Here is a 53,439-nt window from a genome sequence, read left to right as displayed (position 1 = left end):
AGAGTTTAGACAGCACCCAGAGACAGTTCCCAAGCCTGCCACAGCCATGGTGGGTTCCTGCCCTTGCAGTTCTGCCCTCCCCATGCCAGTGCATGCACCCGTGGGTCTGAGCTGAGCTGCTGAGAGATCCAGGGTCACAGGGCCATAAAATGCACCCCAGCTCCTTTCTCCCAGGGTTGCTAAATACTTTATCCAGGTCACTGTGGCCTCACAAAGCCACATGTTGGCAGAGCAGGAGTGGTGGGCTGGTGATGGACAGCGGTGGGTGAAGTGACACGTAATCAGCAGATCGTTTGTTTGCAGACTTCTTATCTGGAGGCGTTTGCATCAGAACTCTAAATCAAGCAAAGCTGCATGTGAAAGGCACTCCTGACTTGCAGAGGGGGTCACAGAAAGGGTAATTTTGTTAAGCTATTGAATGAATAAAACAATCATTAATGACCTGTTCTCTGCATTGGTGAAGCGACTTTTATCTGGAGATGTAAACATATTTAGGAGCATTAGGAAGAAGAAAGATGGGGGCCTGTATCTTTGATACTGCTCCCTTAGGGCTGGTTGTTCAAAATTCAGAGCCTGGGACCCTGGCACTCAAAGTAGGAATTGGTTCTGACTCCTGTGAGACCATGTGAGCTCTCAGCACTTCATAGGGCTGGTGTGAGAACTGGGGTGTCCATGACGCAGCAGCTAAAATTAGTTATTTAAAAAAAGGAGAAAAAAAAGAGAAATCTTGATGGGAGAAAGGACAAAACCCAAACAACCTGCCCAATATCAGTGGCTGATGCAGGAATACAGTCCTGCTCTCCTCTCTGCCATTCCCCGTAGCAGAACCATGTTGAAATCAGTAAATATTGGGCAACTTTGAACAATCAAACAATCCTACACAGCAGGGTATCACCCAGAGGGCTGCAGCACAGCCTCAGAGCACATTGGAAAGATCAACAGAGCTGCCTGGTTATGGTGTAAAGTTCACTTCCAATTCTATGTGAACAATCATTGCATTTCTGTTCCTCTGAAGCTGCTCCCATGAGGAAACCTTGGGAAGAAGCTGTGAAAGGGAGCACGTTAATGTTTGGGCTGGAGCTGAGGAGCACAGGAGTCCAAGTCCCACAGACCCATGTCAGTTGTTTCTCCCTAATTCCTCAGCTCCAAGATCTTTTCCCCTTGGTTCCCACTTCTCTTCTGCAGTCAACAACCACAGCTCCTCCTTGGGTGCTTTCAACACAAAACTAAGACGGTTTCAAACGGAAACTTGGGAAAATAATAGCAGGGAGAATCTCCTGGAATTAAAAAAAGGCCCCTGTGGAGTTGACAAGGCTGCAGTAACGAGAGGAAATTAGCTGCTCAGTATAGCTTTGGGTAGAGCCTGTCAAAATCTGTTAAAAATGATTATATGATTTTTCCTTCCCTGACCCTCTTATACTGGAACAAGTTTTAAAATGAAAAATGTGTTGTGCAAGGAAGTTCTTCTCAAAAATCATTAAGTTTTTGACAAGAAAATGTCAGTTTTGGTGTTGGCCACAAAGCCTCATATTTTTTCCTTTGGTTTTTACAAAAGCTTGACATTTTTATCAAATTGGCTTTTCTTTTGTGCAAGGTACAACTGAAAGCTCTCCCCAAATAACAGTTATCACGATAATGATGACACCATAAGGTAAATTCTGCCCATTTCATGAATGAGCCCAATTTTTATTTCTCTTCATCACAAAAGTCATCCCACATTTGTTGTACACATTGTTGGTTGCTGTGTTACGGGACATATCACCAGGTATCAGATGCTTTACTCTTGCAGAAGCACTTCTAATGGAGATGGAAGCTTCTGTTGGCTGAATTTTCGAACAACAGCAAAAAATAATAATACAAAACAAAAATATCATCTTCAGCTGCATAGCAAATATGGATCAAAAATTTAACACTGTATCAGATCACAAGCGTAAATATACCTCACCATAAATAAAATTCATTGTACAAAATAACTCAAGCAGCTTTTCATACAAATATGGTACATTTGACAACAGTTTTTGAGAATATTTTCTTGGTTTTTTACACCTTCGATTCTTGTCTCTTTTGTTCTCCAATACACATGAACCTACTGGACTGGAGTGATGCAGGAGGAAAAGGACTAATATTGTTCAGTGCTACTAAGTGCTGTCAGAATTTAAAAGGAAAACCGCTGAAGTGCTGAATTTGATCTAGTTTGCTTCCCCTTTCTATTGCAGCATTGCAAGTCAAGTGTAGCATCATCCCAGGAAAGCATGTGCACTGCCAACAGTCACACTTTATAATGGCAAAGCCAGAGGCAACATTATAATAACCCAGTCTGACTTCATTCATGACACAGACCATCCTTTCTCCTCCCTGTAATTCCTCTACGGAGCCAACAACTTGTCTTTGGAGTGGACAGTCCAAGTGGTGGCTGGTGAGTGCTGGGCAGTTTGCAGACTACTTTAGCATAAGCAGGAAAATACAGATAATAAAAAGCAAGTCCACTGTTAGTGGACCTAGGAGAATTCAAATAGGTGTCAACACTTCCCTAAGAAAACAACATTAGAAGTCTGCAGGTTGTAAAAGACTGAAAAATACAGGACTGAAGCACATCTGCAAGGAAGACTCCCTAAGTTGGCAGAAAGTCTGCAAGTGTGGGGAATATCCCTGACCCCCTGGCAATCTGTAACTATTTAACCCTACTCTTACAAATTTGCTCCCTATTTCCATTAACAATCATGACATTTAAAAAAGCACTGGAGGAAAAAAAATCAATTTTCATGGAGTCATTTAAAGACCTAAGCCTGGACCTTTCTCATATACAGACAAAGAGGGTGAGAAAACTGAAGCTAAGGAGTATCTTAATCCTTGAGACAATCAAAGGACAGTAACATCAAATCTCAGAAATTAAGACTGTGATTATTACTGGCTGGTATCTCATACTACTTGAGCAACAAGGAAAAAGATCTGCCTACACTACAGTCAAAACACTTTACATTTTGTTCATGCACTTTGACGTTTTGCTCAAAACATGTAATCCCTTGGAATCTGGAGGGATTTTACATTTTTACTAGCAAATCCGAGGGCAACAAACAGATTTCAAGTACTTGTTCTTTCAAGTACCTGTACAAGTACAACAGCTTTCCAATGCAGCTGTGTTCTGCAGGATTACAGGGAATTATGGCAAAACTACAGGAAAAGAATGCAAACAGATTTATAGATTATTAGGTGAAATATCTCATGACTCACTCCAGACCTAAACTGATGAAAAGAGGGATTTGAATTCACCTTACTACATCCCATTTTGTCTAGGTAGTTGAGACTGGGCCATTTGGTACAGTTCATCCTTTTGTAGCAACTTCTTGTTCATGCTGGTTTCCAGAAAGACTCCAGCATTCCAAAGCTTGTCAGATGTAATAGGACACCTAATTTGTGCTGTGCCTAGAGGTGGCTCTGAAAGCCAGACAGGGACTTGTGCCAACTTTTCAGCAAGACTTTCATACCAAAATAACAAGCACTTGCTATTTAGGTCAGGAAAAATAGGATCTTGGTTGGATCTATCTTCCTCGCATTTTGTTTTCCACAAAAAATAAAGTGCTTGATTCTTCTCTTCCTTTTAAAAATATATAACTCTAGATTCCCTCACGCCAGTAGTGTAGAAGTGTTGGCTCATGATGGAATGCCAGAACTGACATCCTTAGGGAAAGAACGAGTAGAGAGCAAGCCCCAGATGCTCTTCTGCTGCTCTTCCTCAGACACAGAGGAAAGAACTTGCCTTGTTGGGCTGGGTCCTTTCCTGCCACTCCAAGATTTCAGCCAGACTTCCTGAGATTTCATTTTACTTTCAGATTAGTGTGCTGCACAATTTCCTCCCTGCAGCTGAAAAGGTCTCTCTCAGTAATAAAAGGAAACTCAAGGTGTGAAAATGCCCATCACTTGTCAGTGTGGGGTATTGATTATTGATTATCAAGGGAGTAGGTGATGAGAGTCTGGGAGCACAAACTCATGCCACACACCAAGATCTCCTCTTGCCAGCAGTAGTTTGCTGGCTGTTGTTTCTGAAGACAAAAACTCCAGCTCAGATATTTCTACTAATTAATTATATGTTCTCTCTGAGAGAATAAATGCCCAGGCTCTGCCTTTTTAACATCTGTAACAGCATGCAGTTTACAAGGCATGATGAAATGCATGGAATAAATATATATTATCACATCTGGATACAGCAATTTTTGCTGTGGCCAGGCTAGAGCTGAGGAAACACTGCCAGTTGTGAGGCTGGCATCATTTTCTCTTGGAGCACATGGTTTGATCTCCTTTCACATCAAGCACAAGCTTTTGTATCACTCCAATGACCCTGCTGAGGGTTAGAAACAGGTTAGACCAGGAGTTATGAAATCCTTCTTGAAGTTCAATTTGAATTTGTTGTCAATATCCAGGGATCTTAGATTAGCTGAGTGGGAGAAGGCAACAGACTCCAGTGTTCTCTCTGAACATCTCTGAACTTGGAAAATTCTGGGTATTTCTTAAAGCTTATCCTGTATTTTATCTTTTCTAAACAATCACATAATTTCTGAGTGATGGGAAGTTTCCTAAGCCCTGCTGGTAGTCACCATTCTCTGGAGAAAGGTATTTGTTTGCTGTGCCACTAGGAATTTTCTAAACCAAGGGAAAACAGCATCCCAGAAACACACACAGATTACACACCCTGGCTCTCACCCTTGGCTGAAGAACAATGATCCCATATGTTCAAGGTAACTACACTGCATCCTGTCAGCACCAGTGATTATTTCCACCCAAATTAATATGTTTGAGAGCACATTCACATGAATGCAGCGTCTTTTGTAGTCCACAGGAAATCTGGTTTAGTCCATGGAAGATGAGTCTTCAAGGGAGAACCTCTGCATTAAAATAAGTGGATGTCCCATAGCATGGAAAAGGCCAGGCTCTTTTCTGTTTCCCCAGCTGTCTGAAGTGCTGAGGAGTTATCTGGTGACTGCATCATTGCTATCCTCAAGCCCACATGCCAGAACTCATGGAAACAACTGCTGGAAAGGCCAAAGACACAGCAAAGAGCACAAAGCTGGGTGAGGCATCCATCCACAACCAGCCTGGCAGGGCTGCTCTGCACCCAGCACTCAATCCTCAGGGCACTGCCATGGGTGACATCCTGCCTTCATCCCTTCTTCCCCTCAAAGAGTGGATCAGGGACTTGTCTTCAGCCCCTCCTGCTCCATGGCTGGTGGCACATGTCACGGGGGTGTTGATTTGTCCCACTGCTTCTGCGTTGGGAGCGGGTTCCCAGCGCTGTGAGAGCGTGGAGATCTCCCGAGGCTGCAGTATGGCTTCAGAGAGTGTGTGGACTGGGTGAATCACAGGGAAAACTGGACCACTTCATGGAAGAAAAGCACATTTTGCCCACCCACCCCCAACCCCCCCTCAAGTCCGAAAGCTACGAGTAAAACCGATCACAGGGATGGTACAGAGGAACATGCACTCAAACGGGGCGAGGGGAAGGTGTGTCCTCGTGTGGAGAGGCAGACCCAGCCTCACTCCCTTGTCAGGCCTCACACCATCAAGTTTACCCCTCCCAGCTGGTTTGGGTTCAGTCCCTGCTCCCTTCCCAACCCATGCAGGGTCCGTGTCCACACTAGCAGGTGGTGGCCAGCGACTGGTGGATGGGGGGCTGGAAGCAGCGCACGTGCTCCACCGTGGAACTGTCTGTTTCCACCGACTTCATGTACTTGTTCAGGATGGCAAAGATCTCGTTGTTCAGGATCTGGTACTTCCTGATCCTGTCGGCCATCTTCTTCAAGGGCTGGAGGGATGGTGAGGGAGAGAAACAGTACATGAAGGGTCTTATGTCATCTGACCAGCTAGGAAGCAGCAGCACCTGTGCCCTGCTGCTGGAAAGCTCTGCTAAGGCAAAGCAGCTCTAACACATGTTCCTGTTCCACTTAGCACCTCGCAGGGACCGGTGACTCGCTTCATTATTGGGTTTGATGACTCAAGACAGAGCATTAACAGGATCACTGAGTGGTCCTCAGTTAACCACTCCAAAGTCTAGGCTCCCAGCTGCTTATTGATAAAGCCAGCGAGATCACAGGATGGTTGCTGGAAATACCAGCTCCTCAGCTCCAGCTTCCCAACCCCAGGAAGAAGGGAAAAGCTTTGGGAGAAAAAGGATTTGATTTTCAAGCCAATTAAAACCTTGGCCTCTCTGCAGATGGAAACCTTACAGCAAGGGGAGCCAATAGGAATAAGATTAACACCAGGCTTTGCTGTAATTGATGAGTTTGGGCAAAGCAGGATAGAAAACAGAAAGAAGTGCGCTGGTTTGGGTCCTTTGGGACCTCACCCTTCAACTTACCACGTTTTTTATGATTTCATCTTTCCCATCCTGCCTCTGCACCTTCAGCAGGTGGTAGCAGAAGTCGAAGAGGTCAAAGCGCCGTTGCTGTCCAAGGAGAACAATGATAGAGCAACCTGCCCAGTTCAGACCATCTCCAAAGCACTGCCTGGAGGGAGGAGCAGGGTGATGGGTGGGGAGACATGACAGAATAGAGTTAGGCAAGAGAAGTACACCATGGCACCAGGAACTTTCTCTGGTGAACTTCCAGGGAAATCGCATTCAGTCCTGCTCCTAGAAAGTGAGTATACACCTAGAGAAAATGAACCCAGAAGGAGATAATACAGAATTACACCCAGGCCAGGCTGTGTAGGATGAACCAAGGGGTAAGACAGGTGAGGACACAGTATTAGGTTGTTGGTCTTGTCACCTTGGGCACGTCCCTTTACCTTTCTCTTTCCTCCAGCTGTTCCAACACAAAACTGAGCACCACCAAGTCCTTTCACCAAGGACCCACATTCCCCCTCCACCTCCACAGCGGCTCTCCCTGCAGCCGAGGGCACCCGGGGGCCGGGGACACTCACTCTGCCGTGAACTCGTTGGTGCCCACGGGGATGCAGTACACGAACTGCATGGCGCTCCAGAGCCGGTGGAACTCCACGCACTCGTCCACGTGCATGACGCCGTTGGTGGGGGGCGGCCCGCGCCAGATGGGGTCCTGCAGGTAGCTCCGGATGCGCGTCAGGATCACCTCGAACATGGAGAGCCCGCAGCACAGCCGCTCCTTGGTCAGCAGGTCCCCCTCCCGGGCGATGGCTATTTGCTGAGGATGGGGACAGCCGGAGGGACACAGTGAGGATGTGACCCATACCCACCGGGTTTAACGCTGCCTGGCCTCTCCCCAGGCTCCTCGTGGGAGGTCCAGCCTTACCTCTGATGGCTGCTCCCATGGCACTTCCCACCAGAGAATGCTCATCCCTCAGACAGGAGGATTAATGTGGTGCTCTGCTCTATTTCACCGACCTCAGAATCTTTTGGAGTAACTATGTACGTCAGAACACCAGAGCTGAAGGCAAAGCTCTGACCAGAAATACTGATCCTTAATTCTGCTAGCATGCGCTCTGCCCTGTTAGTGCTACTCAGCGTTTCAAGATTTTCATTTCATGATTTGTTTAATGGGTTTTGTCTCATGATTTCTGCAGATTATGAAGATAAAACAGGAGAGAACAGGGACATTTTGCTTCCTAGGACATTGTCATCATCTCTTCAAAATGCAGATAGCCTATGGCTTTCTTGATTTCTTTTGTAGTTAGGGTTAAAAAGCTCTGAGGAAGATGAGAAGCCACTGCAAACTTGATACTGAAAAACTTGTGGTTTATAAGAAAGCCAAATAATTTTTTCCCAGATGTGGAAGCTTTGCACACGTGGATAATTTCTGTGACATCCCCGCTCAGATTTAGATATACAAATTTGGAATAGCTCCACTGGATGAAGTTATTTTGGCTTTTGCACTAGAGGCAAATTAAAAGAGAATTAACTTCATTTCAGCCCCACTGCTCCCCAAGAGGACAAAAAAAAGGGGGGGGAGGGGATTTAAAACAAGCAAGCAGTGTCTTCCCCCAAGCTCACTGAGTGGTCCATGTGTGGGGGTCTCTCACTGCCCTGGTATCCTCTCAGCTGCCCCATTTCCTCCTGTTCCAGTGGCAGGACTGACTTCTCTTTGCAGTGCTGCCAAAACTAACTCATGCAATGGGAGCTGGGTGCTGTCAGAGCCGTGCCTGTGGCTGTGGGAGGCTCTGGCTCTGCCGTGCTCACCTCGGCAGAGGAGTGACTGCACAGGCAGCCTTCACCCCTCCCACCACTTCACCACTCTGGAACAGGCACACAGAACAAGTGTGACATTGACTGAGACCCTGCCTATCCCAGAGGACTTCCTGGAGCTTTAAGCAGTTTTTAAGCATTTGCTCCATTTCCAGCAATGCCTATAAAAATGTTATCCCAATCAGTCACGATGGGGACTCGCAGCAGCTGGGACAAAGAGCAGGCACATGTCCTAGCCAGACATTAAGAACATGAATTATGCTTGGTTTACTTGGGTCATCTTCATTCCACTCTGAAAAATGCATGAATGTGCCTGCACATCCCCATTCCTGATTATCAATTTATGCTGGCAGTAACCTCAAGCATTTTTAGCTTGGTTGCTCTTGAAATTAGAAGCATTTCAATTCTTGCTTGTGCCACAATTTCAAGGATGTTCTGGGGACCTCAGCTCAATTAGTGTTCAACTAATAGCAAATATCAAGGGAAAGCTGTCATCACAGAGGCCACGTTTGGTCTGAGATCCCTTGATCTGTTAAAAGCAGGAACAGTATCACTGGTTCCATGGCACACACCTGCCTGTGTTTGCTTGGCAAGTAAAGGTTTATTTCATCCAGCTTTTTAGCTAAAGGCTGTACAGTGTCCTTCTCCTCACCTGCTCCCAGCCCTTATGGGCACAGATCTGCACACACTGGTCTATCATGGCAAAATGAGGGCACAGTAGAAACAGAGCCATTTCAAATGTAAATTAGGTGTTAGCATTACTGTTTGCTAAAACATAGTGATAAAAGGGGCGCTTTTGAGAATAAACTTTCCCAGTGATCTTAGTACACGATTTCTGAAGAAATCTTAATTTAGAAAGAGATGCATCTGCCTTTCAGTGTAGGTAGTGCCACTCAGTTATGCACATTCACAGACAGAATTTGATTCTAAGATTCATCACAGTAAGACCAGTCTTTGATACAGGACTACCATCCTAGGGTGGATATCTTAACACAGGCAAAGCAGCTGGAGAGCTGTTGATCCCGTGTTCAGAGCTGCCTCACAGTCTGGGGCCCCACTGATTTCTAAGATCAGGAGAGGAAGGATGCTCTCAAGGTAAATTGCTACAGGATGCCACTGTGCTGACTCAATTACTCCTTCTGTCTTCAGAAGCAAATGCTCTCATTATTTCCAGAGAAGAAACCAGACTGACCAAGCACTTTTGAAAACCTCTTACTAAATACCTTTATGGTCAGCATTAAAGGGGAGAGGATTCCTTTAATGAACCACTTTGACCTCCCTGGTTCTTTATAAATTGTCCACCAAACAGCTGCTTCTGGATTTCCAATGCAAAGTAATTATCTACAGCAATCATTGGCATAATCACTGCCATTACACAAATCCAGTTTTGATTTTCCAGTTTTTGAACCTCTTTTACAGCTTGTTTACTGGTGAACGTGACAGAACCCTACCCAAAACCTGCAAAAACCCATAGATCCCCACTATAACATGCATGGGGCCACCTTTTGGGAGAGGCTTCGAGCAGGCAACTTCACCTTATTTTGGACAATTGTTACAAGGCATTTATGCATTCTGTAGGAAAAAATCCTGTATGGCCTGTGTCCAAAACTGCATTTCCAAAATGCATGTCCAAAACTGCATAAAAGGAGCAAGCTTAGAAGCTATGGAGGCACCTATAGAAAGCAATTCTTGTGTTCATTTACATTTGAGCTCAAAAAAAAAATCTGGTACCCAACCGTACCTGAGTGATGAATATGGGAACACTTTACAGTAAAATAACTTTTTTAGTGGGACATGAGATATCTTTTGTTTTCATCACCATTATAACTACAGCAGAGATAAGCAACGAGTGGACTCTAATAGCAGAATTCAATGATGATTTTGCATGGAAAGAAGGAGAGATAGAAAGACCAACACAAAGACACAAAAACACAGAGGTGAATTGTTTTTCTTGAGTGTCTCCTTAAAAAGGAAGTGTCTACAAAGTAAGATAAAGTCCTCAGTTATCCAGCCAATTTCGCTGTTTTAGATGATTTCCAATGATGCAAAGTTCAAAATGTCCTTGATCCATGAGAAAAAATACAGGAAAAAATATCAACCACTTTCTGCCTGCCACAGATCTGTCACCTCCTACACCAGCTGAGTGTTCGTTCCATTCCCTCATCAGTACATTACAGGAAAAGGGTGTTGATTCATTTGATACTTGAAAGATTTTTATCCCATCAACCCCAAGTAAATGGGCACTTGAAGTTTGATTATTACTATCAATGGAGCTCAAATTTTGCCCATTACACTGATCAGGCTAGGGAGATATTTTAAACAATACTGAGTTTCTGCACAAGAGATCTTTCCCAAGCTGAGACCCATGTCAAGAAGATACTTAAATGGAGCCATAATTTTAAGCATGTGCTGAAGCTCTAAGCATGTGCTAGGAGGGAAACCATTCTCAGATGTATTCCTTGACAGGGATGAGCTCAAATGGACCCCACTGCAGTCCTAAAATGGGATCCCCAAAAGCGATGGCAATTGATTGTTAGGACAGCTCTGCAAAGATTTTCCTCAAACCACTCCAGCAATTCTCCGTCTTTTTTAAGTGGAGTTGAAGAGGGTTTTGGAGCTGTTCTGATTCAGAACTGGCTTCTAGCACACTTGCCTTACAGCTCCCTGCCAGCTCTCCTGACTGGAGGCCGCAACACACAAATTGTGTGTGGTCCCTGGACCTGCTCACAAATTTCCCTTCAGAGTGTTTGCTCGGGCAAGGATTCAGATTTGCTCGTCCAATTGGTGGAAAAATCAATCAATCAATAATTAAAAGGATCACTTTTCCCAAGGCCAAGCAGGCCGTGTGGGGACTGCTACGAGTTTCCAACAGCCATCCCTTCCAATGCAATCCTTACCTGCGGAGTGCCCAGCCTCTCTATTAGGGGAACCAGGTGAAGTGGGGCATACTTGGCTTCGAGACGCTTCATGCGCACCTCCAAGCGTTCTCCTTCTGTCAAGCGAGCAGCAAACAGTGAAATGAGAGGAGGAAGTGGAGACCCCGCAACTTTCCGCCGAGTTTGCTCAGAGCTGCCCCCCAGCAACCATCCGAGGAGACTGTGGGATCAGGGAGCCAAACCGACAGCAATGAGGGGCCAGTGATGCGGAGAAGGGAGGGATGGGCGAGTGCAGTCTCAGCAGCAGCTTTATCACACATGTCCAAAGCACGTCCCTAGTACTCCTGCTGAGATGGACATTTCATGCTGCCATTCTCCTAAGAGGCTGTGAAATGGCTTCCAGACCTTAAGGGAACCCCCGAACTCACTGAGGTTTCAGGTTGTAACTATGCTACAGGAAATGCACCCCTGGCTTTTGTTTGCACCTGATGTTTGGCTGTATCCACTGATCTGTTTGGAGGGGGAAGCAGGGTCAGAGCTAATCCTCAGCAGAGATGGGAGAGAAAACAGCCTCTGGGCAGAGACCTCTGAGTCTGCCCACTGCTTCCCTCTCAGCTTCTTACCTTTGATGTAGACCCTGGGCAAAATATTTTGGAAGGGAGCAGCATGCAGCAAATCACAAACTTCTTCCTGGGACTGAGGCAGGAAGAAAGAAAGATAAAGTAAGTTAAAAAATACCTATGGGGGAGAGTGAATGGCTCAGGGGCCTGGGCAACACTACAACAGTTCACACCTACAGCACCTATTCAGATCCAACCCAGCTCTGTAGTAACTCCAGTGTTTGAACTGAAATGACCTAAAACTGGAAGTAACACTTCAGCTTCAGTCAGGAAGTTTCCCTAACTCAAATAAGTTACTTCCTGCCTGTATAAGGCCAGACCTTTATACTGATTTTCTGTCCTACTTACTAGCCCTGAAAGTAAGAGGGGGATAGAGAATATGGAGGTTTCTATTTCATCTTACCCTAAAGGAACTCCTGCAGCCTGTTCTTTAAGAGAGTGCCCAGGTGGAAATTACCCTTTGGCTTAGTTATTTTAGGAAGTGGACATGAAAAATATACTGATATATGGCTGTTCTGCAAATAGGCACATCATAACTGCTCTGAAATTATTTGGTTGTTGGTGTGGTGTTTTCAGCCAGGGCTATCAGAATCCCAGTGGTGCAGGCACCAGGAAGAATAAAACAGAAGTCCAGAGAGGAATAACACCATGAGATGCCACCTGAGGGGATGCATGCCAATGCACTTGAGAAAAAAATAATCCCAAACACAGATGCACAAGGAGGAGAAACCTAGAAATAGGCAGGTGGAGACTGAGGAGCGATGGCCGACAGTACATTGTACACGAGTCTGCAATGGGAAACAGCAGCGAGGAAACCAAAGCTGTTCAACACAGAGGCATCGTGTCACGACAAGGCATCAGCCTGCTCCTGCCAAAGCCTACTCCCAGGACATGCTTTCAGTTCTGAGCTCACTGGAGAGATGTAGACACACTGGGAAGCAGATCATGACAGCGCAGCAGGAGGAACCCGGGGCCCGCATGGAATGGCTCGGCTGGGCCTGTTTGGGATGCAGGGCTGGACACCACCCTTCCAGCCAGCAGGACAGCAGAGCATGGAGCTGCAGGAGGCTGCACTGGCGCATGGATGCTGGGATGAGAGCAAGTTTGTGGGAGTGCAGTTTGTGACACAGTGCTGGAGGGACAGGAACAGTCTGGGGCCCCTCCACGGGCACAGAGGTGCTGATGCTAACGGAGTGGGCCTGCCACCTTGGTCATTTTTGTTCATTCCTAGGTGAATGTTCTTCCAGTGCTGTTTTCCTCTAATAAAGTGAGCATTTTCAGCCATTTGCAGCCTGCATTCACCTCATATCTGTCCCAAAATTAGTCGTGTTATTAACAGACCTCTTCCCCAAGGCCCATTAACCGAGAGCACAAACTCTGCTTAGAAATTTCATCCCAAGCAACCCCTCGTTCCTCAAACTTAAACAATAAAAAGGGGGTAAAATGCAGCAGGCTGGACATCTGCATCAGAGCCATTTTTGCCAGCAAATACCACAAGCCTTAGATCACTCAGACAGCGCTGAAGGTAATTGCAGTATAAAAGCAATTCCTCCTGCTGCACAAGAGCTCCATTAGAGGGAAAATCTTGTTCTGTGATGGCTCTGTGCATCTGACATCCTCCAGCAAGTGGGAACCAGTGCCCACTGCATGCAAACTGGCTTTGTATTCTGAGCCTATTACTGCAAGGAAAAACAGAGGATCCAAGAGGGAGAGACTTTGTCTGGCATAGAAGGTAGGCAGATGTGGACTTTGATGGGCAGCCTTCCTTAAGGGATCCCCAAATTCCCATCATCTTTATTTTCTGCTTTTCTAAAATGCCAGTACACTGCTGATGTACAGTTCCTGGGACTGAAGGAACATTTCTGCATTGAAATGAAAGATTTCTAAAGAAACCACCATGTCCCTTGAGTGTCCCATTAAAGATGTGATAAGAAAGGCAAATGCAGTACATCCAGCAGAAAACCCAACACTGGGAACAGCAGGAAGCACTGACAAAGCCACAAAAGGAACACAAACTGCCAGAATATAGTTGGCAACTCTGGTCATTATATAAAATTCTACAACAGCCAAGCTGCTGGGTGATACACATACATCTCTTGTCTTCTTCATATTGTGCAACCACTGCTCACTGAATGTGTTTGATACACTATCCCAAGAATTAAAAGTCTCTAGATCAGGAGTTAGAATGTAAAGGCAAGGGCAGAAATATCCATTTTGAGGTCATGCAGAGACTTTTAGTTTTCTCTGTGCTCTATGGCCAGATGAAACTTGGAATCTTTGAACTTTCTTATAGCTTTGCTCTGAACAAAACTCCTGCTTTTGCTTGGAAATTCTGTCTTATGCTAGGGAAGTAATTTCGAAATATTTCTGGAAAAACCAAAACAGCCCTGCCCAAACCATTATGACACAGTATGCCCATTTAACGTACAGTTGTGTTGTTGAGCACTTCTCAGTTGGCTCTGGGCTAAATTATGAGATATAACAAATTTGCCAAGCAATGAATTTGTGAAAAACTAGGAGGTAAAAAAATGAGTGGCACTCAGTCACAACCTTTGCCCCACACTAGTAAGGGCATCATGAGCTGAGAGACTTGTGTACGTGTAAAACTCCTGTGCAGGGGGCAATACCAAGTTGTTACTCCAGCCAAATTTTCAGTGAAGATGTCCTAGGCCATATATCACCAGCAGATTTCCTTCCTGTTGGATTGCTTTATCCATTTCACCATTACAATCAACCAGGTTGTTTCCATTGCACTGGCACCCCAAAAGAGCAGAGGGATCAGATCTACTTCTCACTGTACAAATATGTATATAAAAAAGTATTGATGCCTGCCCCAGAGAGCTTACAATCTAGAAATTAACTCCAGTTGGTTTTATTTCTAAGCAGGACAAACAAGGGGCAGCTTTGAGTCCAAGAATGAAATCTGGATCTTCCAGTATTCAGATTCAGCCATCCCAGAGGCCTGACCCAGTGCCAATGCACACCATCCCCATGGACATGCCCACAGACTCCAATAACACAGCCCCACAGAGACCCTGAGAACATGAGAAGCTGGAAAGTAACACTTCCCAAACTCTTCTGCTGGAGAACCCACTTGCACTTCTACTCTTGAGCTGGAAATTTCGGGTACGATGTTGGTGTGGGGGTTTTGCCTTACCAAAGCCTGCTCGATAAGGAGGCAGAAGAGAATGGCATTGCCCACTTCTCTGAGGCTCTGGAACACGTCAGTCTTCAGCTCTGCATACTCAATGATGTCCTTCAGCTGGTGGTGGAAAAACTCCAGGATTCCTTAAAAGAGAAGGAAGGACAGGCAGAAAGAGATTGGAATCACTTCCCGGTAATTTGGATGAAAAGATGATCAGTGTCTGGTATTCCCTTAATCACAAACTGCAGCTGCTAAATGGATACACAGAGACTGGCACTGGGAAAAACTAACATGCAGTGTCTTATCCTGCTTTCAGTAAGCCTTGGGAAATGGGGAGTAAGTCATATAAAACTCCCTGGATTTCTTCATCAGAGGAGGAAAGAGGTTCCAGACTGTGATGGATGACTTGGTGCTGGCTCACGTACAGCAGCCACAGTTTCTGACTGCAGCAATGCTGCAAAAAATTTCTTCAGCAGTTAAACAGAGCATTTAAAAATACCAGTGAACTCACAAAAGCTTACAGAATCCTGAAAACATAAGAGAGGCTACCAGAAGTCATTCCCTTATCAGCCACCTATGTGTTCAAAAGGAAATTTCCATCAGGAGATTTCCTGGAAAGGTTTCCTATACATGTTCCAGTGTTAACAGCAGAGCAGCTGAAAGTGTCCCAGCAAACCTGGCTCTAAGTGGCACTGGCAGGACAGGTGCCCAGCCTGGATTAATCACGATTTTGGCCTGAGTAAATGCTGCAGCAACACGTGGCTGAGCTCCTGCTGAAGGATCCTACCAGCAACACCCACCTGGAGAGCCATATTCATGTCTTGGCAAGCGGCAGATCTTGGGCATTACTTCAATCAGAGTCTTCACATACTGCAGGATGGTGCCTTGGAGCTGTTGGAGACAAAGGGAGGTTAAACTGGAATGCCAGGTCTCCTGGCACTGGTTTTGAAAGAGGCTGGTTGTGGATGGGTCCACATCTGACAGCACAGGATGAAACTTCAGCTGGAGTCTGAGATGAACGTAATTTGGATTTCACTCAAATATGAAATTCAGCCCAAGTGTATGGAGTCAGAGTGCTTTTACAGCTTCCTCCCAAAGAATAAATCCAGCTGCATGGATTTTCGACTTCAAAATACAGCTTGCTGTGTTTGCATTGTTTGCAGCTGAAATCCAAAACAAGGCTCAGGCTTAGATGCACCTGGACTTGTGCTTCTAACCCAAAAAGCATTTCACCAGAGCTGCCAAAGGACTCACTCCCTAGCACAGGAAATGCTCTTTCCACCTGAGGAATGATCCCTGGATACTCAAGAGTTTAATAATGAATTTACATTCATGTAGAGCAAGTTTCTGCAGATCAGATGTTTTGGACATACATGGATTAGAGCAGAGCACACTGCTTAGTTTAAAGCCCTTGCTGTCATTTGGAGTTACACACCTGCACCCTGTGGATACATTATATGAGGTAATGCACTAAATTCCATTTAGTCAACCGTAAAATCCTTGTGCTGAATGCTGTCTGATCCTCCTGAAACACTCCCTCATCCCACAGGAATCGCTGGGATTCCTGATCAGTGAAAATCAGCCCATGGCTCCAAGTGTTCCAGCGCGGATCAAGAGACACGACCATGCCGCGATGCCAGCACCCCGATCCCAACGCCCACACTGCCTGCCCCCATCCAGCCTCTGGGGCTTCTGCATCACCAGGGCCAGGCTCAGAATTACCAGGCTCTTGACAATCTTCAGCAGCTCCTCCATGACCACAGCTATGCCTTGGTAGCCCAGGAGCCGACAGATGGTCTTGAAGTGAGGCGGCCCCACGAAGTTGCGGTAGGAGCTGTAGATGTGGCTGTAGGCGATGTTGAGAGGCTGCAAATTGGAAGCACAGCGACAGTTACAGCACCTGTAATTCCTGACCAGACCTGTAATTCTCTTATCACAGTATTATGTTCCATCAGTACAAATTTTAAGGAGGAGGAGGAGGAGAAATAATAATACCAATGGCCATTCCCACTTGTGCTTCTTGTAGGGGAAAATATTGCTTTTCTTCCTCTGTGCTCAGATATATTCTAACCTCAACACTGTCATGTCACAAGGTTTTATTATCCTCCTGTGTAGCAACACCACTTTCATTTCCAAGGTAATTTACTCTCCCATACACTCCCAATCAAATATTTCAGTTCACTGGCCCTTTGCCTCTTCAAAATCAAATTGTTCTCCACTAAAATGAAAAGTTTTACATACATTTAAGCAGACAGATTTTTTTCCCCTATGAGCACTTGCTTTAAATGAAGCTTATTAAGAAAAGCAGGAACTGAAGCATCTGAGTTTAAGGGCAGATGGAAAAGACACGGAAAAGATCCTTTTTGCATCCTGCAAAGCTTTACATCAGCCTCTACTTAACAGACAACCCATGGATCTGTGCCAAGGGTAAGAATCTGACACTGGTCTAGGGAGCATGGTACCCAGGACATTGCCCCCAAAAATTCTTAGCAGCAGAGAACAGAAAGTGATTTCCAGGAATGTACTCTATCAGTGTCATCTTGGAAACATGGAAATTGCTGCAACATTTCATTACTGGAACATTTACAGGATCCATTTGGTGTGAGGCAAAGAGAAGTAGGGGGAATGAATTCACTTGTGTGCTCTGCAGAGAACTACTGAGAATCAGATTTAGCTGAGACACCACATGCTCAGAGAGGGCTCTGCAATGGGAGTGTTGGCATCACAACTCAGCCCAGCAGAGGGGCTGCACTCTCCCCCCATGACATCTCCCTTTCAGCCTCAGGGAATAGCAAAAAAGCCACCCTGGAAACGATCCTGGCACGTAGTCCCCCTTCCAGCAAAATACAGATTAACCCCAGGCTCATGCTTACCTACAGGTGAAACAAAGATAAGGAAACAAATTAGACTGAATCCCAAATGCCTCCCTGTGGATACTGCAGACATATTACACAGGGATCCCCTTTCCTGCCAGCAGTGGAGCCAAGGCAGTGACGGGATGAAGGCACTGAGGAGGTTTGGGTGAAAGGGAGCAAGGGCTGGAGTAGCAGAACAGGGCAAAATTTTGTCTTTGCTCCACCACTGCTGCAATACCCCCAGCTGGAGGCTCCTGTCATCCTTCACTCCTGCCTCCCTCCACAAAGTTTACTTTTAACACTTCATCTGAGCTGCTAATGGCTTACAAAGTCATTGGCTAAAAACTGGAAAAGCATTTTCTTTTGCTCTCAGCTATAGAATTTCACCAGTGTACTGACCACGCTTTCACAGACATGTCAGTTATTTTAATCAATTAATTCTCCCTCATTTTGTCACAGCCCTACAGATCTGGTCCAGCAGGTTGTTACCTGCTGTAATTCCTAAGTGCTCTTTGAACCAGCAGAAATAAGGCACAGCTAGAAAGTCCCCTATTTTCTGTGAAATGTAATTTCACCTCTTGTTCCTGGTAGGTGCAAATAGCCCTGAAACACAATATTAAGTGCAGAAAGACTGCCTTGGAGGCCCATTTACAATAAGCAAGACCTTTCTCTCCCATCAAAACTTAAAAAAAAAAAAAGAAAAAAAGGGCCCTGAGTATGTGAGTATGTGTCAGAGTTAAGAATTATTTAGGCAGGCAGAAGCCTACTTTCAAAGGTCCTTGGATACCAGCTCTTAAGAGAACTGAGCACCTCAATTAGGCTTCTGTCTGCATCCTCAGATAACCAAGTCTTTAAAAATTTGGTAGAGACAGACCCAAGGCCACCCTGATACATTTGAAAAACTGCAATGTGGTTTTTTTTTTGTTTTTTTTTTGAAGAGTGTTTCTGTTTAGACACCAGGTAATGCCCAACCTGGAACATCTGCCAAGTGGCCAGCATGACCACCCCAGAGGGAAGGCAGTGCTCCAGGGCCCCAGCCCAGCCACACTCCCAAAGGTTTTGCTGCTTTAACTTTTGCAAGGCACTGTCCCAGCCCTAGGTGTCCAAGTGCTGCAGGGATGATCCAAGTGGCCCAGAGATGGCTCTTTCCACCTTCCTTCCACACCTCCCTGTAGTCTCCTTTACCCTGTTACTTCCCCAGACTTAGCACACTAGCTCATCTTAGATTGGGGGAATAAAAAAATCCTTATTGCAGTGGGCTCAAGAATCCACATTCATTTCTGGAGCCCTCTTTGCTATTCCATGGCCAGGTGACTTCTGTCTGTGCATGTGCCTTGTTCCCCTGGGATGGGCTACCACCACTGGTACCAGCTGTGCTGCAGCTGCTCAGGTTTTTCCCACAGCAGGGCTGATATTCGGCTGCCCAGGCAGCCAGCAGCTGGTGCTGCTGCAAGCCCCCACCTGGCAGCACTCCCTCACTCCTCAGCGGGATAAAGGGGCTGGAGAGCTTCTCCCTTGAGTGGGGGTCTCAGCAATTAGCCTGATTGGGAGAAGAGGCATTTTAGGATGTGCACTGGCTGCAGATGAGCGGGATGATTCACGCCTGCCTGTCTGCAGGATGAGGTGGGTTCATGGAGCTCTCTGCAGAGCCATACAGTGCACTAACAGCAGGCTTGTGTCTAATAATAATGCTCTGCCAGCAATTAAAAATATAACTCCATTTAAGGGTGAGATACACAGCTTGGGGTAGAGACTGTAGGATGTAAAAAATGACACCAGTGGGTATTTTAAGACAAAGCAGCTGAAGGCACAAGCTGGTTGCACAGCACAGCACAGCTCACTCCCCCGTGCTCAGTGGCCACTTCTGACCCCTCAGAGGACCAAAGCAAAAGCCTGACCCTGACACTTCCTGTGAGCAGCAGCTGCTGGAGACACTGGGGAGGTTTGCCCCATCCTTGGTTTGGGGCCAAATGGGCAGGTTTTGGGGATGGGATGCTGGGATTTGCAGAATGGGGCAGAGCTCCCAGTGTCCCACAGAGCCCACCCCGCACCCAGGTCTCAGGGACAGCCATCTGTAATTGTGAGTGTGTGGGCAAGGCCCCAGCATTGCTTTAGGAGCTCAGGAGGTTACCAGCAATGCTCTGGAGAAGCTTTAGCAACAAATGGAGCAAATCAAACCCCAGTCCTATTTCCATGTCTTTGACCTTGCTGTTGGCCATCACTCAGACCTGTCTGAGCTCACCTGAGGAAAGGCAGGGAGAGTTTTATCTGATAAAATTGAGCAGAGGGGGATAATAGATAGTACTGATTGTTACAGAATTCCCTTGGAAAAATGAAGAGCTAATGAAAAAGCAATATACTCAGAGACAAAAAAAGAACTTGCACACAGCCCAAGACAAGCCAGGGCTCCCAGCCAACCTAATTTCAGTGCAACAGCTGAGAGTGACTTAGAAGTGGAATGAGTAACTCCAGACACATCAACACTTCTGGGAAAGTTCCTCTTGAGTACATTTTGGCTTTAGGGAGGAGCAAGTCACTTGTTCAGAGCCTCTCCCTACCAGGCCCATCTGTCCCCTCCTGGCCACAGGCTCGACCTGCTCCCCTGACAGCACAGGCACTGGCTTTGCCTCTCCCTCCTGCCCTCCCACCAGACCGACAGAGGACATCCCCAAGCTGTCTGTAAATCAGAGGCACTCAAAGAAGAGCGGGTCTTAATCCCATGCAGTTCAGCAGGAGGTCAAAATCTTTGCAAACCCAATTCCTACTCTCATCACACAGCTTAGAAAATATTAAAAGGCTACTGGAAGTTGCAGCACCATCAGGGATCAAAATGTACTGCTTATGGCTCTGAGTTAAATCAGTAGTTTACCAAACCCAATTCCTACTCTCATCACACAGCTTAGAAAATATTAAAAGGCTACTGGAAATTGCAGCAAAATGTACTGCTTATGGCTCTGACTTAAATCAGTAGTTTAAGTGTGCAAGAAATCACAGAATTAAAGACAAAAAGTCTCTGAGTCAAGGGGAACCAGGTCAGGATCCCAGATTTCACACCATGTGTCTGTAACCCCACACCCTGCTGGGCTCAGTGATGCTCTTGCTGGGTGACTGTGGATACAGGGAAAAAATAAAACCCAAGTAAGCCAGCAAAAATACCTATCTGGCTTGGTTTTTTCCTGCCTCGTGATGCTCTTGCTGGGTGACTGTGGATACAGGGAAAAAAAAAAAAAAACAAATAAGCCAGCAAAAAAACCTACCTGGCTTGTTTTTTTCCTGCCTTGGAGACACACACTTCTCCCAGGCAGAAGCTTTTAGGGATAACATTCCCAAATCACTCGAAGATGCCTGCCCATCCTTCCCCATTGGTTGCCATGGTGAGAGATGACGGAGCCCGAGCTGGGTATAAACGAGGGAGTTCAGGGAAGGGATTTAGCAGAGGCAGGAGGGAGGTGAGTGCTGGCAAGACACTGCCTGAGGCCACTCCATCACCAGAGCTGTCACCTCTGTCACCAGCGAGGACCTGGCTGGAGGTAAGTGCTGGCTCTGGGAGGGCTCAGCATGGGCATGTGCAGCCTCGTGTAAGGACAGATTAGCAGTCATTAGAGTGAGCTTATTCTTGAGTGAATGAAAGGAAAGTTAGTTATTGTTAGAGAGAGAGGAAAAAGGAAAGAATAAACCAGCTCAACTGAATGGAGGTGCTGCTCTGAGCACTCTCTGGCCAGCAGAGAGAACCCTGCAGCAAGGCTCAGAGAGTGCACTGGGGATCTAAAGGAGTGATGTGCTCAAGTAATTTGTGGCTGTTGCTAAACAGCCACACAGCTCAGAGAGTATTAAAAAACTACAGGACCTTGTACCATCAGGGATCATCATATACTACTCACTGGCTCTGGCTCAAATCAGTTTAAATGTTTAAATTTGTTAGGCAGGCAGTGTCTTTTTTCTGTCTTTGTTCTTACTATTCATATATTTGTGTTTCCCTAAAGGCACTGCTTTTATATTTCACCAACCTACAGATTTCACATTTAAGATGCTGATATTGCAGTGTGAGATGCTGCAGGAACAGAAAGAGTTTAGCAAGAAAGGTAGAAAAAATGCAGTGACAACTTAAAACAGTGAATTAACCATTATGGAGCTTTCTAAATGGCATTTAGGCATAAAATCAAAATATCTGTTGATTGGCAGCTTCACAAGGCAAGCTGGAGCTAGTTTAATCATCACTTTATGCTAATCACACTCACAGTATCATTTTTATTTTGTGGGAAACAAAAAGCTAAAATAGTTTCTGATACAGAAAAGCAGCCACAGAGATTTTTAAAGAAATATAACTGGAGCAAAAAGTATACCCTGTCCTCCAACTGGATGTTTTTGTTATGAAGCAGAGCGATACAGTAGTCTGGGCAACAGCAGGATTTGTCTTTTGTAATTGTAGCATGTAACCTAAGTGAGCCAGGATAGTCTGAGTCCAATCTAAGGGAGAGTAAGGAAAAACTTCATCCATGTCCTTTGAGCCTTGACACGAATCAGAAACCTGAGCGTCTCCCCGCATCTGCTTTCAGGGGCACGATGAACATCGAGGTGCACAACATCACTTACACCAGTGCCACCGTGTCCTGGGCCATGAGCAGCCCCTGCCCAGAGAACTACTACCACGTCATGTACCGCCCCAACTGGAACAGCGTCTTCGCCGGCTACCTGCGGCAGAACTTCCACCGCGAGGAGCGCGTGCCGCACCCCCTCAGCTCCCTGGTGCTGCACCGCCTCACGCCCTCCACCATCTACGTCCTCTGCATCACCTGCAAGAACTCCTACCCCTCCAGCAACCACTGCACCACCTTCCACACGCTGGACAAAATCCCCCTGGTTTTCGGCGGCTCCAAGCACGAGCCCACCACGTCGGTGTGGATGGTGAGCAGCCTCCTGCTGCTCTGCTTCCTCGCCCTCCTGGCCTACGGCTGCCTGCAGTTCTGGTCTGCACGCTGCCACTGGGCTGCCAGGCTGAAGCACCCCGACAGCAACCCTGAAGAAGTGGGGGAAGGAAGTGGCTCACCAGAGGAGGCACTGAGTGATGGACTGAGAGAGGAGCTCCTGGAAGTGCCCATGACCACCGTGCTAATGAGGAGCTCCAATTTCATCAAGGAGAGCCCGTATAACTCCCCTCACTGCTTTTTTTCTTATAAAAACAGCGATGATAAAAGGGCCATCCTGCCACAGCATGGCCTTCAATGAAAGCAAAAGGAAACAAAATCTTGCTTAGAGGTTTGGTTTGTCCTGCTCTTCCCCAGCTCTTGCCAAGAGGACTGTCTGTGTGTCCATGGCAGCTGTCTGTCCCAGGGTAGAACATGAGGCATAGACATTGGTCACAGGGAGAAAGATTTTTAAGTGACAAATATACTCTAATTTGCTGAAGATTTTTGAGAAAGAAAACAGGTCAGCTCTCTGGGAACAGCCAGGCTTGGCAGACTGTAGTGTCATTAGCTCATGTGCATCAGTGCTGTAGGTTCACCTCAGAGTCATCAATCAATGTGCATAAGAAATAAACTCCACTCAAGTAGTTTCCCACTTGAGTGCCCCTCCACTAGCATCACAGCCCAAGCCTTTGTAATGCCTGCATAAACAGTCATTGCAGCCTGAGAAAAAAGCTTTTTGTCAGTATTAAGTAGTGCACACACAAGTACTTTAGTAATTCCCATTTTGAACAGAAAATGGGATTCCTGAAGTGGTACCTTGCTTGGGGAGCATCACTGCATCAGAGCACCAACTTGCTCACTTCCCTGTGCATTTAGATGGATTTGACTCAGTCTCAGTGCCAACACAAGAAACAGCAGTGCTGACACCCCTTAACATGGGCAGTTTATGGAGAAGAATATGGAAAAGCAACAGCACACTGAATCTGCTTCTTGCATGTCTGTCTGGTTGCACACAGTGATGTGACCCTGCTCATTCACACCCACCACTCTGTAAATGAACCAGTCCTTGCATTTCTTTCTCTTCATAAATAAATATTTCCAACACCCACTCTGGCTGTTGTGGCTCATTTACTGACCTTGGACCCGTAGAGGTAATAGGGCTGGACGTTGGCTGGCTTGTCCCGCTGGGGCTCCTGTGTGAAGGGGATTGCTGTCCTCACAAACCTGCAGCAGGCATGGGAGATGAGGAGGGAAGTGGTCAGAGCCTGGTTAACTGACACACACGGGGCATGGTCTGGGATGACCTGCAGTTGCAGGCTAGTTAGAATTTATCACTTGAGCTACACCAACAGGAATGCAAAATTCTGCCACAATCTGTTGGTGGTGTAAAACCTACCAAAACGGGGATTTCATCTCATTTCTGGCAGGCAAGAAAACAGTACCTGAGCAGCTACCGGAGCTCTCCCGCTGAGCAAACCAACCCTCAGCCACTTAAATTACCATCTAACTGCTGCTTGAATTTGTTACTAACACTTTCAAGAAAGACCAAAGGAAGATGATGTGTTTCAAATTCATTTCAAGAGTAACTGCTGCATCCCACAGGGAGCACAAACCTCTCCACAATACACATCAATTTTACGTGGCAGGTTTGACGTCTGGAAAGAAAAGCAAGGTCTCCAGGTGGCCTTGCTTTCCCTCCTCACCTGTTGGTGGATCCGTTGTAGCAGTAGTTGGGCAGGAAGTCGAAGTTGAGCTCCCAGAAGACGTGCAGGGTGATGCGCCCATAGGGCGCGGACACGTTGTGGTTGGCCTCGCGGAACATGGCATCGAAGCTGTCCAGAGTCATGTGCTTGCACAGCAGCCTGTGAGTCAGGCGATTGATTTCCAAGAGCCACTCCAGCTCCTGCAGCACATAAAGCAGCAGAAAATGCAATGTATTGCAACAGAAGCAGCTGATTTAATTGCCAGGGGAGTGGTTTTTTATCCACACGCACACAGAACTAAAGACATCAGTTTAACTCAGTGGTCAAGGCCAAGTGCACTGCCACTCAAGGGGGTCCTGGTCCAGTATTTTGTGAACCTGCAGGAAGCAAAATTAATTTGTTCCCCGCTGAGCACTGGCTGGCTTTCACCTCAGAATCCTCCAAAGGTGGAAACTGGCAATTTTACACCGCTTGACTCTGATGCTCCTGTAGCATATCAAAGACAGAAAACCCTGTACACACACAACAATGTCACAGGCACTGTCATCCAACTGGGAATTAAAGCAAGATTTCCATCTCCCAGTTTACAGCACTCTTTTATATGAGCTCTGCAAAGTCCAACTGCTGTCACCATATGATTTACACAGATACTTAATGGTCTGATAATAATGCAATTAAAGCTGCATAAATAGAAACAGTAAAGACTCAGCAGCATAAAGGAAGATACATGAGTGGTTGAAACCTACTGCAGGGAACTCAAAACAGCAGACAGGTGACTGTGCATCCACAGCAGTGTATTAGTCTCCCTGTTCATAGTCAGAGCCAATAAAAGTTCTTACCACGATGGATGTCAGGTCCTCGCTCTCGAAGCGGCTGATGGCCTGGTCCAATGATTTGTACATGGCTGCAGAGATGCGCTGGGTAATGAGCCTGTTCAGGTCGATTGATCTGCCCAGCAACTAGCAAAAGAAAAGATTTGTATGTTATATGGGAAAAAAGTATTTTATTTCTTACTCAACACACAAATTAAAACCAAACCTTGAAGTCTGCTTAAATGTGAAAATGGTGGTGCAAGTGCCTTGGTTGAGTGCAGATTACTTAAGAAGGAACAAGGGAAATGTGAAGCATAACATTTTATTTCTTACTCAACACACAAATTAAAACCAAACCTTGAAGTGTGCTTAAACGTGAAATGGTGGCGCAAGTGCCTTGGTTGACTGCAGATTACTTAAGAAGGAATGAGGGAAACATAAAGCATAAGTCATTTTTGTGTCATGATGAACACTGGAGTCTGCTGCTTGCACTGTACCTGGACGTGCCTCTGCTTGAGCAGCGTCTCGTAGCGGTTGGATGGTGGGTATGGAATGATCACCCCGTAGTTCTTGCACTCAGCCCGGAAACGTTTGTCCAGCAAAACACTGAAAAGGGAAGTAGCATTAGGAAAATAGAAATGTACACTATCAGCTTCTCTATGAGTCTTTCCAGAGTTGTTTTAGCCCATTTAATCTTGGCTCTGAATTCCAAGAAATATCTGCACACTAAATCACAGAAAAGTAGTTGTTATCTTGGGGACTGCCCTGCTTGTCTTTTGTGGCTAAAACATTCAAAAAGATAAAAAAATGTGCTGAAAGATATCAGTGCCAGGTACTGGGTGGCTCCCCTGGTGTGCTCCCTCCTTGAAGATCTGCTGTGGGAACATTTGGTTGGTGATGGTGATTGTCCTCCTTCTCTAAGGCCAAATGTAACCTAGAGACAGAACTTGCAGTCACATGGAAGACTTGGTTCACTTTGGGGTCATGAGATTTCATCCATGCCCTTTAAATTGGTAAGGAGGATATGCCACAAAGGTTCTATCTCCCCAAAGGGAGAGCAAGTCCTGCTGCTTTACTAGGGTGAGGACAAGTGCATATTCCTGTTTTGTACAGATGGGAGGCTTCCAGTCCTCTGCCTGGTACAGAAACAGAAGTCAAGCGAGGACATGCCTGTAATAAGCTCAGTTTGCTTTTCTGCTGCTCTCACAAACTGTACTCTGACTGCTACTCCAGATGCCAATTATTATTTTTTCACTTTTAACTGTGGCTCCTTAATTAATTTTCCCCATCTACATTGGTCTGACGTGGACAGCTAGCTCTGGGGGACAGGGATGATCTATGTGTTATCTTCTTGCTGTGGCTGCTCCCTGAGGGAAATCTTTTGGTTAACAGCAATTTGGATGCAGAGATATCATCAGTCACCATCAGCAGTCAGGCTCTCCTACCTGCCAGCCATCGCTTTGTAATAGGCAAAGATCTGATCTGCCAGCTTGTACACAAATTGATCAAAGCACAAATTCACCTGGGGGAGAAAAAACAAGACTTGGTGAGGGTGTCACCAGCACAGAGCAGCTCCTTCCTACGCACGCAAGATCAATACAACCCAACACAGATCCTTCATTTAATACAAACATATATTAAAGGTCACACTATCTTAAAACCACACTGCGATTCTCACAGTGCTGAAGGTAAGCAGAAAATTGCAGTTACATTTCTCTCTTTATAGTTTCTGCATGTTCTTACAGGTCCTGGTCCCCCACCCTCAATCACCCTTCCCTCTCAGGGAGTTTCTCATTTTCCTCTGATGTCTCAAACCCTCTGCTCATCAGACTCTGCCATGTCCCCAGCGTTTGACAGCTTTTGGCTTCCATGACTCTTTACAGATACAGCTGAGCTGAAGCCCTTAATCAGGAGAGTCTGCAGGGTCTCTGGAAATGTTGATCTTTTTGAAAACTTCTCAGTCTGATGGGATATTTCTTTTAGGTGAAAGGTGCCTATAACAAACTGCTGGGTCAGACAGGGCAGTGCGACCCCAGTGAGCTTTTTCCATACAATAAAGATGATGAGAACTTACTTCAGCTTCAATTTCATCATACAGGAACTGCTTTTTGAACTTGGTCAAAGCATAGTATGCACTGTCATTGTAGAGGTCCAGGGGGTACAGCACATACCTGAGGGCAAGAACACAGACCACATCTAAAATTGGCTTTGGAGCTTATCAGCATAAACTGCAGCCAGTGCATGTCATGCCCTGCCTGATGTATAAAAAATGGCTTGTCTCTGACTTCATGCTTATCACTGCCACCCCCTGCAGCCCCTCAAATAATCCCTCTTTACCCCTGGCTTCTGCCGGAAGCAGCTACAACCAACCTGGAAGTGAGCTAATTATGAGTTGTTCAATCAACACTTGCTTCTTCTCTGCCTTTAAAAAAGCCTCCAGAGAGTGCTCTGACAATGCCCATACAACCAAGTTTTCCTAACAAGGAAAACATTATGAAGATGTTTACACTTGCAGAACAGCAATTCCTCTCGTAATTTATCCCACATACAAAAGAAAGTTGAGGTGGCTTAGCCTGGGCCCACCCCCTTTGGTGACACATCTGTCTCAGTGCTGCGTGCAGGTGACAGTGCCACAGTGTCCTGCCCACATCCCAACAGTTGCCAGCTGTTGTTTATGACACATGAAGAAGTGCCAGTGCCAGGAAGTCACCCCTGTGTCTGCTAACGAGGTGCTCACACAGCACCATTCATGTGACAGCAGAGCAAGGAACATCTATTTACCTCCCACGACAGAAAGACTGCTCATCACCAGCCCACCCTTCTTCCTGAACAAAATCCCAAACCCCAGCACGTGCATGGTCCCAGCAGAGCCCATCAGCTCTTACTCCATCATGGAGGGTTCTTTGGTTTCCAAAATGTGGTCTGTGAGGATCCAGGGCATGGACATCTCGATGGGGAACTGGATGCGGCGGCCCATGGTCAGCTCCAAGAAAAACTCCCGGAACCAGAGCTGGGACAGGTCACAGCACTGCTGCAGAGCTTCTGGAATGCACAGAGGATCCATGTTACCCCCCTGGGGATGGCAGTGAGGGCACGACACAGGAGGCAGCTGCTGCAGCCTTGCTTTTGGGTACAGAACATTTTTCTAGGATGTCTCTGGTTTTAAACCCAGACCATGGCCATGCTGCCTGAGAGCTTGGTAAAGCAAGAAGAAGGAAGGGATCAGGGATCACCCCTTTTGCTCTAGAGGGCCAGTGAGAACACTGGAATGGCTCAGAGTAACTCTGGAAGACTTCTTCTGTGTCCAGTGGCTCAGTTTGTCTGGGACAGAAGGAAAACCCAGTCCTAGAAAATAAACTCCCACCTGCAGCTATTTGCTCTGCTGACAGCCCTGTTCACATAATGACTACTGCACAGAAGCATGCCTGAACCAGGCAGAAGTAGGACATTTGGGAAAAATCAAGGAAAATCTTCTGCATAGGTCAATGAGGAGCAAAGCTGATCTGCTTTTGTCTTTCTGAGCATGCAAGGGCTGGGTTCAAGCCTCCCCCTGCCATAATCTCACCGCTGATGTTGAGAAGGTGGGTGAAGAAGAAGGACTGCTTGTGGAACTCCTCAATGGCCAAGACTATTGGCCCATCCAAGCTGCTCCTCAGAGTCTTCTTCGAGCCACTCTTGTCTGCTATGAGGGACTCCAGCATGGTCCTCACCATGTAAAGCTTTGAAAAAAAGGTGACATGCAGTTACCACTCTCCAGACACCATCACACATGGCCTTGGTGTTCTGGGAACAAAAAATAACATTTCTCCAAGGTGATGACCACCCTCTGCACAAATAAGCCACTATCCTTCAGAGTTAATTAAGCACCTGAAAGAAGAGGCTTTGGGAATTATACAACAAATTAGGCACCAAAGCAACATTTAACACACAAAAGCATGAAGACTTCGTGGAACAGAGCACAGAAACAACTCCTAACCCACAGGGTGGGAGACTCCTACATGGCTCTAAGACCATGAATTCCCCACACAGGAGACAGACATTCACATACCTGTGTGCTTGATGGTCCTACTGCTCGTCGTGGGACTTTAATATCAAATCCACCTTTGGGATCCTTCTCCCCTCTGAGGCAAGGATCATTTGGAGGCTCCCGACCTCCCTCCCAGTCACAGATCGTCTTCCGAATTGCCTGAAGGACACTGGAGTGGGGGAGAGGGAGAGCAGTGCTTAAGCTTGATTTTACTTCAAGATAAAAATACCTATGGCTGTGCACACATGAGAGGGAAGGTACCTGAGGTGGGATCATACACAGCTGCTGTTGCTGGGATGATGACCAAAAGTTACCTCCGGAGGAGCTGCTGGCCAAGGACTGCTGGCTGCTTGTGTACTGGAGCGTACACAGGCCCACGTGCTTGTGCATGACAAAGTGCAACAACACTAATCAATATATGGGTTTTGCACTGCATTGAGGGACAGACTGACCTGATCAGAACGTTCTTCTTCTTCCTGACAGCCTGTCGGAGAGGCTCCCTCAGGGTCACCTGGGCAAAGTCCTGCAGCGCCGCGTAGATGGTGTTGCGGATGGCCTGGTTGAAGACACTCTCCATCCGCCCCATCAGCACTTGCAGGCCTTTGATCATGGCAATCACCTGAAGAAAAGGTTAAACACAGATGTATCTGCTGTTTTTCCATTGTGTGAAGAGGACTGTAACTCCAGCACTGAGAGAATTTGTGACTGAATTAATTCTACTCAGCTAACATAGGCCCAGTGATCAGGCAGCTAATATTTGGGTGTCAGCTGTTTTACAGGTCACAAGAAGCTGAGGAAAGCGTTTATACCACCAGTTAATTGCAAATGGCCCCCATCCCTTGTTTCTACTCCTGATCCCTTGGTATCTTTAATACCACACAATCCAAGGAAACTGCACATGCTTCACGTGTGGGTGCAGCTTGCACAGGGCTGCATCTGCACAGGGCACAGCCTTCCCTGCCCAGCAGCACAGTGGAGGAAGCCATAAGGCAACATCCAAACCACCCTGGACAGTGTAAGGCAGGAGGAAGGTGAGGGCCTCCCAGAGCCTGGCTCAGAGGACTGTTCCCACTGTTCACAGACAGCCAAGCTGAGAGTTGACGTGTCCTGGGGACTGGCTGAGCATCTCTTGTGTTTGTACAGCTCCTGGATGCAGCTGCTGCTCTTGCTCCAGACCACACTGCTCCACAAGGCCCCTGGGCTCTGGGTTTGTGTGGCAACATCTTGGGAGCAGGAGGTTACAGGGGTGACTTCTGTGAGAGGCTGCTGGAAGCAGCTTCTCATGTTCCCCCCCCAAACAAACGTCCAATGAAACCATCAGCTGGCTCCATGACAGACTCAGGGCTGGCCAGGGGCAATTTAAAGGCCAGATTAAGGGACCCTTAATCCCTTAACATGGGTCACAGGGATGAGGAACTGGCAGAGTATGGTGAGAACACTCTTCCATTCTCTTTCCCTGGCCTGAGGAACATGGACAGGAAACCAGCCTGGACTGGCCCTGACTCTTGTGCAAGCGGCACCTACTTCCACAAAGGCAAACTTCTCCTCACTGGTGTAGTTGTACCGGGTGGCTCTCTCATATTCTTCAGCTGTTCCTGGGCAATCCTTGTTACAGAATTTATCTGTGGGATGAACCAGCTTCCAAGAGTACTAGAAGATGGAAAGAGACCATGTCAACATTGCAATGAGGAAGAAGATAGGTTAGAAAGACTGAATTAGGCCATATGCCAAAAACCATTCTCTAGACATCACTACAGTTTGACATTCTTGGCTTTGTTATCACTTAGTGAATTGGTTTTCTTTATCTGGGAGGCTGCCAGTCATACCAGGCATTTGACAACCATGAACTTGTGTTAAGATGTGGTCAAAACTTTGCAAATTAAGAAATTCCATCATCATTTGAGTTAGTTTTAGTTGCTCCCAGACTCATCCCAAACTGCTTTCAGTGATGCAGGGATGCACTCACCACTTCCATGACGTGGGCACTCCACTTGGACAGCAGCTGCAGCCCCCGTAAAGCCAGGTCAAAGAGCTCCCTGTACTCCTCATCTGATTTCTGGCTGTCCAGGCCTGAGCCAGTGACCACCTGGAAGAAATCACATCGTGCTACAATCAGCAACTTGCTGCAGGGGCTTCACTCAGTCAGCAGGTTTCTCTCCCAAATCCTGCCTGAAATGAATTCCTGACCTTATAACCAAGCTAGAATTGAGTAAAGCATATACTGTCCCCCAGGAAAAAGGACCTTGGTAAGGCTCTTTTTACACAGGCAGTCAAATTACTCCCTACAAAAAAACCGAGTCTGACCTGTCATCTCAGAGCAAATAACAAACTGTTTTTATTCCACTTTTCCATTCCTTTTCAATGGTCTAATACTACTGAAATCCTTGAGAATCCTTTACTGATTACAGTTCAAAAAAGATCTTACAAATGCCAAAAAAGAAGTGTGTGAGAATGCTATGATTTGTTAAACTGACACTGATGAATGAGGATCACATGTGCAAAAAACAGTCCCAATGGCATAAGAGAGGGCATGGCATTCAGTAATGAAAAGAACAGGGATGCCTTCGTGAACTTTCCTCAAAGTCCTGACTGATAGGCCTGTGTAATTGAAAAGCCCTATTTGCAAATCATTGGTGTTCTGACTTTTGCCTGATTATAAACATTTAATTGCCAGGGTTTTTTTCTGCTTATTTTCACAAAGCTGTGGTCAAGGAGCAGAAGCTGTTGCTGTAGATCTCCTGGTGCACATGATTTTTACCTGCAGGAGCTTTTCATAAATTGCTTTTTTATTTCTGCATCAACAGTGGTGTGTTCCACCCATGTCTTTAATCCCTCCTCGCTGTACATCTGTGAGAGATCACGGTCCTGCCACATTGCTCTGTCCCAGGCTTGTCCACTAATGGATTCTTTGCTTCTTTTTGCCAGGGTCGGAATTAAATGTGTGAGACAGTATTTCTTGTTAGGACTCAGATGTTTATTAGTTCTTATCTACGTTACAGTCTCATAAACTGAGTTCGGCAGCACTTCACTCTAACAAGCTAAAAATGGAGATGTATCTCTCTACAAGGCCTTTTCAGGATAAACTATCCAATTAAGAAATGACACCTAAATTATTTTTATTTGTAACCCAATAGCCAACCACTCGTGCCCGGCAATGTGGACTTTTTTATCCAATTGCACAAAACCACCCAAACCCATGGAGAAGAAGGTGAAGAAGAAGGAGGTAAAGAAGAAAGACCATCCTCCACCCTAAAACCTCTTTCTTGCTTTATATATTACTGTATTCTAAACCCTTCAACTGTAAGTTTTCCACCACGTGATATCACACACTTCTATTCAAAGTCCACATCCATAACCCCAGTTCTATAATTCCATTTTGGAAGCTTTCTCCATGGCCTCAGGTCAAACGCAGTGTCCTCTTGTTCTGTCAGCACAGAAAGTGTGACATTCTGCCCAGGCAGGTTCCAGCAGTGCCCCCAGCCCTGGCTGCAGCTGTACCCACCTCGCTGTTGCTGTAGCGCGCGAGCTCCGAGATGAAGCGGATGTGGTCGTCTCGGATCTGCACCATCTGCTCACAGATGTTGTACTGGGGGCTGATGCTGCTCTGAGTGCACGTCCACCTGGGCAAAAGAGCAACGGTGTCAAGGACAGGACACAGCTTCCACTCAGACAGCCCAGGGACAGCTGCTCTCTCCGCCTCAGCGTGCTCCAGGCGTGCCACCCTCACGGCAAATGTCAGCCCGTGTCGTCCCTCTGGTGTGTGGGGTCGTCCAGAGTGGTCTCACACAGCAGGATGGGGACACTTGCCTCACCTCTCAGCCTGAATGTGTCTGCTCCATCCACCCTGAAGGCTGCTCTCCATGTGGGCTCACCTACCCCAAGGGCAGAGATGGCAATTTCCCAGGCCACCATGGGACAAGCTTTCAGGGATATATGGACTTCATAATTTGCGTCCTTTCTGCTAAACCTAAGAATAACTATGCCCTTAAAGGTCCTCCCTCCAGGTCTGGGTTGTGCTGCCTTCTCCTGCAAAGAAAAACTCTGCAAAGAAGTTGGTTTTTTGGTTCTGGCTCATGCTACCAGCTCAGTGAACAACCCTGAGTATAAATGATGGGCAGAGTATGATTACCTGAACTAGATTTTCATTTGAATTCACCCATATGTATCATGTGTGTAATGTCATGCTAAAAAAAGGCAGCCAAAGGCACAGTTGTATGAAGGAATGGGACAAACCAGGTCCATTTAATTTAATATCTCCTTTCTCCCTGTAATGTATTAGCCCCAGATATAGAAGCAGAATGGCTCCACCAAAATGTTTTGTGAAACCAATTGTCCATCAGTGAGATTCTTATGTCTTACTCTGTCATCACAATGTAGAAGTTCAGATCATAATTTTTTTTCCCCTAAATGATTGTCCACCTTATGATAGTCCTGTTCTCCAATTTAGGCTGCCCATACAAAAGGAAGGTGAGAAACCTGCCCCTGATATGGACCTACACATATCCCTACACTTAACTGCACTTGTTGCCAGTATTTGTGGTGGTAGAAGGTCCTGGAAATGCTGGGCCACGTCATCCCTTGTGAAATCCATCCTCCCCCAGTCCCCAGTTTGGCTCTTACCCGTTTCCATGTGCTGCCCACTGGACAAGGGGCAGGTTAGCAGGACTGGCCAGGGCTGCCCCAGCCCTCCCTGCCACACACAACCTACTCCACAGTGCAGAAACAAAGCGCCATGCGGGAAAAACACCAATTAATTCCACTTGCACGGAGACAAGGAGGGAGAGAAAGTGACAAAAACAGTATTAGTAAGAAATGGGGATTACATGGAAGCACCTTGGCAGAGTTAGAGCTGGGAGCCCCATGCAATTTGCTGGGAAGGCAAGTGAGTGAGGAAGAAACATTGGTTAGTACGGCACGGCACACAGACCTGGTGAGACAGATTTCAAAGACAGACATTAAAATTGTGCACAGGTAAAACAGCCCATGGGCTACCTCGGTTCTGAGATGAGAAAATGAGGAATGCTGCTGACACATGTTTCGTTGAAATGTGCTTTCTGAATGATTTGGGATAAAAAGGAGCAAATCTTCAGAAAATTTTTCTCTTTTAAAAAAAGTTTTCAAAAATATTCTTTAAATTCACATTACACAGAATCTTTTTTTGCTCAGGAGTTTTGCCATGCTGTTTTCAAACCTCTCCTGAACAATGAATGGGCACTTTTCAACCAGTTTTTGGGAGGGCAGGGGAGGAGGGCTGCTCCTGGCAGGCAGAGAAGCCAGACCCTCCGGGGTGGAAGGGGACGAGCAAACAGAAGCCATGACACTGCAGGTCAATTCCTGTCCTGCTGAAGAGACAGCCCAGCCTGGCTGCTCCTCACAGACACCAGAGAAACCAGATTTCCACCCAAGACAGTCCCACAGGTGGAAGGCACTGCCTGCTGCAAGCCTGGCTGCCACCCACCACAACAGCCAAGCACAGCTCAGACAGGCTGTGCTCACGAAGGGGTGCAAACCTTATTCCAAGGACATCCAAACCTAACAACGATTCTCCTGGCAATCACTGACGTGATGCAGAGCTACAAACACAAGTGGGGCCTCTCACGTGCCTGCTGTGACTGAAACAAACCTGTGGATTCATCTGATGGCAGCAGCAAACTGCCCGTGAGCCCAGGCTGCTCCTGAGCTCTCCACTCCTGCTCTTCTCCCACAATATCCAGAATCACAGAATCATCAAGATCATCAAGTCCAACCTTTGACTGATCACCACCCCATCAACTACACCAGATCACTGAGTGCCACATCCAGTTGTTAGTGCCACATTCAGCCTTTTCCAGTTCATTAATTTCCAGAGCGTCTGAGCCTCTGATTCAATCCTTATGGCTGCCATCCTTCTTCATGAGCCCTGCCTGAGCTAGAGGAGACACCCTGGCTACTGCAGAGATCCACTGCTGTGTTCATGCTCTGGAGGACTTTGTCCTTGGGGTGCAAACTGTGGATTAAAATCTCCCCAGAGCAGGGACACCGCTCACACTCACACAGCTCGCACGCACTCGGCGCTGCCCCCGTCCATGCACAGCCACCCTTCCTTCCTCCTGCCTCGCTGCCAGCCCCCTCCCAGCCCTGCCTGCTCCCAGGGCATGGTTACACAGAGCTTGGGAGCTGGCTGCACCCCCGGGGCCGCCGAGGACATCTCCCCATGCAGGGACAGGGAGGGACACGCGGGCACACAGAGCTGGCACGCCGGACTCACACCTCACGGGGACACACACGGGCACAGGCCTGGCACCCCCGAGGGGCTGCGGCCCCCACGGCCCTCAGGACACACACAGAAGCCAAGAGACATTATGGCAGGCACTCACTTGGATTTGTTCTCCTCATAGTGAGCACTGGTCTTAATGTATCTGGCCAGTTCTATCTGCATATCGCCGAATAAAGGAACCACCTGCAGCTGCTGGAAAAGAAAACAAAAGATGGTTGAAACATGGCAGAGAGAGAGAGAGAGAGAAAGAGAGAGAGCCTGGCCCCAGCACAACACAAGGGACTCCAAAAAGGCATGCTGCACCTCTGAAGCTTTGCAAAGTTCAGGATGTTTGAAGCAAAGTGCAAACCTGGACCCAGGGTCATTTCTCACCTAGGAAATGACTGAGAATGATCACAAGGCTTTCTGTGGGAGGAAATCACTCCCTGCAATTGCTCTGGAGCCCTGGGCTCACTGCTACCAGGCTGGTTATAGCCAGAATGGTTCAGTGCTGTGACCAGCCAGAGGAAAGGCTCTTTTTACAACAAAAAGAGAGAAATGTGGTCCTGAGCAGGCCTTATTGTCTCTCAGCCTAATCCTCTAAGAAAACAGAGGGATGAAGAGCCAGCACGCTGCTATTTTGGACACCCAGGAAGGTGTCAGCTTTCCCCAGGGACTCAGCACTGTGGTTGCTTATGAGTGTCTTAGAACTTCTCCATGAAGAGAAAGACACAGGCAATGTAACATGGCTCTGCTTGCCCTTCACATCTCAGAAGGTTTTGGATGGGAAATAAATTCCAAGTGCTCTCAAGATACCTCAAGCTCAGACAGGTCCCTCCTTCACTAAACTTCCACCTGCAAACAAAATCCAACCAAGGACAGCTCATCAATAAAATATGAAGCTTCAACTTCACCCAGCTACAAAAAGCCTTGCCCCAAAATTCAGGGAAGATGGGGGCAAATTCCCTGTCCTATTATCACACACTTCTCAGGCTGAGTTGTGCACAGGATGTGTAATGCTGTCACCAGGGATTCCCACTGGCACTTCCATAAAATGTTTAAATGAAGGGGCAGTTCGTTTTCAGTACTCAAATTCCTGGGCAATCCACTAGAAATTTAATCAGAAAGCAATATGCAGATGTAGTGAAGGAGTAGTTGGTCTTTCCTCATTGAGATCTGATAGTTTGGAGTGGCACTTTTCTGATTAGGTGAGACCACAGTAGATGCTGGAGAAATGCAAATGGAAACCAAGCTGGAGAGGAGAAAGTTGCTCTATGCAATGCAAGGTTTTTCACCTCATTCATAGCACTTTGCAATGAACAGCAAATCTGTCTGAATGCACTGAGATGACCAAACTCCACAGATTACACTGAAGGCTTGATTGAGAGATTTAGTTGAATTAACAAAGCTGAATCAGGTAAAACCCAGAAGAGTCTAAAGAATGATGTGATAAATCACCTTTGAAGAGCAGTCTCCCCAGTGATGGGAGGTTTTTTAAACACCTCATCATTGCCCTGTCCATAAGGTTATGGTGTCTGTGGCTCTCTCTCTCAGGGCTGTCCCCAGGAACTGGTGCAAATTGGGGTGAACAGGTCCCCACTTGCTCAGGGCAGGAGGCACCCAACCCTTCATCAAGCCTGGGCTCACCTCTTCCCTCCCCTGCACACATCCAGCACATCACCCATAAACTGAACCTGGGGGCAATAAGCAGGGAGACATCCTCTATCCAACACCACAACCAACCTCTTAATCCAGGCTCCTCACCCCACCTGTGGGGGAAGTACCAGAGAATCCACTGTGCTGGAAGAGTGAGGGGAAGGAGCCCTCTGTGCCCTCCCACAAATCATCACCTTTTCATTTTTCCTGATCTGGAGCAAGTCTTGGTAACAGAAACTAATCTTTCCATCTCAGGGAGAAGATTAATAAAGGACTCAGGAAGGACTCCATCTGCTCCATCTGGGAGATTCTTCTGCTGTCCCCCTGCTCTTTGCCACCAGCTCATTTGTCTTTTGCTAGATCCCACCACGCCTCCTACAGCTGACCTGCTCCAAACCCAAAATGCCGCCCAGTCCCAGCCTGTGCCCAGAACCAGTGGGAGGGAGGCAGCAGCTTCCCTGAGGTGCTGTGTGGGCTCTCAGCCCTCCTCTCCACCAACAGGGTTATCCCAAACCTTTCCTGTGCTGAGTGGTCCCAGGGCAGTGCAGCCTGGCCTCCAGCTGTGGACCAGACCATGGCCAGATGTGCTTCAGCACAGAGAGGTTGTGTGGCTGCTTCCCATCCTGCCACTGGGAACATCCAGGTTTCACTGGCCTTTCCCCAAAATTCACATCTCAGACCAGACAAAAACAGTTCATCAAACCACAGAGTGACCCTTTGAAGATCTCACTGGGCACCTCCAAGTCCCAGTTGACACAACACCCCCAAAAGCTTTTCCTGTGCTACAGGGAGCACAGTTTATACATGAAATAAAACTGCCAGCTGTGTCCTCTGTCCCTCAGCTCAGCAGCTTGCAGAGGGAAAGAGAAGCAGAACCATCACCCACACAGACCTCAGCAAACCAGGCAGGTTTGCTGCTGGCCTGAAACCACAGAGACTGCAAACCTGCCTCAGGAATGTGCAAAAAGACAGAAGCCATGTCAGTGGAACACATCCTCCCCCCTCCCAGGAAACAGTCTCTCCATCCTCTGGGTCCTGGCAGGAAGCAGCCAGAGCTGCAGCTCCCACTGCAGAGCCAGCCCAGCACTGCTGTGCACCCACAGCCCTGCAGGCTCAGCTCTGCTCCCCTCACCCCTGCTGCAGCTCTGTGCCCAGGCCTGCTCACAGCAATTCCACTCCTCAGCCTCTGGCCTAGATAGCTTCTCAACCCTTGGGGTTTTTGGACCTGTAAATGATTCCTGAGGTTGTTTTTTGCTGGCAGCACGTGCAGTGGTACAGGTTGTTAATCCACTGGTCTGCAGCAAACACCAGCCTCACGCAGACAGCTCACTGACCTTGAAGAATTTGTCTATTTTGCTAAGGTTGATTCTCTTCTTGGCATCCAACTTGTAAATGTTGCTGACATTCCCATCCATGAGATACAGGCCAAACCCCATCACCTGGACAAGATGGAAGAGCAAGGTTTCATCAGCATGAAGTCAGCAGCACAAGCCAAAGACAGTTCTCCACCACTCAGCATGAGCAAAGACCATTTCAGGTTCCTTTTTACCACCTGACCCTCATGAGGAAATGTTTAAAATGTGCCTGTATCTGCCAGGAGGCACATGGTAGGCAGAGGGCACACAATGAATTGTGTGCAAAAACACAGGATGCTTCCCTTGGTTATTTATTACTCCTCTCCCCACATAACAACAACCCAGAAGTTTTCTCCACCTGAAGGCAAAAGTTAACTCCTGGAGAAAAATTTAAAATAATCTCCTGGATTGATTTTCCTCCCCTGTCATTAATTCAGTACAAATCATTACAGAGAGTGAAACTCCCCACACTTCAAAGAACCTGAGCTGACTCACACCATTATAATGAAGTTTTTATGATAATAATGACTGCAATCATTGCCAATAACTGACTGACAGCAAGGACAAATACACCAAATAAAGGGATATTTTGGCATGTTTATCTTGAGAACTCTTTACAGCCAGAAAAACAAACCTGGGAGCATCTGCCTTCTGCAGGGAGTTATTGCTGGGAATGGGCATCAAGAAGAAAATTCTGGGTTACAAAGTTGGTGGTGATTTTACAATGTCCTCTGCAGTTACATAGGTCAAGCCCATGATCCTGCACTTCTGTGCACAACAGAAAAACCCCTTCCAGCCTTGGAGGATGTAGGGCTGGGTACCAGTAGTAGGGTAGTGGGTACCAGTGCTCTCACCCCCATGTGCTGGGCACTGTCTCTGCAGAAAAGGGATGCATGCCAGCCCAAAGGAGCAAAACATCAAGAAATTGAAGAGAGGTGTTCTCTTAGGAGTGAATTTCACTTTACTGAAACAACAGTGACTCTATGCAAGCACCAGCCCCACAAGCATGGCCCCACCTCACCTTTAAGAGCATGTGCTTCTCACTGGGGGTGAGATACATCTTGTTTTCATAGTAATCCACACAGATGTTGACAATATCAGCCAGCAACTCCTCATAGCCAGGGATAACCTCCAGCTGTTGGTGCAAACACTGAAACACAAAGAAGCCACATTATCTACATGGGCAGAGGAACAGCAGGAACCAGGCAGGAAACATTTTAAGGATTAAGAGTAAAAAAATAAAGTGGTTCCTTCAAAGCTCATTTGTGTGTTTTTCTTAAGTTCACCAGCAGAAGACTGAGCTCATGGTACCACCTGGAAAAAACAACCTTCTTCTGCAGGACAACTCTTCTTCAGACTGATCACAACACCCAAACATCAGACAATGAGATGCAAAGGAGGGTGACTCTGAGCAAACTGACTCCTGTCTCTGTGGTATTTTAACCAGTTAGCAGAACCAATGGAGCCTGTGAAGTGTGGAGGGACATGGGGGCTGAGCTGCAGTCCCCATGCAGCTGCAGGGGATGGAGTTCTAGCCGAAACTTTGTCTCCCAGAGCTCTTCTTACATCTTTTAGACCTTGATCTTCGTCTTCACATAGAGACCTTTAAAGCCACCCAGGATGACACATGAGCAGACACTGCTAGAATTACACAGCCTGACCAAAAGACCCCCAGAGCCAGTGGCAAAAACCCAACAGCTGCTGCCACAGCCTGTAGTGCTGTCAACCCCAGCAAGGTCACTGCTCCTCTCTACCCATGAGAGGTTCAGTGGCTCAGAGAAAGGGACCTGCCTGAGTGATGCGGTTGTGGTTTGCCAGGAACATGGAGAGGTTCTGGGACTCCTGGATGGACTGGGGGTCTGCCATCTTCCTCAGGAACTGGGCAGCTCTGGAAGGGACAAATCCAACATCACCAAGGGTCAACTCAGGCAATGTGAGACTGTCACCACCCACCTTCCCTGTCTGACCTGCAGCAACGCTGCAGCCTCAGACCCCCCTATAGAATAGAGCATCACAACTCTATTCACCAAGAGGGAATTGAAACACAACAGGGCTCAGAGATTTGGATAAATTCACAAAGAGAGCCTGGACAGCACAGAAACCCCATCTCCAGCCCTGATGTCCTCCTGCCCTCATTGCTGGTCAGACCAGGCACAGTCCTGTTCCCATCCCCACCACTTTGTCCCCTCTCACCTTTTGTAAGCAGAATGATCATTTTTCACGCTGCACTTCATGTTCTTCAGCTCATCCAGGACAGCAAACATGTTGATGAACTTGCCCAGAGTGAGGAGATAGGCCTCAGACACAAAGTCCTTCCTCCTCTCAGCGTGGCACAGGCGCTTCACCTCGCTGCAGAACCGCTCGATGGCCTTGCGCTGCAGGATGGGGCACGGGGTCATGCACCACCAGGGAACCCCCTCCACCCCACCAGCTCCTTTAAATAAAGCATGTTTTGGCTGGGGATGGAGGGTCTGAGGTTCCTCTCTGCTGTTCCCATGCAATGAAGCATTGTTACAAATCACTGCTGACAAGCACGCTCAGTGCTTGAGGGGAGAAAGGGGCTCAAACTCTCCAGCTGCACCTGCCCCAGGTGTGGGGTGTTCTGCAAAATCAGGCTGCAGTTTTTAGGTGGGACATAAAAACCTGACAGGATATAAAACCTAAAAATGATTGTGAAACTCAGCTGCAGCTGGTTATAATGCAGTGGTGATGGGGAGCCCACAGCAGCTGTGACTGCCTCATGGCAATGAAGAATCAGCTTTTCACATCAGCTAGCATCCCCAAAAAACAGGAGCCTGTGACACCCCTAGCTCCAAACAGTGGGGACTCTGGGTCTCCATGAACTTGAAGGGCTGAGGTGTGCTCTTTCCCAACCTGTACAGAAGATTGTGGGGCTGAGCAAGGGACACACAGATTTTCCTTCATACAGGTCTCAGGTTTCTGCTGAGGTGACTGCAAGGGAGACACCTTTTGGGGGCTGTCCTGGCAGGCAAAGATAGCACAGCCCTGCTTGGGATGTCAACACCAAAGTAAATAGATTATTTTTGCCTCTCTCCTTGACCACCTACCTGAAAATACATGAACTTCATAAGCTTGGTGACTTCTGGCTCCAGCACTTCCACTGTTTTCTCATAAATCTCCACTCGGTTTGGCTGTTCATTACATTTCACCTGCATTGCAAAGAAAACCATCTGTGTCAGCATCAGCTTCTAAGCCAGCTGTGGGTCACTGGTACACCATCTTCTCCTTGCTTCACCTGGACTCCTGTCCCCATCCAAAGACAACAGAGGGACCTGAGAAGGGGCTGGTTCTCAATACAATAGGTGAAAGCAAAAGGGGATATTCCAGATCTGAAATTCTCTCCATGCATTATAAAAAGGCATAATCCTGACTCTGGAGGATAAAAGTCCCCTAATGCATTTGTCTGGCATGGAACACAAGCATGGAGTCTGGACCTGCTGTATAATATTGTAGCATGAAGTTATCTGAGATTTGTGTTGCAAGACACACAAGGCACCAGGTTACAGCTCTGCCAGAGCCTGGCTGGGATTATTCTGGTTCTGTTGAGGATCCATTAAAAAGCACTGGGCGTGTCTGTGGCTGACAGCAGTGAACTGAGTCACTGTCACTGAGCTCCTGGGAAGCTAAATTTAAGGACTTACTCAGTTGTCATCCATCTCACTTCCAAAACAGTTACTTGGAGTCATTATCAAACGCACAGGGAAAACACCAGCTGCCCAGGGCATCCTGCTGCCCTCCTCTGGTTTGGTTTGCAGCTGTTGCTCCCAGAAGGCTGTGATGGGGCTGACAGCTCTGGTGCACGTTCAGTAACCCAGCAGCTGACTCTCAGGGCATGGGGGGACACGTCAGCCAGCCTGATGCCAAAGGAGCCTTGCCCTCCCTGCAGTGGGCAATCTAATGCCCCTGCCCTGCTGTTCCACACTGCAGTGAGGCAGTACCACAGAATCACTGAATATTCTGGGCTGGAAGGGACTCACAGGGATCAGCAAAGCCCAGCTCCAGGCCTTGCCCTGAGAATCCACCATGCACCAATGGCCATGAGGATGCAGGGAGGGTGGGAGGAGTGGTGCACACCCAGGTGCAGGCTCTATTCTTCACCTGGGAAGCCTCTGCTGCAGCAGGGAGCTGCACTTGACCAAGCAGGGAGATTGGGGGGCCAACACAGGACCCCCCTGGCCACATCCACGTGCCCCAAGGCAAAGCACAGGGATCACTGCAAGATCAAACCTGGTCAAGGTGTAACTGAACCCTCTGCCATGGCATTCCCTGCTCCTCCATCACACACAGCACTGCAGGAGCCTGAGGGGAGCACAGGGGAAGGGGCAGGGACCCACAATCTGCTCAGAGAGGCACAAATGTCCCAGGGAGAACACTACACCAGATGATTTGTAGTGCTGTGTTGCCATCAGCTTAGCCACAGCCTTCTGCTGGAGTAGCCAGGGAGGCAACAGCAAATATAAAGTACTCAATCCACAGCAGCAATCTCCTCGTGGCTGGGTCTGCTTTAGCTTGGTTTGCTTTTACTGTTCTCTCTCCACTCCAAACTAAGCCACACTCAAGACAAAACCAAAGAGGTGCTCTGGGAGCACCCCTGCCTGGGAAGGGCTTGGCTACCTGAGGGATGGCTCGTGAGCAGCTCCTCCACGTGTAGAGCATCACGGCGTACTCGTGGCCTTCCTCCAGCATCTCATTCTGAAAGACAGAGGGGTGCTGCTGGGACAGGGCAGGCACGGGGGGCTCAGCAGCCTGGGGACAGTGCTGGGGGACTCACCATGCTGGAGTGCACCGTGGCCTGCTCGATGTACCGGGCAATGCCTGTCACAAAGGCGTTCCTGTCTTCAAAGTTTGTGTCAAAATTAGCCTGTGAGCAAAAGAGAGAGATGGGATTAAACACAGCTGGGTGTTTGCTCACCTGGTACAGCCTAACATGGGATGTGCTGGCAAAAGCAGAATTAGAAGGGCTCCTGGGGCAGGGAGGAGCTTGTGATCTATTTGAGGTGCTGCACCTCTAGGTCTGCAGTAGTTTCATACCTACACACACCTTGAGATGCTTTGGAATCACACATGGCTGTCCTGCAGGGAATATGTGTGGAAATATGGCAGTCAAGACTGACATTTACAATCCTTGGCAGAATTAAGCCAAACTTTACAGCAGCCACACCGGAGAGAAAAGCCAGAGCAATTATTCTGGGGATTTTAGCTTGGTAAGTCAAAGACAGATGCAGCCTTATTAATTTCTGTTTGTGCCCTGGCTGCTAGGGGAAGACCACATCCTGTTTGCAGGAAGGCCAAGGGATAAACACAGAGAAAGGGCAGGGAATGAGCTGTCTGGAAAACATAAATATGAAAGTCAGCCCTCATCCAGGTGCTATTATCAGTGCTACTGTTGCTCTTGCAAGCACAAACAGTTGTTGGGACAAACATTTGTTCTGGAAGCTGTGATACAGTTTTGGGTTGGGACAGGGGGGCAAGAAACTGCAGAGGCAGGTTGGGGTGGAAAAGCAGCTCCCCTGGCTCTCTGGAGTGCCCTTCACATGCCCTGTGCTTGGTGATTTCCTTGCCAAGGCTGGCTGATGGTACCTGCTGCAGGGCAGGGCAGACAGGCCCCAAGCACCCAGAGCTGCTCCTGGTGATGACAGCAGCACTGCAGCAACCACACTCACCTCAGGAACTGATTTCCTGAGCAGGAAAGCTGGGAGCACAGACCTGTGGCCACAGGGCTACTCTTCTTAGTGCCTCCAGGACATCACATGTGACCAATGTGACAACAAAAGCTGAGACTGCATGACCATTTCTGGCTAGCAGGGGGAAGGGCTACACACAAACTGAGTATGATGAGGAAACAGGCTTGGCCAACATCTCCAGATCCAGCTTAGAGGAAGGTTTTAGGCCCAGCTGTGTGCACAAATTTATGGCCCTGAAAGGAGGCTGTGCCATAAGGCTGGACCCTGAGCCCCTCATGAGTCACGAGCCAGCAAAGGCTAAAAATTTATTGAAAGAAGAGATAAGCAAATAATTACATCAAGATTTTTCAGGGAGAGCTGAAATTTGAACAGCCCAGAATGACCTTTGGGTCTGATAACCCATAGAGATACCAAAGCTCTGGAACGAGCCTGGGGTCTGACCTGCTGTAATTCCAAAGCCCTGCATACAAGGCACAAAAATCACAGTGCTGGTGTATTTATACACTGCCACGGGTGAGCCAGCAACTCAGGAGTGGCAGGACGGAGAAAGGAACCCCCTATTATATTTAACCCTGGGTGTGTGCTATAGGGCAGGGTGTGGTGGCCCAGCAGCAGAGGCATCCCACTGCGGGAGCTGTGCCCTGGGCCCCTGCCAAGCTTTGCTTGGTGAGTGCAGCTGCAGCTAAATCGGAGTTGTTCAGGGCAGAGAAGTGGTTCCAGCAGCTGCCCTCCCTTGCATGCCAGCAGCTCCAGCTGGGCTAGAGGCACAGGCCAGCCAAAGCCAGGCAGGACTTTGAGCCTGTCCTGCTCAGTTCGATGCACGCACGACCGTGGAAAGGAAGCACAGAAATATGTGCACAAATAAACATCGCTGAGAACTTTCTGCTGTTATCACAAATCTTATCTCCTGCTTCCCACCCATTCATGCACTCTGGTCCTCATTTTCACTTGGCCTTAAAAGTCCCTTTCACCAAACTCTGGTGCCTTCCTTTTAAAGTCCTTGGGAACAGATTTGTGGCCAGATCTGTTCTGAACGCTTCCTTCAACACGCTGAACCCCGGATGTCTGCAGCTGGTTCTCACAGCTCCGTGTGGCCCCAAGCTTTGCATGAGCCACTGGAGCAGCCCTCCCTCCCCTGTGCCTGGGGAGATGAAGTACCTGGTACATGATGGAGGAGGGAGGAGGCTCGATGCATGGCTGCTGGTCTGGCAGGGGCAGCTCCTCCAGCAAGTCCACGTTGGACAAGGCATCCTCGAGCGTGACGTGGGTCGTCATGGCTGCGGGTGTTCAGCTCCCCTGCTACATCCAAAGCAAAAGAGAGGGTGATAGGCATACCAAACAATCAGCCAGCAGGCTGGACACTGAGTGGGAAAGGACAAAACCAGAGGCACGACTGGCTGGCATTGCAGGGGACAAAATCCCAAGTTATGTTTTCCCTTCTCTTGTGCATTATACCACACCTCTACATCATCTCTCTCCTGCGATTCAACAGCAGAGCAGGAATGCAGAATAAGAGAAAGACAACTACCCACCCAGGCACTTCTCTCTTAACTCTATGCAAAACTCTCTCAGCCAGAACAGCTGGGTGCTGCAGAGCAGCTTCAGCAGCCCCGGGTGGAAGCGTGTGCCCCGAAATGCAAAGCGGTGCTATCAAGAATATCTCCTGAAGCAGCTTGATTAGAGAAGTATGACGGATGCTGACACTCACATGCTCTCCTCACACACATGAACAGCCCTGGAAACTGTAAACAACCAACTGCACTAAATCCCAGAGGTGAACTGGAGAGGCTCAAGTGCTGTGCAGGCAAAGCTGTGGCACTGCAAGCAGCAAAAAAAGAAGTTACTGTTAAATTTCCCTACTTTTACCACTGACGTGGCATCCCCTGCTCAGTCCCAGTCTGCCCTGGAGCTGCCAAGAGCTCCAGTTGCAAAAATGAAAATAAATACACAAAATCAAAGGGAAACATGTCTGAAAGTTCCATGGTGCTTACCCCAGGCAGGCGCCCAGTGGGAACCCCAGAACAAACCTGTGTGTCCCTGCCTCCCCTGCCACTCACCTTGGCTGTGAATGCTCAGGCACGGGGGATGGTGCTGTCACCCAGGCTGAGCCCTTGTGTAATCACAGCCACAGGGCTTCCCCAGTTAATGCCTAATCCTGTGCAATAGCTGGGCCTGACCTAGAGCCTGTGTCTCCCAGAAAAACACCCTGCTGCACTTAGACATTTGGAGAGAGAATTCTTTAAATATTGGCACCTGAATCCATTAGAAAATCACACCCCCTCCAGTGCTTCCTGCCTCACTCAGAGCCTGTCTAGTTTGAAATGTGGGCCTTTGAGTTTCGTTGCTCTGATCTGCAGGACAGTAAAGCTCCCTAAATCAAAGTTCCCATTGAGACACTCACACATTTCAATACAACACCCTGCAAGCCAGCTAAGCTCTTTGCCTGCCTCATTACAGAGCATGTTTCCAAATCCTTTAATCATCTCTTTGGCTTTTCTCTAAGCTTTTGCAACTTTTTTTTGCCAGGCACGGTAGCAGGCAGGACACAAGGCTCTGGCAGTGTCTGCACAAGCACCAAATAAAGCAGCAGCAGAACCACAGCAGCTCCTTGGGTCACAACAGCATCTCCCACTGATTCCAAGAAAATAAGTTTGTTTTTTTATTTCCAGCACTGGGAGCAGAAGGATTAATGGCTTAGGCACCATCCATGGATAGGCACCCAGCAAGGGGGAGGCACAGGGTGCACTCCTGGGGTGGCTCCACGTTGGGTCATAGGAGGGAAGGAGTCTGTAGCTGTGCCACATCATCGTGGGCTGCAGGAATACCTATGAGCCTGGCAAAACTCATTCCTGCTCCACAAATGCCTCCCCAAGGCACCTGGCAGCTGAGAAACAGGTTTGGTTGTACCTGCAGCTGAAGCATCATTAAATGAGTGCCTGGAAAATACCCAAAATCTCAAGCAGCTTTTCCCCTCCACACTCAAATTTCTGTTTCCTTCTTCACCCGATTCTGGTAAAATGGTTTCCTGTTACAAATTGTAGCAACTGTCAAACCCAGACATTACATTTCTTCAGCTTCCTCCCTGCCTGCCTGTGGGCTCCCTGGGCTGCTCTGCACGGGGGGAGGCTCAGCTTGCCCAGCCCCAGATGGACACAGAACTGCCCACCCTGCTCTCCCACCATCCTCCAGCACCTCAGGAGTCCCAGAACACTCCTGGCTACTCACTCATGCTTCATTACACTTCAGGCTTCAGAAGGCAAAACTTTCCATTTCACAGCTTTGAGGGCTTTGTGGCTGTTTATTTGGGCTCATTCCCCATTTTTCCTCTAAGTCCAATTCTCAGGCCATTTGTGCAAGGTGTTGTCTGTTTCCTGTAACCAAAGGCACTTCCACAACAACCCTGTGACACCCAAAGAGCTCAGCAACTCAAGGGACAAAATTATTGCTGCTGCTTGAGGAGAAAGAGTACCAAATCCAGCATCAGGGTCCTGCTGTGCCAGGCAGGGCACACACCTGGGAGGCTGAGCCAGTCCCTACCCTAAAAATGCTGCACTTAAACAGGCAGGGAGGAAGGGTGCAGAAATACATGAACAGAAAAGAAAGCATCAAGGGATTGCAAGTGAGAGGTGCAATCAGCCAACAGCCCACCCCATGCTTTGCCATGAGCAGTGCAAGGATCCAGATACAGCTGGAAGAACTACAGACTTTGGAGGTTTAATATGAGTTTTTATGGGGGCTTCCAGCTTCCAATCCACCCTTTCTTAACACCACCCAGAAACCCAACAGCAGCTACAGGGAACAGTGTGGTCAGCCAGGACTTCCCCTGGTGTCCCCAGCACATTGCCACAGACAGCAGCCTCACAGACAGAGTGTGTGACAGAGGGGCCACTGGTCCAGGGCCAGCAGGCCTGGGTCACCACCCCAGATCATCCAGAGAGGATGGCAGGTGAAGCCCCACTCCCCAGACCTGTGCTGCCCTCCCTCACCCTCCTGCAAAGAAGGTTCTAAGCAGACATGCTGGGGCTGTCCTGTAAAGCCAGCTCCATCCCTCTGTCCAGGGACAAGGGGGACAGCTGGGAGGTCATCTGGCAGCAGCTCCAGCTCGGGGAATTCAGGAATCCTTGGGGACACTCACCAGAAACCCTGAACTGCCCTCCACCACCTGGGCTTTGGGGTGGCTGTGCTGGGAACCCAGAGGACACTCAGCCCGAGGTGGTGCTCTGGTGACAGTGCTTGGGCACAGGTGCCACGGGGCTGGGCTCCACCCAGGCAGGGAGCAGCACAGCAGAGGGCCAGGAAGAGGGTTTTTCTCTGTCCTAGCCCAGGCACAGTGGGGTGAGGCTCTCCCTTGCACACCCAAAGCACATCCTGCCTCTCTGGCCTCACAGGCTGCCAGGAGCCACCTCCAGATCCCAGCTCTGGTCAGAGAAACCAAAGTTCCTCCGGTCCTACATGTTTTGGCAAAACTGAAGGTGAGCCTGGCAGAAACCAACCCCACCCCAGTGAAACCCGAGGCAGGGGTGCTGCACTGGGCTGTTCATCCCTTCTGCTCATGAGCAGTGGTGCTAATGCTGCCCACACTTTCTGCTCATTTGCTGCAGAAACTTCCTGTCCCCTTCCCACAGCTCAGCTGCAACCCCTCTGGCCATCTCACACAGCTTCTAAAGCCAAATGATCCCACAGAGGACCTGGGGGAGCTGCAGGGAGCCAGCCAGGCAGGGATGGAAAGGAGGAGCTCCTGACACAGGGGTTTTGTGGCAGAGCCTGGGGACCAGATCTCACAGACAGCACAGCAAGGCTCTGAGGAGAGAGGATGGACATCCCAGACATCACAGGGCATGTTCTGCCTTCCCCACCAAAATGCTTGCCCAGAAGTATTGGTGCAGCATCACCCTCTTTTCAGGGAGAAGCACAAAGGTGACTTTACTGTTCAAGCAGCTTGGGGAAATAAAGACGTTTAAAAGCAGGGCCATAATGAGTGTGTTGCATGCATGTGTGCTCAGCTCCCAAGCTGCACAGCTCAGAGCTCTGGGGAAGTGGCAGGAGATGTTCAGGATTTTCAGCTTGCCTGCTCCTACTGCAGACACTCACACTGGTGCTGTAGTAGGCACCAAGAGCAGGAAAGGAGGCAAGAAAAAATGGGAATTGCCCAGACAGAGTCCAACCCTGTGAGCCTGGGGTGAGGTGAGCAGCAAAAAGACTTTTGCTGGGGAGGTGGCAATGTAGAGAAGGAGGACAAACCTGGTCACCCTCTGAGGATCTAAGACTCTTCTCCAGCTCTGATTCCCAGCCCCTGGGTAACCTGGGAAAGTCACTGAATTTAGTTTTACTCCTGTGAAAATGCTTCCCTCTCTTTCTCCAAATATAGCACCAAAGCAGTGGGCAGGTCCTCTCCTGGCCCAACAAATACCCAGCAGAACCAAGAGTCAGCTGCAAAAAAGCCAAGTTTCTGGTAGTCACTGCCTGACAGCAACAGGAGGATAAAGGATCCTGGCCACAAACATGTATTTAGTAAAAAACAACTTCATAGTGTAAAACTTTAATTTGATTTCTGCCTAAAATGCACAGGACTTGTAACTGCACCCACCACCACAGTCAGGAGGAGAGTGAGTGAGGCTGGCAGAGCTGGGCCTCTGCTCCACACAGACACAGATGTTAATAACCATAAAATTACCTTCCCATCAAAAAAAGGGAAGACAAACTGCATGACTCCTGAAGCTGTTTTTATCTATCTCCACTCTACGTTTTCTGCCATCCCATTAGGGCTGAGTTCCAAGCATTTGCACCATCCTTGTCTCTCAGCAACACAATTAGCCTGGAATTTATTTCTTTTAGAATAACTAAATAGTATTTTTTTTCTGGTGCCAAAGAAAGCAGGTCAAGCAAGGAGACACGTATATGAAACTATATTTCCAACAGAGTTGAGAAATTTAGAGCAAGTTTATAAGCAACCCACTGCTGATAGTTAAAGCACTTCTTGGGAAACAAATCAAACAGGCCAGCATTGTTAATAGTTGACCAATTATTGATCTTCCAAAACCAATCTTCCCATATCTCATGCAAAGATGATAACTGTTTGTTAACAAAAGTGAATTCAGTGAAAATTAATTCAGCATATTCTGCTTTACTCCTGAGACTCTGGTCAGAAAATGGAAGATTTTCCCCTATTCCTTAGGCTTCATTAATAACAATCAACTGTACAGTGAAAGAGAAAGAAGAATTTTCTTTTGCAGGGAATTAGCACAGAATTATATGGCCGTGACACCAGAACACTGGGCTAGTCCCCCATCTCTGTGACTAACCCCAAACTACCATCATCAAGCAAAACATAAGGGTGATTTTTCTTTCAGTATCTCAGGGCAGGAGGGTGCAGAAGCTCAGCCTAATTCTTTGTGACCTTTGTGATCCAAAGCCCCCAGGCAGGAACCCCCCTCGGGAAGCGGCAGATGGCAAAGGGGGCCACGCTCTGCTGCTGGCAGCGTCCACTGACAGCGCACAAACCCTGCCCCCTGCCCCCTTCTCCGACAGCAGGGAGCGTTGACTGCCTGCTCCCTCTTCTTCTTCTCCTCCTCGTTCTTTCCCGGTCCTCCCAACCCACGGAAATTTCCTGCGGAATCCATCCACCCGCTCCCTCCGCCTGGGCCCGCTGGGATGCGCCTGGCACGCGGCATTTCCAGCGGCAGCGGGGGCAAAGTTGAGCACAAAGGAGCGCTGCCCTGCACCGGCACCGGCGCGGGCACCGGCACCGGCACCGGCACCGGCACCGGCACCGGCACCGGCACCGGCGGGAGCGGTTCCGCGACCCCCGGCACAGCCCGACCCTGCGGCCGCTCCAGCTCTTCATTCCCAGCGCTGCCTCTGACGCCGGCGCTGCCTCCATCCCCCTCAATCCCCCTGGAACACCATATTTCCACGCCGGGAGCCGGCCGGGGCCGCCCTTCTGTCATCAGCATCCTCCCCGCGCCCCGTCCTCCAGCACCGCCGCCATCCCGGCCGGGCTTGCGCTGCCGCGGCGGGGCCTGCAGCGCCCGCGGGCCCGGGGCTCGGCCCCTTCCCCGGGCTGGGGATGCGGGCGGGGGGAGGACAAGGGGGATTTGCGCTATTTTTTCCCCGGCGCCGTGCGGCGGCTGCGGGCAGGCTGAGCGCCGCAGGTAGCTCGGGGCATTGTGGGATACATCCCGTGCATCCCGCACATCCCGGCCCGCACATCCCGGCCCGCACATCCCATACATCCTGCACATCCCATACATCCCGCACATCCCGGGCCCCCCGCACCTGCCCCCGGGGCTCCGCGGAGATGGGGCTCGGCGGCGGGCACAGCCCCGGGGAGCGAGGGAGGGAAGGAAGGAGGGAGGGAGGGAAGGAGGGGATGGAGCCGCGCAGCCCCCGCGCCCACCCCCGCCCGCTCACCTGCGCTCCGCGGGTGCGCTGCCCGGCGCCGCGGGATGCTCCGCGGGGGATGCTCCGCGCCGCCCGCACAAAGAGCAGGAAATGGCTGCAGCAAGTGCACTTCCGCGGCTCGCTCTCTCCGCCGGCCCCTCCGCGCGGCGCGGCGGCGGGCCGCGCTCCCCCCGCGGCGCGGAGCTCCGGGCTGGCGGCAGCGCGGCGCCGGCGGCTCCCGGCGGCGAGGGGAAGGCCGCCAGCACCCCCGGGGCACGGAGGGGACAGAGCAGGGGGCTGCTGCATCGAGCCTCCACCCCGGGAGGCTCGGTGCTGGCGCAGCGGGTGTGGGTCCCTGATAAAGCAGGAGCAGGCTGGGATGCTCCATCCTGCTGGTGCTGCTGGGCTCGCTGGGTCGCGGGTGTTCGGCCCCGGTGCCCCTCGGAGGAGCATTGATAGGCGTCACCTACCATCTTAACAAACGCCCTGGTGGCAGAATACATACACATCTAGAGAACATACAGAGCCTCGGATGACTGAGCGTGTTGGGGATCAAAACCTGAAGGCAGCGCCTTCACTCAGAGCTCCAATCCTTTTCTGAGTCAGCACCGCGTCTGAAAGGTCTTCCTTGTGGCATTTTGGGCATCTGGCTTTTTTTTTTTATTTATTTTTTCAGGGACAAGTTTCCAGTCCTGCTTTTACTTCTGTTTAAAGCTCTAAGACAGCTCTTCAGATGTAGTGTGAAATTCAAACTCACAGCTTTCAGAGCTCACTGCCTCATGGTGACTGATACAAACCCTTTATGGGGCTGTCTTGCTTGTTGAAAGGCACTGGTGGATACCCAAGGATTGATGGAAGTTAGATACAGGTCTAGGTGTATTTCTGTGGTGGCCCTGGCAGTGTCCCTTTCCTGAGCATGAGCCTGTGACACAATCAGATTGCTACCTGGCCTTCCCTGGATTTGAGACCGCTCCAATTCCTCAGAGGCTGCTGCTGCTGCCCATGAAGGTGTGGGGCTGAGTTGCTTCCTGTGGGTGTCTCTTGGCTCTGTGGGGAAGGCTGGACACCAGGTTTACACTGCAGATCTGCTGCTGTGATTTGAATGGATGCCATGGGCTGAAGGCACTGGGGTCTGCAAACTAAAAAAGCAGCAAAACAGTCTTAGGCACTAGGTTTGTTTTAAAGGACAGGACCACACCTGAAAAAATGTATCAATAAATCTCTGGGCATAGAAGCTTTTTCTGCATAGCATTTTTTCTTTGGGGTTTGAACTAGGTGACCTTTAAAGGTCGCTTCCAACCCAAACTATTCTATGATTCTGTGATATCTACAACTCTATCTCACCCTTGACTAGAACACATTGTAGCCATCATTCCTCTTTTTACTATTTAATACTTGTCAGAAAAAATCAGTAAGTGAGCATTGTTACTGCAGACACAAAAGATTTAACAGTAAATATTCTGAGGCTGTGGGTGAAGGATAGTTCAAGAAATCTGGCAGAAAAGTCTGCTGTGGACTTTTTTTTGCACAGTTTAATCTGGTCCCATTATCAGCCAGGCCCACTGTGATGGGAATTCCATGAATGTTATGATTCTATTTTAATTTTCTGCTCCATGTTGTCTTAGCTGGTGCAAGGATAGAATGAGCTTCGCTGCATTTGTCCTGCAGATTTCCCTGCAGGCTGGGGACAATGACAGCACGGGGCAGCCCCAGGCAGCTGCAGCAGCACTGTGTGCATCAGTGTGTGGAGAGGAGAGAACACGGTGGTGGGGTGAGCTGAACACAAGAACACACAAGAATTTGTGCTGGCTGCCAGGTGAGCTTCAGCAGAGCCATTCACCTGAATCCTGCTGTGCTGACAGGCGTTCAGAGAGGGACAACACCAGCCACATAAAAACACGTTCATTAAAAAACACTTTAGGTAATTCTAGATTTTTTTTCAGGCCTGATTTTAAGGTAATTGTGCACTGGAACAACACCCACATCTGCAGGGGGACTGACCCATGCTCAGAAA

The 53,439-nt window shown here is 48.4% G+C and overlaps 2 protein-coding genes across 5 annotated transcripts; one reads left to right on the top strand and one right to left on the bottom strand.

Moving 5' to 3' along the window:
- Nucleotides 1-1,652: 1,652 nt before the first annotated feature.
- Nucleotides 1,653-51,614, bottom strand: CYFIP2 (cytoplasmic FMR1 interacting protein 2). Of its 4 annotated transcripts, none has more exons than XM_039701407.1 (31): nt 51,456-51,614; nt 45,204-45,344; nt 43,133-43,222; nt 42,976-43,053; nt 41,409-41,510; nt 40,534-40,715; nt 40,132-40,228; nt 39,362-39,490; nt 38,320-38,424; nt 35,451-35,542; nt 32,597-32,714; nt 31,061-31,180; nt 30,619-30,744; nt 29,547-29,713; nt 29,116-29,263; nt 28,633-28,786; nt 27,953-28,109; nt 27,142-27,238; nt 26,513-26,589; nt 25,565-25,673; nt 25,095-25,214; nt 24,256-24,455; nt 23,689-23,776; nt 16,513-16,656; nt 15,591-15,681; nt 14,803-14,933; nt 11,649-11,721; nt 11,047-11,141; nt 6,913-7,151; nt 6,350-6,497; nt 1,653-5,797 (listed from the first exon to the last, which is right to left on the bottom strand). In XM_039701407.1, the coding sequence occupies exons 2-31, from the start codon at nt 45,318-45,320 to the stop codon at nt 5,630-5,632; spliced, it is 3,762 nt and encodes a 1,253-aa protein (XP_039557341.1). In that variant the 5' UTR covers nt 45,321-45,344; nt 51,456-51,614; the 3' UTR covers nt 1,653-5,629. The 4 variants fall into 4 exon arrangements, with proteins under 4 accessions (XP_039557341.1, XP_039557345.1, XP_039557346.1 ...); XM_039701411.1 differs by having other exon boundaries at nt 35,451-35,539; XM_039701408.1 differs by having other exon boundaries at nt 5,630-5,797; nt 45,204-45,341.
- FNDC9 (fibronectin type III domain containing 9) lies at nt 20,874-23,656 on the top strand. The gene is made up of 2 exons (XM_039701413.1): nt 20,874-21,175; nt 22,202-23,656. The coding sequence occupies exon 2, from the start codon at nt 22,209-22,211 to the stop codon at nt 22,869-22,871; it is 663 nt and encodes a 220-aa protein (XP_039557347.1). The 5' UTR covers nt 20,874-21,175; nt 22,202-22,208; the 3' UTR covers nt 22,872-23,656.
- Nucleotides 51,615-53,439: the final 1,825 nt, after the last annotated feature.

The sequence above is a fragment of the Passer montanus genome, unplaced genomic scaffold, assembly GCF_014805655.1.
Source record: "Passer montanus isolate IOZ18808 unplaced genomic scaffold, ASM1480565v1 scaffold15, whole genome shotgun sequence".
Taxonomy (NCBI): domain Eukaryota; kingdom Metazoa; phylum Chordata; class Aves; order Passeriformes; family Passeridae; genus Passer; species Passer montanus.
This window is presented reverse-complemented; position numbering and strand designations above follow the sequence as displayed.

Coding starts and splice junctions, on each gene's coding strand:
- CYFIP2 (XM_039701407.1), bottom strand. CDS start 45,320: ATGACGACCCACGTCACGCTCGAGGATGCCTTGTCCAACGTGGACTTG. Junction 41,511..42,975: donor GCTCACGAGCCATCCCTCAG/GTAGCCAAGCCC, acceptor TTTGCAATGCAG/GTGAAATGTAATGAACAGCC. Junction 38,425..39,361: donor AGAAGCACATGCTCTTAAAG/GTGAGGTGGGGC, acceptor CATCTTGTCCAG/GTGATGGGGTTTGGCCTGTA.
- FNDC9 (XM_039701413.1), top strand. CDS start 22,209: ATGAACATCGAGGTGCACAACATCACTTACACCAGTGCCACCGTGTCC.